At 37.3% G+C, this 60,948-nt stretch overlaps 3 protein-coding genes across 16 annotated transcripts in view; 2 read left to right on the forward strand and 1 right to left on the reverse strand.

The window, feature by feature from the left end:
• The window catches only part of LOC139976834 (uncharacterized), a 120,452-nt gene extending 115,534 nt beyond the window's left edge, over nt 1–4,918 (reverse strand). For 3 of the 6 annotated variants that reach the window (XR_011796292.1, XR_011796290.1, XR_011796291.1), the window contains exons 1-4: nt 4,818–4,918; nt 3,824–3,913; nt 2,173–2,481; nt 1,061–1,372 (exon numbers count right to left, since the gene is read on the reverse strand). Coding sequence is in view for 3 of the 6 variants with exons in the window: in XM_071985650.1 (XP_071841751.1) it covers nt 2,173–2,481; nt 3,824–3,893 (379 nt within the window). In the remaining 3 variants the exon portion in view is untranslated. The remainder of the gene's footprint in view (nt 1–1,060; nt 1,373–2,172; nt 2,482–3,823; nt 3,914–4,817) is intronic. The other 3 variants (XM_071985650.1, XM_071985651.1, XM_071985648.1) reach the window with 1 other exon arrangement.
• Nucleotides 1–13,180, forward strand: part of LOC139976836 (fibroblast growth factor receptor 2-like) — a 139,882-nt gene extending 126,702 nt beyond the window's left edge. For 2 of the 8 annotated variants that reach the window (XM_071985657.1, XM_071985660.1), the window contains exons 5-14: nt 7,847–7,886; nt 8,149–8,186; nt 8,604–8,774; nt 8,879–8,989; nt 9,406–9,605; nt 9,805–9,924; nt 11,296–11,407; nt 11,548–11,644; nt 11,939–12,041; nt 12,171–13,178. In XM_071985657.1, coding sequence (XP_071841758.1) covers nt 7,847–7,886; nt 8,149–8,186; nt 8,604–8,774; nt 8,879–8,989; nt 9,406–9,605; nt 9,805–9,924; nt 11,296–11,407; nt 11,548–11,644; nt 11,939–12,041; nt 12,171–12,230 — 1,052 coding nt within the window. In that variant the 3' untranslated portion in view covers nt 12,231–13,178. Of the gene's footprint in view, nt 1–5,999; nt 6,149–6,261; nt 6,592–6,945; nt 7,231–7,549; nt 7,640–7,846; nt 7,887–8,148; nt 8,187–8,603; nt 8,775–8,878; nt 8,990–9,405; nt 9,606–9,804; nt 9,925–11,295; nt 11,408–11,547; nt 11,645–11,938; nt 12,042–12,170 lie in introns of those variants that run through there. The other 6 variants (XM_071985656.1, XM_071985659.1, XM_071985658.1 and 3 more) reach the window with 5 other exon arrangements.
• Nucleotides 13,181–29,004: 15,824 nt separating this feature from the next.
• LOC139977148 (glycerol kinase-like) lies at nt 29,005–60,651 on the forward strand. 2 transcript variants are annotated; one of them, XM_071986300.1, is made up of 16 exons: nt 29,005–29,179; nt 35,953–36,026; nt 36,681–36,865; nt 40,201–40,280; nt 43,142–43,279; nt 45,104–45,213; nt 45,983–46,085; nt 47,486–47,553; nt 52,331–52,454; nt 53,106–53,184; nt 53,746–53,842; nt 54,293–54,377; nt 54,703–54,823; nt 56,178–56,312; nt 56,761–56,847; nt 57,590–60,651. In XM_071986300.1, exons 1-16 carry the CDS (start codon nt 29,105–29,107, stop codon nt 57,592–57,594), a joined length of 1,566 nt encoding a protein of 521 aa, XP_071842401.1. In that variant the 5' UTR covers nt 29,005–29,104; the 3' UTR covers nt 57,595–60,651. The 2 variants fall into 2 exon arrangements, with proteins under 2 accessions (XP_071842401.1, XP_071842402.1); XM_071986301.1 differs by lacking the exon at nt 29,005–29,179 and adding an exon at nt 32,608–32,637.
• The last annotated feature ends 297 nt before the right edge of the window (nt 60,652–60,948 follow it).

The following is a 60,948-nucleotide window of genomic DNA, read 5'->3' on the forward strand; positions in this document are numbered from 1 at the left end:
TTGTATGCAGATATATAACCAACTAGGCCATGGACGCTGATTGTATGTCCAGAGGTTCTAAACCGGTAAATTGCCTGCGGAGGTGGAAACTGATGAGTGGGGGGAGTCTGGAGAAGTGAGTAGAAATTTATAACTAAAACGATTCTCCTACAGACTGATCGTCTTGGAATACAGCAAATTCCTGTTTGATGGAGCGAATGAAGGATTTGATGGGCGGGTTGTAACTGGTAACGAGCGGAATGCTTGTGTTGGGACTTTTAGACTTGTATTTTAATAAGTCCTCACGGCTCAACTTGTCGGCCCTGGAAATAAACTGTCTAATTAAGTGAAGGGGGTATCCGACGTTCAAGAAATAACCTGTTAAAATGGATACCTGGTGTCTAAAATCACATGGGTTGGAGCAAATGCGTTTAAGTCTAAGGCATTGGCTGTAAACAATAGAACTCTTGAGATTATGCGGGTGAAAACTATTAAAGTGTAAATACCAGACAACAAAGACTTGGCACCCCTTAACTATTAGTTCTACAAGCATATGTAATCCGTTCTTTGCTCCTTAATCCGCTACCTGTATAGTCATGGTTTATTTGGTTTTAATTCCATCAATGCAACGTACACTTATCTAGCGTCATACTTTCATTGTGTTACATTTTGTACTTTTCATTCGACTGCCAAGTATTGCTGACGAAGGTCCCAGGGAGACCGAAAATTCCAATATATTTTCTTAAACTTACTCCTTATTTGTCAATTATATATATATATATATATATATATATATATATATATATATATATATATATATATATATATATATATATATATATATATATGTATGTATATATATATATATATATATATATATATATATATATATATATATATATATATATATATATATATATATCAGTTGACACCATGAGTATACCTTATTCAGTATTTGAAGTGAATGAAGCACAAAACTATAGAAGATCATGTGTGTACAGGCATATAAAACTGTGCAAGGAATCACTAAGCTTATTGGCGTTCTGGTTAATATACAAAAAAGTTGTATACAAACGTTTACCTGAATTAAGATCCATAGAGCTGTCCTTGATCCCAAATATGTTACTTCCAACGACAGTGCATCTCACTGACAGTTTTGAACCACAAGTATCGATCGAAACCTCCATGTAAGCAATAGTATCAAACGTATCCGTATCTGTATTATGCCTGGTGGTAACATTGTAGAGGTATTCGTTTTCAGTGATTAAGCTGACGTTTACTTGAGGACGAGCACCAAGGACACTGCAGGAAACATTGTGGTTGGTCTTTGCGTCAGATTTACAGTAGCAGGAATCACAGAGGGAAACCACCAGACATTCTTGACTAGGCTTATCTGCGACGAAAAATAACAAATAGTAACTTAAAAACCTCTTTATGAATCAATTTTAAACAACATCCTTTACTTTTTAGAATGTTGTTTGTTACCATCGTGTAGCAAAATAATCATACCATCATAACAATGAACGTTTTCGCAAAATGTTTGATAAGCAACATATTACCTACAACTATGAAAGGAAATGTTAATATACCTGCCTACAATTTGCCGACTATTTGGCTCGCTTAACTGATGTGTACCCAAAGAACATTTTCTCTTTTTGTATTTTCCTTTCGATGACTCTGCAATTTTGGCACAAAACAAATCATCTTGGTAATTGAGTGTTTCATTTATTAACCAAGAGAACCAAAGATTGTTTCAACTGTCGAGAAACCATAAATGAGTTTTTTCGTTCTATACAAATCATTGAAAATGTGACATAATTTGAAAATGTACAGCAAATATTTTTTTCTTGAAGGTAACTTTTATTATGTATGCAAACTTCCCTGCAGGCAAAAATTCTCTCCTCTTAACTAAACTGGCGTTAAAGTAACTGGATATGGAATACAAATTGTTGATGTAAAATGAGTTGACAATCCACAATTGAATATTTTAATATTTGCCATTGTACGTGTTCATTCGATCGTCATAAGACAAGATGCAATTTATATATTTACATATTTAGATTTAGATATATATATATATATATATATATATATATATACATATATATATATATATATATATATATATATATATATATGTATATATATATATATGTGTGTGTGTGTACTTTCATTCAGGCAAAAAACGCTTACTTGAAAGTTCTAAGCGAACAAAAGCTTCTTCGAATGTTGCATCTTTGTTAACAATGACGACCTTGTATAATCCACAGCGCTCTTTCACTACGTCTTTGATCAACAAAGCTCCTGTCTCCGAAATATCATAGTTTCCTTCTCCGGCTTCTAGGATTACTTTCTGCTTGTTTTCAATTTTTACAAGGGGACTGTCAAACGATGTTTTCTCACTGTACCAGTATACATTACTGACAAATCTTAGCTGACAATCAATAACGACATCTTGGCCGAATGTGGCATACTCCTTCTCATTGCAATGTAGGCCATGAGCTGATAAAAAAAAAACATAGTTTGCAAATAGCTGTTATAACATGATAGTTCTTATATCATTGGATTTGGAAGACATGTCGACGCCTAAATCCAATGTCATCATACAATAGCAGCCTTCTTCGATACAGAAAAAAACCTTTGATTGAATGTGGCACGAAGGCCTACTACTCAAAACCAAAAAATATCACTTCCCGGCGAACTTAACAAGATGGATTGCCAGATTCCTGTATCATCGAATCATTAACTGCAAAATTGGTTCATCAATCTAATCACTACTAAAAATCACCACCGGTACGCCCAGGGAAGCATCATCTGCCCCATCCAATGCATCCTGTACATCGGAGACACCCTCAACCAGACAACGCCTGCATCAAAATTTTGCAATATGCTGATAAAATGGGCCAGCCACAACCAGACACTCAGAGCAGAAGAATACCAACAACGCTTCATCAACCGAATACACAACTGGTGCAACGACTGGAGAATGGAACTCAACCCAACTCTGCATCGCCAAACACAACAGATTAAGGAGACAACCACATTTTGACATTGATGGAGGTCAAAGTCATTTGAGGTTAAGATGGATTAAAGCCAGAAAACCCTGTAAACACAACACCTCAATTATTAAACCTTGGATGAACTCATGAATGGTATGTAGATCAAATCTCTGAGGTCAAATGTTGTTTCCGGTCAACAAAGCTTAATAATCTTACATACTAGGTAATTCAGATACTGATACTTAGTGTTTGGTGGGTACAAGAACCCTATTACAATTGAAGTTCAAAGTTCTTTTGCAGTCAACATAGGTCTGAAAAATTTGTAAACACGACACCAAGTTAAGCTTGAATAATGTTGAGACCTCATATGTATAGTCCATACTATGTGGGTACAACAAAACTCTCGCTTTTTTTGTGGTCAAAGTTGATATGAGATTGACATAGCTCAGTCTGAACACCTTTCTTTCAGGATGACACGCAAATTGGATGTACATTATACTTGTCATATGGATCCACTCTCTTACGAACAAGAATCTTGTATGTCAAATTAAGTGAGAAAAAACTATATGGGTGTGGCTTTCTTCTGTTAAATGCAATATAATTCACAATCACTCATGTACAAAGTATTGTAGTTCTGCTTTATTTTTTATTAATAAATGATTTTGATTGGATTAATGCTTTATGCATTATTAAAACAACTTTTTCCTTTGCTAACGAAATATGTATATATGGAATTATAATACATAACTAAGTTTAGCCTCTGAAGAAGATCCTGCTAGGATCGAAAGACCAGGCCAACTCACCTTTACACATAACTTAGTTGAACAATGTTCATTAAATCTCACCTAAACCTAGTATCATCGAAACCTTTAGAGACAAAATAATTGTTGTTATTTCCATCCTTGCTTCTTTCATCGATTGCTGTCAGTATGAGACTGAAATAGAAAAATATATAGCATCGCCCGTAATATATCGCTACAAGATACACATGTTTGTCTTATTTTTCAGTTTTTTCGGTAATTAGTTATGAAGAATTTGATGGTAACAAAATAGTTTGATACAAACATCTCATGAAATGTTTTAATATTCACTACAAAAGTATATGTATATTTATATATATATATATATATATATATATATATATATATATATACATACATACTTGTTATGAGACATATCCATAGACATAATGTATACTGCATTGGCTTGGTTGGATTTTTTGGCGCTCGGTGGTAGATTGAATATGAGAGTATTGACTGTTTCTTGTGTAGACTATTTAGGATGTGAAATGCACCGTTTCACCAGTTCACTGTACGTCTCTGTCAACTGCCTAGTAGACATACTTCCATAAAGCAATTTCAACGTTTAACTTGTGCACCATATCCTCCAGGGGTACATCCCAGGTATTATAAACACGATCGACCGCAAAAACAGCAAGTTTTAATTCATTCGTTCTTATTTAATTCTTTTTAATTCTTGTTTAATTAAGACTTCCAAATACTCTCAATTAAGTTGTTATAACGCCATTGATATTGAAGGGAAACAGAACTGCAGTTTTCTTGTAGATTGCATTGAATGGCGTTATAACAAAGTACAGCATATACATAGGCCTACAATAAGTCGTCGACCATTTTGTATCGTTGACGGTCACATGATGACAATCGGTAAATGCAACTCATACCTTAAGTTATTTCATTTTAGGAAACCAGAATAACCAGTTTTTTTTTCGAAATTTGAGTCATATGAACCCAATCGATTAATATCATTATATCAAGTCTAACGAAATATGACGTGTATAACGATGAAAACAAAAAGATATTATTCGAGACTGCTGCTTACCTATAAACACCAGCCGTGATATTGTGACACGTATAGAGAAGTTATGCGTTAGGTTATGATAATACTTACATCGACTATAAGTACTATCGCCACTTATATTTACCAATGTAGTGGTTACAAAGGTCGTTCGACTCTATTTGTGGTCATTCTGAACATATGATCATCATTGAATATTAAATCTAGATCTTTTGGGAGTGGTGTTCAAAGGTTTGTTTGTTGTTTGGCAATGATAGGATTAATGTGTTGCCTACATATCAAAATTACACGAGCTGTGATGATCACGTACCTTTTCTGTTTTCCCAATTCAATAAGATATTTTTCCCTTTTCGCTCTGTTTAAAGAATAATCGGTTGACAATAAAACAAAACAACCGACTAACTTTCAAACTTAAGGTTAACCATTCATAGCTTTTAAAGAGGGAACACACCTTTAGATTATTCTTTACTGCACAATCATGTGGAAACGCTGTCGCATTTTTTATCTGGTACTAATCGACGATCTGTAAGTAAAGGAAAGTAAAGTGTTTGATTTCGCTAGCGCCCGGTTGTAAATTTAAACAGTTGTTGTCCAGAATCTCTAAATACATCAATCACAATACGTTTACTTTCGGACCGAGGTTTGAAAATAAAAGATAAAAGTGCACCTAGTGTATCAAATGGTATGGTATGGAATAGTAGCTGCTGGTTTACGTAGTGTGCATTGTTTAATGCTACAAACGGAGAACAAGTTTCCATATGTTTTCGACTTTTGGCAGCAAAAGACAAAATGCTTTAACACATTTTATACTGTTTCCTATATTAGTCCTCTTGATTCAAGTCTCAAGATACGAGTGATATGTCCACATTTGTCCACATTTACGTATACGTTTTTGCTTAGATAATTCATGTTGAGAGATAATAGAGCCGCGATGTAGTTTCGGAATGCTATACCACGTTATGACGTCATGTCATCATTCCACTATAGTATCCAAAAATCATAAAACAGCGGAATATTAAATTTAGAAGGAAAAGATGTGCATAATCGATACGAAAGTTTTACTTGATTATGAAAGAAATGAGAAACACTATTATGACAAATAAAGTCTAGTCAGGTTGATTATAAACCGACCAACTAATTTATAGACCAGTTAATATTCTACATTATTGACAAGTATAATGCAGACTCGTTACTTTCATTTTTGATTCGGTTAAAGGAAGCATGTCATTGATTCACTGTCATGTCATTTAGTCATTGGCAGAACAACTGAGGAAGACAAACATCGCTACAGCAGCATTACAGCATGGAGTATGTGGCTATGCTTCTAATTCTCCTTGTGTGTCATGTATATAAAGGTATGTGTTCACTAGCTATATTATATACTTCTATGTATTTGAAATAAGTGAAATAAATTTCATTTAAATGGCACCTCTTCCAAAAACAAATCGTTTTTTTTTTTGCTTAATAGGTAACGTCTCAGCGACTAGTCCGGTATTATGTTTCAAAACCGGTAATGTTTCCGAGCAGAATTTTTCATGCGATGCAGAAACTGGAGATGATGTTTGTCTTGTTTGTCCTGTGAACATATCAACTAATTCAGTCACATGGTCGAGAAATGGAAAATATATTTACGCTGGTGGGAACAAACTTCATGAAGAAGCAACGATACTTCAAAACACGTGCGATCCCGTGTTATCATCGATTCAGTTAAGGAATATCTCACTCGATCAATTCAACGATGCATATGAATGTCTCAGTGACAAAGACTTGGTAAAGGCATACACCCTGAAGATAACCAGTAAGATTCTATTTTGCTAGTACTATACTTATTTATTCCGTTCCAATGGGTTTTGAATACGTCATTTACAGTCAACTGATCAATGTTTTCTCTTTAACCGAAAAATCATCTCTAAACTGTTTACTGTCATGTTTTAGCTTATGAGCTTGTCAATGTGATTATGAAGTGATGAAACCCAGAAACAGTATTACAAATCCATGTATTCAATATGCTGTAATGATGAATAATATTTGAATGTTTTCATAATTATTCTAATTTTAGGGTTATCCATAGTTGCATTTTACTTCTTGTCTTCAAAGATGAACGTATGTCATCTAAAACGTTTTTTTTTTTTAATTTATTTTTTATACCAAGCTTATCCATCTTTGTCCATTGAGAATAATGTACGCAATGAGTTGGACGAAGAAATATCATCACTGATATGCAAAGCAGATAACGTTTTGGCGCCTATAACCTTAACTTGGTTTGTAAATGAACAGAGAGAAAGTGAGGAACTATTCAGTGAAACGAATGATCACAGTGTAACATCTACATTCAGCTTCAACCAGTATGGAAACGCAACCACAGTGAAATGTCAAGTAAACGGTTCTCATATTAAACCTGCAAGTGTAACTTACAACTACCAAATGTCAACCTCGGGTAAGAATTGTTCTTATCTATGTAGTTCTGATACAAAATTGAAGACTAAGCAATTAAAATATTGTTGAATTACTTCACAAATTGCAAAATATGAGAATTCTAAACAAAGCATTTAAGATTGCAAAGTTACAGTTCCACTTGATAACAGTATTGCAACATTAACATTTCTGCAAGATAACCACATTGAACTGATAAACGTCTTACGCTTTGCTAAGTCCAAATAATTACTTATAATAGTGACGTGATTAACTTTCCAATTTGATCTGAATTTAGACATAGGTCGTATTTTTGGTTATGTAAGCTTACCTCTGTTATCCAGTTTCAGGAAACATTCAGTCTATGAAAGTCATTGGAGTTTTTATCCCTATATTAAGTATGCTAGTAGCAGCTTTCTTCATCTACAAATACTGTAAGTAGATCATTTTATTTCAAAGTACTTTTTCCTAGTTTTTATGATTTTGCTTTAAAAAAGGAAGCGACAGACTCAAATGATTTTATAAATTTTCAATTTGTTCTTCCATTTTTTAGTACCACGCAGAATACAATCTTTTCAAGTACACAGCCAGTTATATGTTAACTATAATACAGTTTAACAGTCAAATACTTTTAATCATAGATATCAAGAACATATCAAGACGTGGCAGAAATGTTGGACTGTAAGTATTACAATATATAGTAACAATATTAAGTTGAGGTTGTTTTTTTTTAAGAAAGAGGGATAGTTCTTGAAAATCCTTCTGAGTTTCTTTGGAATACAAACATAGCTTCAACTTGACCACTTTTGATAGTTGATGTTAATATGTAGATTTCAAATGTGGTGCACTATGATTTATTAAAGAAATATCCAATCGAACAATTTAATATCATAAGTCTGGAAGTGCAGTGATACATCCTCTATATAATCATTTCACTCAATAGGGAAATCAGATTTATTGACACAGTCGCATCAGACGGTGGTAAGTGTATGTAATTCTATTAATATTTTAATATGATGGGTTTTGTTTTGCTTTGTTTAATGTAAATATGCTTTACTCAATGTAAATATCCATGTCCGCTTCTCATCAGAAGGAAGGAGTAAAAACAGCAGGAGTCAGAAAATATACACACGAGAATGACACGAATTTGTGAATAATGACGATGAAAGCATATATATATATTATTTAATTTGTTTCATATACAGGCGCGGGGAATATATAAAAACAAATATGTATGAATAATTTACTTGAGAGACATTGATCGACTATTCAGACATATACAATCGTCAGAAACGCTGCATGTATGATAGTCTGCTTATATATTACTGTAAAACATGAGAATAGTTTTAACGCTTGTAATTGAAAAACTGATAACGATATGAAGATCAAACCATTCAGTTGCAGAGTTGAATGTTCAACCCGATATTATTCAAGTAACCAACGACGAGAACGATCTTGGATCAACCATCGCTTTACAGACCTGTATAAAAGAAGGAAAGAAATTTGAATACTGGACTGGCACATTTGGAGATGACGAAAAAAGAGAAGTCTTTGTTAAAACACTCTCTAGTAAGTAACTTAATCAATACATTTTGAGAAATGAATCATACTGCATTTGCAGATATTTGTTGCCGAAAATATACACACAAATATCAATTGACGTTCTGTTGCAGAAGGAAGTACCCTTGCAGATGCAAACAAATTCCGGGAACTAGCATTGAGCTTAAAGAAGTTGAGAAGACATCGCCTTTTAGTGGATCGTCTCTTAGTGTCGGTGGAAAATGGTACGTACGAAAGATATTCATACTGTTATAAAGATTTAAGTAATGATTTGATACATTAACTTTCTCTACTCAGTATAAATTGTGAAATTTATTCACACTTTTCCGCAACTCGCAAACAGAGCCATTATTTATGTCGATGGAGTTTAAGTTGAAATTAAAACTTAAATGAATAACTTGATGGAAAAGTCTAGCACGTGGTAGGCTACGTCATCGATAAGTTCTTTCAAATTGACATGAGAGGCGTGGCTCCAAGTACTAGTTAGGGAGACCTTTAAGTACTTTTTAATGATCAACGGTTGTACGGATTGAAAGTTTCAAGTGTAAGCACTAAGATATCTACATACTTCCTGTTCAGAGTGCTTACATTTCACAATCGTTTTCATCTCCCTTTATCTAATTTATTTACTTTTTTACAGTCCCATCTGTATACTATAATTACATATCTAATGGAACGATGCGTGATATGTTGATGTCTCAATACCAAGAAGCCAGGAAGTCTCGTGTGTTGACGAATAATAAAAAAAAACTTGCAGTAAATATGAAAAGTCAAGTTGAGGTATTGCTGTATTTTTCACGCGAGGTTGCTTCTGCCATGGTTTTCCTATCTTCTCAGAAGGTAAATGAAATCATCTTTAATGTTTTATTATCAAGTAGATCGAATTTGTAAATGACTTGGCTCATGAGATTGGCATAGCTGATATACTTTACTGTATTTAACTCTCATTAAACCATTCTTGCATCGAATCCTGTGATAATATTAACCATACTAATATAATATCGCCTGATAAATTATTCTTTTTGCTTCTTACATGCAGTTTTGTCATCCTGTTCTGTCAACGAGAAAGGTTCTTCTAACTGAGCATGGACATTGCAAACTCTATGATATTTGCCCCGAGAACATGGCTATGTACATTGTCATGGAGAAGTTGGACAAAGTAAATTTCCTCTGTAATCATTTCCATGTACTAATATCATATTAATTAATTAGGCAGGGAATATTTATTAAAATACAGGTCCAAAAATCCTAAAACACGAATTCCTTTTGTGACCAATTACAACCCCATCATGAAATCCTACATGAGCGCTATCAAACAGGATTTTGCTTCACTCAAAGACGACCAGTATGTAGGAAGGCTTTCTAGTCACTTCGCCCAACAACCATTTCGCCCAACTGCCATTTCGCCCAACCAGCCTGGTCATTTCGCCCAACCAGCCTGGTCATTTCGCCCAACCAGCATGGCCATTTCGCCCAACCAGCCTGGTCATTTCGCCCAACCAGCATGGTCATTTCGCCCAACCTTGTTGGTCATTTCGCCCAACCTTTTATTTACTAATATTCAGTGATAATAATATTACTTTTTCTATTTCACTAGCTCAATTTGATTTATTTTGGGTTATGTTACTTCGTGGTAGGAATATAAAGTGAGGTCCGCTCGATATCGATCGGAGTCTAAGCAATTATTTCGGGTATAATGGGAGGATTACACTACTTAACTACGCATACAATGGAAGTTATTTTATTACATAAACAAAGGGGAATCGGCGTGGAATAATATCACTCTTTCTATTTCACTAGTTCAATTTGGTTTATTGATCCACAGCTATTGTTCTGCTTGACGACTTCGGTCAAGCGTTTATCAAGTCCGCCAGGCATTAATCAAGGGTATTGTTCACAGCAGTTAGGTGTTTATCTAGTTCTACATAGTGTTAATTTAATGTTATACAAACAAAGGGGAATCGGTCTCCATAGAAACCTATCAAACCTAACCCCTAAAACACTGACTATCCTACCGACTAACAATTCCCGAACGTTTCCTATCAAACCTAACCCCTAAAACACTAGTCCATCCTCAAGTTTCCTTAATATTCGGTTCGTATTCCGTAACGTTAACAATTCCCGAACGTTTCCTTACTAAAGTATCATATTTAATCAAGGTTGGGCGAAATGACCAGGCTGGTTGGGCGAAATGACCAGGCTGGTTGGGCTAAATGGTAAGGTTGGGCGAAATGGCAGTTGGGCGAAATGGTTGTTGGGCGAAGTGACCTGCTCCCGTAGGAAATCGTTTCAGGTGCCCCGCTATGCTATCGTTTCGTCAACCCCCTAACGGTAGATTTCTACCCACTTCCTGCAGACCTTCCAGACTATACAATACTAATAATACCTTACAGGTAAGAGGTTAAGCCTAAGCAGAATTAAATGTTCTTTTCTTGTAGTTGGTTATGCTTAAGTACGTAATTCCTTGACACATCTGTAGGGGTAATTGATTTACATTGCAAACTCTGTAGTTGTGCCATTCAATATACAGGAATACCCACCAATCATGTGGATGTCACCAGAGGCTGTATTTTTGAAACAATACTCTGTTGACAGCGATGTCTGGAACTACGGCACGTTCTTGTGGGAAGTGTTTTCTTTAGGTAATGATGCAATTGCTTCAATCCTGCTTTTCAAAAATGACTATAACCGTTTATATTTGTCAATACGCTACAACACTTGTTATTTTTTAATAAACAAACACGTTTTTCCTAATTGCAACATATTACATTTACACATTAAGGAGAAGTACCTTATCCGGGACTCAGTAAACAACAGTTAGAAGAAAAGATTAGACAGACCATTCTCCTTGCTCAGCCAATATGCTGCCCAGGTGCCTTGTGAGTATTCTAGTTTAAATCTGTCTTTCCACTGTAATATATATATTTCTTTACTAATACCAGCGAAAGGGCTCGAAGTTTGTATACCACCGTTTACTATGCCATGATAATAGTATAGCAGGGAGTAGTTAAGGTATGTCCCTTCTCTTACGTTGATTTTTTTTTTTTACAATCACTTAGCTAGCTATAATATCAAAGAAAGACATTGCATATGAAGTTAGTGATCACTTATTGAAGAAAGAAACGTCCATGAATGATTTATCTCTGATTTTATTGATCTAATTTTTACCGAAGGTATAGCATAATGTTATTGTGTTGGAACACAACAATAGATTGCCGACCAAACTTCCAAACAATTCTTGAAAAGGTGTCAACGCTCTTTGAAAACGTTAAAGTGGTAAGTCAATTCATGTATTTAAGCACTTTAAGTCATGGTTCTCTGAAAATGCAATACTTACTGAAATGTCAACATATGCTTACCAAACTGGCAACTAACTGTATATCTACTTTATTTCTCATTCTGTAGGAAGAACAAGTTCTAACATGCAGAGAATCAGACTGCTACACGTCTTTGAATACATCGTAAATTAGCCGTGGTGATTTCTGTTTCACTTAGCTGACGAATATTTTCAAATATTTAAAAATAGGAAGAAATGAACAGTCATAACTGAAATTGAATTCTTCGACAATAATTAGCAGCTATGAAAGTAATGATTTGCTTTTTGTGTAGCATTCAAGTGTTTAATAACCACTGTAAGCATCATTGAAAGGCAACTCAGTCCACGTCGAATACATACATAGAAGTTAATAATACTCGTTTTTATATGTTGAATTGCATGATAAGTTTGTTACTTAATATTTAAATAATTTAATAGCTGGAATCAATAGCTCACTGAGCCGTAAGAGAAAAGGAATTATTTCATTTATAGTTAACATGTGATTTTCACAATCTTTACAGTCATAAAACTTTAGTACAATCAAATCGTTGAAACAGCAATGCAGATTGATGACAATGTAGATAAACTTCTCGAGCAAAATCCTTTTTACTGCATATTTTACAAAATCTTAAAAGAGAAGACAACATGACACGCATGTCATTCACATTAGACGTAGCTCTAAAGATTCTTTCCTTTACACTTCAAATACAGCTAAAAGAAGTTTCTAGTACAGGTTAGTAATGTGTACAATGGAAGAACTTTGAAGGTATTTGACTATTTAACAACGTGTTGTAGAAAAACAGGCATACCTGTGTCTGTTTTATCACTACTTTATTTCAATGCATATGTGTACTTCAGTGGTTGCACTTTGTCCCTAAGTATGCACTGTTAGATATTGAAGTACATACTAGCTTCATTTTATAGTTTACATTGACGTGATAAATTGTGATCGAGATCTCAAGGTTTATTGCAAAGTGGATGAGTTAATATGTACCATTCTTCTTTACCAAAATCATTGTAATGAAATGAAATATTTCAACAGAGTTATACGAGGAAATAGAAGTACAACACTATATATATATATATATATATATATATATATATATATATATATATATATATATATATATATATATATATATATATATATATATACCAATGAATTATACTACATATATACTACTAGGTTCAATGTGATATTTATAATCGTATCTACCCACGGTCATAGCTTCATGGCGTATGCTAGAATAAAGCATGGAACTGAAGTGAAACTGACTAACGAGTAATACGTTCGTTCGGTACCATCAACCAATTTATTCCTTTGCTTAATAAATCCAATTGCACTTGACGATGCTCTTGAAGGGTCATTGATGTCTAACTTCCTTGTTTCGTATTCAAGTTGATAAATGTCATCAAAAGATAAATCAGGTTTTAATACCTGTCAATTCCATCGCATATTATAGTCTCGGTGTAATAATTGACATGTTTTCTTTGCATTTTTTTGTTGTATTCTCTCCTTTTTTATGGCGAAAATGAAACCAAACGGTCCTAGATATCCCCAACTTCTATCACTCTAACACATAGAAGGTCACAGCTTACTCGCAATATGACTATTGAATAGCCAATGGATTCGAAATGTAGACAGTGTATACGATTAATGGAGTTAACTTGTTGTAGCCTAAAATCAAGAAATTATGTTGAGGGAAAACTTATCAAATGAGTTTAGGGTGATTTAATCTGAAAGACGTAAGCAACAGATTATATCTTTTTAGTTTTGATTGATAGTCCCACAGGTCAACTTGGCACTAAGAAAAAATCTAGTCCGGTATCTCGCTGTATTCCATCGTATTTAAACAGATAAATTCACAATGAAATAGCTAGAATACCAAACATTCAAATTGTCACAAGAAATCTCGCAAACAAATTTAGTTGTATACAGTTACTATACCAACTAAAATTAAACACAACGTGAAGCGTTTGCAGAAGTCATAAACTTACAACAACTTCAAGTCTGAGAACTGTAGATGGCACATTTTAAACCTAATGAATATCTAATTAAATAGGAAAAGATGTTACAAAGTGGGTATTGAGATTATCACTTCCGTTAAGTTGATGACGAGCCATGTGAGTAAGGGTGTAACATATTGAAATTGGAGAAAATGCGACACAATTCAATACGGTGTTTATATACATCTCCATGACAGTTTTAATCCGATCAGAAATCAGCGTATTTCTTTAAAGCCAATTCAAGAGAAAAAGAAATATATACAAACTCTAAAACTGAAGTACCAGGATTCCCATCAGCACTGGAATATATTCCAGAGAACTAAAAATACCTCTTTTTAACATGCGTTTTGTACTTTAATGTTACTACAAGAGAAAAAAACAATGTTACCAAATTATAAAGCTTCCGGGAGCTTTGCTTCTGGACTTCCACTGGTACACTGAGATACCTTCCATAGAATAGATACACTAACTTTATTTAGCAATTTTCAACATTTCAGTAAAAGAAATCAAATTATCTCTTTTTGTGTGGTCATGGTTAATATGAGAGTTCTTTAAATTACCTGTGAGGTCAAGGGTGCATCCATAGGAGAACTAAAATCGATAAAATAGAGGGCGGCAATCATGGTTTGGATCATACGAACTCATGTTTCGTTTCGTTTGTGATTGTGTGTGTTCAAGTGTGTATGTTAGTTGGTATGAGAGTTGGTACTAACATAACGGGACACTTTTCGCTGAATGTAAATGTTAGTGGAAGGTACTCACGTGGTCAAGGTCATTCCAAGAGTGGATGAGAGCTAGATGGAGGGTAACAACGAAGGTAGATAAACAGAAATCAAGTATACAGAATAGGCATGATCTTGAAAAACACTAATCTGTCTTGAATCATCTCCGATACTAACGAAGTTACTATTTTTCATTCAACCTCACATTAATTGATCGTCTTAAACAACGATGGTATGTTAACCTACATTGAGCTTTGATTGATTAAAGCTATAGCGCCATCTCCTTCAACGTTGAGTTCAGAGTGATGTTACTTACTTATTTAAGCTGCAAACACTGACACCAATCGAATGTTTCCTCTAATTGAAATTTAACTTCAATAGTTTTATTGATCCAGATTATTCTTTGCTAATTATTCATTGAAAACGATAAATGTAATCAACTTTCTACAAATACAGATAACGCAACGGAATGATATGTCTCTCCGCTGAGAAAAAGTGAGTATCTAATTGACAACAGGATTAAATAGAAAATATTCCATTAATACTAAGCTTACTTCCTAGAAGTTGACGCAGCTGTCGTCTCAACACCAATATGGAGTCTTGCAGGAGTCGTTTCCTTTAAAGATTAATATCAATAATGACGTCACACCCAATGTGTCTACCGAGGGTGTAAGGGCGATATGCCAAATGTTGTGTGAGAGGTACAAGTACTCAGGAAACTATATCTTGTCTGTATATTGATAACTGACCTCTCATCTCTCATCTGTGTGGTAGTTTTACGCTGCTGTCTATTATCCTCGGTGTATTTAAAGATAAATAAGATACATTACCAGTTCAATACTTAAATACTTATGATCATATCCATGTGACTGTCTACCGTTCCATTAAGGTATCATGGAGGAAGGGACCCTATAGTCTTTCACAGCGACGTAGCCAGGAACTTGAAAGGGGGGAGGACTTTCTGCGATTGATTTGGGGGAGGGGTTTATGATACTTTGGAACAATTGAAGGTCCTTAGATGCGATCTGGTGCAATGTTTGGCCAGTTTCATCGTTATCATACGTTATCACATTATCAGAAGATTTTGTTTCCTGTTTGAATTCTTTTACATGTTCTTTTACACAATATATCAGAAAGACAAACAAATAGTGCTCTTTTATATTTTTTTCCAGTAGGATGATTCTTGTTTATTGTCCATTGTCTGCACTTTTGACGAACTTAACTGATGGACAATATAAACTTTCATATTTTGTAAGACAGCCAGATGTGCAGTGGCCTAAAAACAAATATCGTTATAGCAGTGTATTAGCAGTGTAATATTTATTTATAGGAAGTGTGTATCACGTACGATTGCTAGCTTAGCTTCATAATATGCTGTTCGTGCAACAACATAGGACGAATCATAGAAAGGATGAGAACGAACGTTGTCGACGTCGTTGTGCATACGGTTCGTGACATTCCATCGAGTGCGGTTAGGTAGGCCATATATATTTTATTACGCAGTGGCCAACTGTAGGCTTGTATTAGGCTATAGACTAAATTTAGCTAATTGCATCTGCCAAACTAAGTAGCTGAATCAGTAGGCCTGAATGTTAGTACGGTTATAATCGAGTTAACGGAGCTGAGGAGTATTCAAGATCAAAAGAGCACTGACAAAATACCATGCTAAAAAAATCAGCTTTTAAACATTGTTTATCGATACTGAAAGGGGGAGAAGTCGCTCCCCCAGCTCCCCCCCCCCCTGACTACGTCCCTGGTATTTCACAAGAATTAACCAAATCACCGAAGAGGTGAACAAAATAACGCTTAGTCGAACTACGATATACTGTCGCCACATGGCCGCCATATAAGAGTGATTCCCACCCAGGGTACCGGATTAAACAAGACATAGATAATGGTACGTGTCCAGGGCACTCCAGGAACAAGGGAACTCCGTGAACACTTCCATGCAAGGCATAGAGACCTTTAAGTTTCGGATGTGTCTACCAAACGTAACAATGTGTGAATGCGGGGTGGGAGCTGGTGGGGTGGGAAGTATATGGTACGGTACTTTAGAGCACCATATAAGGTGTTAATCCGGCAATGCCAACCTTTTCGTGAAACTTCTTTGCGGTATGAGTGAGATAACTCCTAGACGATATTTTTCTCTCTTTCGTAGAGCCTATACATATAAGTGACAGTGGAATTTAACAATTAAACAGGTACAGTTTAGACGTATTTGATGAATGTAACAACAAACACTGTTGAACCGAAATTTTCAAACTAAGATGCAGCTAAATATATTTCTAATATGGTACAAAACAAAGGGCGGCTTCACTTTCATTAAAATATTTCGCACAAGTCATTGCAACATATTTCAGAGACTCACCGAAGTATAGAAAGGGTGCATAATACGTCGCTTATGCAATGGTTATTCATGTTTACTGTAACAATTTTCAAGCTGCAACGTGACCCACAGTGGAATATTGGGGATGTAGCTTATCTAAGCCACGCCCTTTAGTGATACGTCATCGCAGCCACGTTTTGTGCCACGCCCACACTAATCTGCGCCATGTCCTCTGGTATTCAGTATCGCTATGATAACCCAAAAGTTTCTCAAGTTTTTGCAGGTCCATATTATTCAAGTATTTTATTTTAACATTATACAATATGGTTCTTGTACTCAATGACGTGGATAAAGATATTAAGAGCGAACTTTTAAAACAACATGTACTTTTTGGGCTACACGGAAGTGATAACAAGCCAAGGCGCTACACACACACACACACGCACAACCCGACACATACATGCAAGTTTTACACTCAGAATGAGGACACTGTCGCTTTTTCCATCGTTATCCAGGGGCCTCATGACGTCATAAAAAGCTTCATTTGCCCGATGCTTGATCACGTATGGACATGTATAAAATATTGCTGATCATTATCTCCTTGGGATAATAAGCAGTGAGACAAAAACTATTGACACATTATATATGGCAGAAATCATTAAGTAAAGCCCAAAGATATTCTAAAGACAAACATTTATTCTCTTGGGCATGCCCTGGTCAGCATTTTCCCTGAAATGACATAGAAAGTATTGTAACCGAACTTGCGTAGTGTTTTAATTTTGAAAACAATTCGTTACGCTGTAGTAACTGTTTAAGCTTATATAAGAAGTAATGTTATAATTCCCCGTTATCCTCCTAAGTTGTTTACTATGACGTAAGAAATCGTGCACCTGGCCTTCCGGTCTCCGGAAGACTGGTGACCGCCACTCAGAGGCGGTGTTCTTTGAAGTAGTACTTTCTCGCGCGCGTAAACTTATGCCAGTATTCAGGCTAGTATAAAAGGAAATGATGGTAACGTAAACAAAAAATGTTGTCTTTTCTTTGATAACAAAACTATTATCCACGCAGGACCTCCCGCGAGGTCGATCAGGGTTTAAACTTCTTTATTACTTGCAGGTGGCACTCTTTAACAAAATCACATGCAAAAGGTCTACGTACGGTACCTTATCATATTATTTTCTATCCACCAAGTTGGTATGTTTCTAATACCACGGCACCGTGTCTGACTGTTCGTAGATATTGGAAGCTCTCAGAATATTATTCAATACATTTGTGAGTCGTGTGAATTGTTAGCAAACTGCGCTATTGTACTGAGGGAGGTTACGCCCAGTTATTTAAGAGCAACGTTATTGACCGATTGTTATCATTTACGTTATTTAGTATAGTAGTGCTCTGAACTGCGTGACCCTGTATGTACTTTAGTAAAGATCAGTGTTCTGCTGTGAATGGATATATTTCAGTTAGTCCGTAATTAGCAACATAAGTGAAATTAGCCCTGGGTCAGCTATGAGAAGATACATAAGTGCCATTTAGTCCACCGATTGTTTCTTAGTATATTTACATCGGCATGGCAGACATCGTTAAGTTAAGTCTGTAGCTTTGAATCTGTTTTCATTGATTGACGCGTTTGGCGTTGCACTTAGCGCCGCGTTTGGCGTTGCATTTAGCGCCGTGTTGTGCGCTGCGTTTAGACACCGCGTTGAGGAATTGCGCTCACAGTAACGTTCTGCGTAATGCAAGGATAATTGTAAGAGCCGTATACTGTAAGAACATTTATGAATCTTGTAAGCTAAAGAAATTCAAACTAAACGGTACCGATGTGCCACTGGCACCTTCCCCATTGCCATATTTTTGTCGAGACTCTCTTTTGCAAAGCCCAGTTTGAAAGATTGCAACACCAGACAGGAAAGTGACGTTACAGTATTTTTCTAAAACACATCCTATCATAGAGAACAACATTATCGCCATTTGAATCCTGTCCCTTTATTTATTTAATAAAACATGATGTTTGAATGCAGCTTTTGACGTTTTGTCAACAATTTTATGAGTAAACAGTTTTCACACGAATAACACCTAGTCATGAGCATGAAACAATGGATATTAACTATAACTATAGCCGGGACGATAGACCTTATGTACGTTTCTACGCGATGTTATGGTGTAGCGTCCTCTAGCACTAAAGTTTCTATACGGGTGGCCCCGAATCTATTCATATTATGTGTAATCGATTGCTATTGGTAATGAATCTTTGTGCTCATTGTAAAAAAAAAATAATAAGGTAAAAGTCCCTCGAATAGTAAACATCCATCCCTCCCTTCCCCTCCCTCCCCTCCCCTGCCACCCCCTCCATCTAAAACGGAATTCAATAATAACAAATCATTCGTACATCAAGAAGTTTTCGAGCTAAAATAATATATATATTTGGTTCCGCAGAACATCTTATATATTTATATATATTAAGCTGCGGTTATTTCTTGCACACGTTTACAGTCTCTGCTTGTTTAATATTGAAAGTTGTAACCACGTTCGTATGATATATAAGTACGTCTAGGAAGGAAAACTTATTTGCGGTTGATAATGCTCTATAATAATTGTGACCTCAACAGTGCGGCTCAAGCTGCTTGTCTGTGGATAGGTCACGAACACGTGAGACGAAACTACTGGTAGCAGACGACTGAGTCGTAGATCATTGTCAATTGGGTATGCTAGATATGATTGAACTCAAATGAAGGTGGGTTAGCAATGCGAAGGTCATTTCAAAGTCAGACAGTCACGTTATATTCACCGCTAAGTATTTATACAGACAGAATGACATGTTCTAAAGGGATGATCGAAACATAAGTTGACATTCGTGTTAGCATGATGATGTAATAAATCGATGTTATTGCGAACTGAAAAGAAGTGTTTGTAAGTCTGAACATTCTAATCCTTAGATGGCTCCAGAAAGATGCTAGTTTGTAAAATGCTGTAAGATGTGTGTTTACACCCTCCCTCAAACGTTTTGGAATAGGCCTACTAAAGCGCTCTATGTACAAGCTATACGTACATCATGATATAGTGGTGGGTCAAGTATAATCATCCAAAGATTTAACGGTATGAGAGGTACCCTCATGATCGTCTAGTTCTTAGTGTAGGAATTGATCACAGAATAATCGTAATTCCAGTGGCGTAGGAAGGTACTTTTGAGTGGGGGGGGGGGGCTGAAGACTGATGGCCGGCCTGGGGGAGGGGTCTAAGGGGAGGGGGTGTAACCCTCCCATTTGGATTTTTTTGCATTTCCAGGTGGCCTCAGATGCAATTTGGTGCAATATAGCACACTTCAACACCCATTCCATTTTGAAAACTTAATTTTGTATTTTCACCTATGGCCTTAGATGCAATTTGGTGCTCCCAAATGAGATTTTTTTGCTCATTTGGAAATGAAAAATGGGTTTTCTGACTTGCGAAGCGGGGGGGGGGGGGGCAGAATGATACTTCCGCCCCTCCACATTTTTCACTGGGGGCTGGCGCCCCCCCCCCAGCCCCTGGTTCCTACGCCCTTGCGTAATTCACATAAACAGACTCAGCAGGTTCTATTTCATGTGCGGCGATGTATATATATAGATGTGTGCGAGATATGGTCGTTCTCTCTCTCTGTTTGCTTTGTCCATTTACCTGCAAGTGAAGCACCGTGTCTCTATACAACTAACTATACCACGTCGTATCCCCCGTTGAAGGATAATAACGTACATGCCACGCCATGCAGTCAGGGGCGGCGATTTGTTTCAAATATTGGGGGGGGGGACATCTGCTTGGGTGCAGGCGCGTAGCAACTAAAAATATTCGCGCGCTTTTTGATATTTTGTATATATACACAATTTCATTACAGATGCGGTCCGTCTCATGGGCGCAGATCAGTCTTGGATAATGATGGAGACGCGTACCTGTTCTCTGATACTATCTAAGCGGAGCGCGACCATTGGTTCGCGCGTAGCGTACAAGATTTTTTTTTTTTGGCAAATATACCTCCCAGATCGCCGGAAATAACACTTCCGAGACCTAATATTGCTCCAAAACCTCCTTAAATTTGAGATCTCATGGCTTAGAAATTTACGTTGGGGGAAACACATGGGCATCTGCAGAAAAAAAAAAATCAGGGGACAAATAATCCAAGTAGAATTTTGTATACGATGGGTCTGGGTCCTCTCCCAGAAAACAATTATAGACTGCCGCAAATGCGATTTCCTTTCCAAAATTTAACAACTGTGGATAAATGTAATAAAGTGAGAACTGCTGCATGTCATTTGCACGTACGTACAATGCTGGATCAAACTGCGCCAAAGTTCAATACCGGGAAATTTGCAATGCAGCGTTTGGTCAAGACAACTCATGGTGGGGACATGGTATATCGTGTCCCCACCATGAGTTGGCGCGAGGCGTGAAAGAAAATTTTGGCCGAAAATGCCTCCCAGATCGCTGGAAATGGCACTTCCCAGGCCTTGTAAGTTGCATCTACGCATTTTCTATTTGAAATTACTAGCGATATCATAAAAAAATATGCTCTTATAGTCACAAAAAAAACTATGCCACCAAATATTGGGGGGATATTAGATACTATATCCCCCACCTAAAATATTGGGGGACATGTCCCCCCGCCCCCCCCCCCCCCCCATGATCGCCGCCCATGCATGCAGTCGCCTGCCTTCTCTGGATACAACTAGTCCGATCATAGCATAGCAGTTTCAAACAGCTGTCGTTTCACTTCGGATGTGACAGGGTATACATGCATTGTAGGTAGCAGATCTGAGCCACCCTTACCTAAACTTGCTAAAATTCCTTCTTGACGTGTGCAGTGTGTTTCCTGGCACAAGTTCAAACAGAGATGGAGTTCACACGTCATCTACGAAACCGAACGACGCCGTTCGCCAAGTTTTTTTTTCAGTTGATTGATTGGCCTAGTGCCAGGCCGCTACCCACCCCACACCCCCACCCAAGTTACATAAAAGCACAAAATTAACATACATCATAATGTGATTATTTTTCAACGCGGATATACGGTAATATTTAAAATAGGCTGGTAACGCGTGTAATTCTTTTGTACTTCATTTGAAAGGAAGTTACGTTCAAGAGTTTATATTATATTACAATATAACAATGAGTGGAGACTTGACATTATTTTATAGTAGCTAATAGTTTACTTACTGACTTTCTTTATTGCTAGAATACATATGCACGGGCCTAAGCTTGAATGGCTCAGTTTATCATCAAACTTTTATCCGTTATCCTATAGCGGTATCTCTTAAAGGACTTCACAAACCGTTTTCGATTAGCCATCATTTTTGTGATTTCACATCTTCAGAATCTTAACATCAATAAAGTGTTCACGGTGCTCACAGTGCATGACGGTGTCTGCCAACCCATTAAAAACAAACTCTTCTCACTACACTCCTTTTGACTATAGGTAATTATTTTCCTCGGATAAACAATGTCCCGGTTCAATGTGATATGTCACCAGGCTATATAACTGTAGGGCAAGGGCGGCGGAACCGGGGGGCACAGGGGGCACGTGCCCCCCACTTTTCCTCAGGTTAAAAATGTGCCCTTTTTCTACATAAAAATTGAGGTGTCTCAAGTTAGCAAGAGGCCAGGGAACCAGAATGAACACTCGAGAAGGGCCGTTTCCGGCCATCTGAGGGGTTTGTAAAACCAAAAATTTTCTTGTACGCTCCGCGCCAACCGATGGTGGCGCTCCGCTCAGATAGTCGTGCGTATAACTTTCCAAACCTGGCTACGCCTGTGGGTCAAACTCAAAGCTATTTCGAATGGAAAAAAATGGTTAAGATATTAACAAGAAATAAACTCTAATTCAGAAGATTCCTACATTAGCAACTAGCATGATGTCACCTCATTTTGTCTCAAAAGAAAACTTGTTCCTTGTTTCCCAATTTGCAAATTGGATATTGCAGTGCTAGTATGCATTTTTCCTTGGGGGGGGGGGGGGCGTTGATGGAGTGATGTGTATACGCAAATAAGATAATACAATAAGAGTTATAAAGGGTACTAAATATAAGGCTGCATCAGTCCAATCGAATTTCTGCAACGTGCCCTTTGATGTCGGTGCCCCCCCAGATTAAAAGTGCTTCCGCCGCCCTTGCTGTAGGGGTCAGTAGATATGGAGGGTCGATATCACCATTAATATATGGACTTATTAATATCCTATTAATAGCATGGTCGAGTACCCATCAGACGTTCATTAAAGTTTATTTTTACGCATGATTTGTTTCTTAATTAATAATTAAGGCATACTAAATTGAAGAAAAAGAGGGGAACGCTCAATTGTGTACACAAGAAGTATAAATACATTTATATTGATATATATATATAGATAGATATATATATATATATATATAGATATATATATATATACAGATAGATAGATAGATATAGATAACATAAAGATATAGGTTTAGATATAGTTAAAGGGTATCTGTATCATGTCGAGATTTCTACCAAACAAAATTATGTAAACTTTTGACCATTGCATGCAATGTTTACAGCCTGTTTTGGGATGTATATATACCACAGAGTTCGCAAATGTATATATCCACGCCGAACAAGGGCGATGCCATGTTCTTGTTTTAGCTAGCCGACGAGGGGAAATTTCTTTCCAGGGAAAGTAGGGGAGCTCATGTTGCTTGAGAGCATCGTATTGTAAAAATGAAGCAACTTCCACTTGAAAAGAGGACCCGGGAGGTACGGAGAGGGGGAAGGGGAGGGGGGGGTAATCCATCTGTCCAGTATCATCAAGTACATAGGGTTACGTTAGGAAGAAATTTATAGTCTTGTGTGCCTAAGTCTTGTGTGCCTAAGTCTTGTGTGCCTAAGTCTTGTGAGCCTAAGTCTTGAGTGCCTATAAGTCGTGTGTGCCTAAGTACATATAGGGTGTACCTTATGTACCTAATGTAATGTGTACCTAATGTACCTATAATGTAAATGTACCTAAGCACATAGGGTTACATTAGGAAGAAATTTATAGTCTTAGTATGTCTAGGATCATGCAAAATGAAACGATTGCTGGTGATGTTAATGTCGATATAGATCTTCCGACGTTCAAGATAGTCACCTTTAAAATATATCAAATGTCTGTGATGCTCCTTTAAAGATAAGTTGGCTTCTCATTGAAGGTCTAAATGTTCATGAAAATCCATATTTTTATAAATTCTAAATATCTGAAACAGAAACATGGTATAACTTCATATGAAAATCATATCACCCGTGCGGGATGACATTCCACACCGATTTGTCCCGTGGCAAATTTGTAATGCACCTCAGAGCATTTTATTTGAGGACTTCAAAGCTTATATTTCACTGCAATGTTAAAGTTTGTGTTTCATCCGAAGGACTGACCTTTATATGGTCTCTGCTTTAGACTTAGTCAGTAGATGAGCCTCATTATGTTTAAAGGGTCATTTCTCATACAAATGGAAAACATATATATGTATACACACACACACACACATATATATATATATATATATATATATATATATATATATATATATATATATATATATATATATATATATATATATATATATATATATATATATATGAAAATTTAAAAAACATAAAAACCCTGGAATGCTAGTATATGCAATAATTCCGTGCCTGAAATCTTCTTTTAAAGTCAGTATGTTAAGTACGACCTGTTGAAGGGGGAGTGGGACGTGGTAGTATAGATGTTGTTATTCCAACTAACCCTTAAACAACATACGGAAGGGAGTGCCCCTATATATATATCTCCCTCGGTATTTGCTATTGACCTGCCGGCAAACCCTTAAGATGTAAATCTCCAATGCAGTCCGATGTTCAAGAGCTGTTTAACTTGTCGATTCTATGAAAACAAAAGCAACAGAAAACCAAAATACAAATATAACCCTGCTATGACACGTCCTTTGTACCACTTATACCGAGCATGTGGTAACAACAAACTCGAATTGATAATCGGGTAACATTAATTATAAGTTTCGTTTTGTCCTTTAGCCGGGTAGGTAGAAAAGGTTTGAGAGTTCTTGACTTGAACTGAGTCGTGTTAATGAGGGGTTAATCTTGTCAGATTTGAACAAAATGTTAATTAAATTGATGGTGTAGCGATATGGCCTCTAATCATCATAGACAGAATCTACCCGTTTCATTGTAATGATATTAAGATAACTTGGTTTTGTGTGATGTCAGTGTGTGGGTGTGTGTGTGGGGGGGGGGGGGGGTCGGCCCTTTGATTATTCTAGAAGGAGAGAGGAGGGGATGGGAGGGAGACTTCAGATTTTGGACGCCGGCTCCACGTTCTAAACATGAGCGTCCAGTGACCTTAAATGAATACATGATCGTTATTCGGTTTGCAATGAAATGTCTGCTGCTATACTTGTTTTCAATCATAAGGACGGAAGCACATAACGTTTACTTCCGATGACACGTATTATGTTGGTATGAAATTAAGGTCGTCCCCAGATATCCAGACGCTTTTTGGAACGAATCGAAGCTATACTTTAAGAGCAATTTTGCAAGTTTCATGCATTATGTATAACCGGTGCTTGATCAGACCTCATGTCGAGTATGGCAAGAAACTTCGTCATTTTGTCAATTTCATAGACATTACTTCGTGGAATAGCATCAATTTGAAATATCTATAACACGCGCAATGCTAAGTCCGATGAGTGTATTTGCAAGGCAAGTTAGGGTAATTATGCCGGCCCTTAATTGCTAAAAAGTACAGTGTATGCTTCCAAACGCTATAACCGTTTTAGTGCACCTTATGGGTAACACGTTCGTTTCAGGAATCGCCGTTTATTGTGATTTGTATAGATTCGATCAATTCTTCAGTGTATTCGTATATACATGAAGGAATATGCGGAATTATTTCTTCTTTTTTATTATAATTATTACATTCATAAAGACTCCGCGGTAACCGTTTGTTAGCCAGGCATAACTGTCTGGCTGGCTGTCCAGTCTGAAAATCTATAGAACGAATTCATGAAACTTCATTTCTTACTACAATGCTTCCTTGTTTTTAAGGCTTAGGAAGTTTATTTCGAGATATATGAACATATTTAGCGATCTTCCTTTTAGTTAATTCAATATCCTAATAAATAAATTAAAAATATTTTAATATGAAATAATAATTTTTTTTCCAAATAATTCAAAGTATCTTCTTATTTAATGTGTGCGCGTTACGTCCATACTATGCAAATGATGTTGGGTTATCACTGAATCAGTTGCAAATTGGGCCCCGGCAGTCCGTCGTTAATAACACACTGTATACGTACCAATGTGTGCGTGTGTTTGTATAAGGACGTGAGAAAGTCTCATTTCCGGTTTTAGCATCATATTGTTGCAATGGAGAGGGTTGTCCTGTTTGGCCTATTAGCTGCATGGTCGTCCCATGCCCACCCCACGCCCCCCCCCCCCACCGCATGTTCTCTTCTTAATGTTTGGAACAAATGGCTGGCTGTGCTGAGATGTTGATTCTTGAAACAGCATGCCATGTAGGTAGGCCCCTACTGCCAAGGAAGGTATATATAGTTGTACCATATAATTATGAACGATTGTAAACCTAAACGATGAAAATTCCAAAGTGGGCTCATGAAAAAGTAAATTCAAAGCATTCTTCGTGTTAACTTGTAAGCAAGTTCATAACGGGGATTTGTGAATGATTCAGTAATTTTATGATATTCTCGATAAAACTTATACATAATGTATGTGTTTCAACTGGGACAAGCAGAATTCGTCCTTTGCGTCCGGAACCAATCCGTTCCTACAATGCGGGTCGATTTATTTCGTGAGGGAGGTGCCAATGAATTGCGTTTCCTTTCCGCTTCGTGTAGTATTTGAATCCTCTAATGACAGTCACTATTTAGAGAACTTTTCTACATTAATTTAGCCACATATATGATTATTTTTTATATTTAATAACATATGCATCCCCAAACAGACAAATAAACCTCAGTGCCAGACACAGGCAAATGATGATTTTGTTTTGATATTCATATTTCTCATGATCCGTCAATTGTGTGATAAAAATTTCCTCGAAATTTCGGTTAAGTCACAATTTCGTCCCCTAACCCCTCCGGTTTCCTGCTCCGCTTTCACATTTTCCATAGCTTCTCCTCCATTGAAAATTTGAGAAACAAGTCGACGCTCATGCTTCCCTTGCACCTTACGCCTTTCCACCTAGAGTAATAACCCCTCTCTCACCTAATCAACCCTCGTGTAACGTACCAACACAACCCCGGCCCTTCGCTGCTCGTCTCTCCTCCAGACGTAGGCGCTCGGTGGGGTCTGCCCGATATTCATAATAGGAGAGAAGTGCGTCATACAAGTGCAAAAGACGTCCTCCATTTTCGCGGACGCCTATAGTGTTCAACCAGTGGCCTCAACAGACTTTTTATTCGGGAGGGGCCACAGGGGGACACAAAAGTCCTATGGGGGCACCACCAGATGGTGGCGGATGCATAATTTTGCAGAGAATATGAGCCACACATTATCAATACAATACTTCACCCTACCCCTGCAGCAAAACCTACATTTTCGACATATTCCTTTGGGCCAATCCTCTCTCTTTCCTGTATTTCTCATATTTGTACGTTTCCTAAAGGGGGTCCTTTTCCTCATTGTGAATGAACCGAACCTTTTTGGCTTGGCCTATTATGAATAACGGACCCTTTGTTCCATTATGAATAACGAACCATTTTGTCTATTATGAATTACGAACCCTTTGCTCTATTATGAATATCGAACCCTTCGTCCTATTATGAATAACGAGCCCTTTTCACCATTATGAATATCGAACCCTTTTACCAATTATGAACAACGAACCTTTTTTTTTGTCATTATGAATAACGAACCTTAAGAACAATGGACCTTTTTGCTCATTATGAATAGCGAACCTTATGAACAATGTATCTTATAAATATAGAACCTTATGAATATCGGGCTGTCACCCGCTCGGTAACCAGTTTCAAGTCTCCATTCTTTCAGAAGCGCCATTTCTGTTCATAATATTGCAAGGGCGTAGGAACCGGGGGGGCTGGGGGGGGGGCGCCAGCCCCCAGTGAAAAATGTGGAGGGGCGGAAGTATCATTCCGCCCCCCGGTTCACAAGTCAGAAAACCCCTTTTTCATTTCCAAATGAGGAAAAAAATCTCATTTGGAGCACCAAATTGCATCTAAGGCCAGGTGAAAATACAAAATTAAGTTTACAAAATGGGGTGGGTGTTGAAGTGTGCTATATTGCACCAAATTGCATCTGAGGCCACCTGGAAATGCAAAAATTTCCAAAGGGGAGGGGGACACCCCCTCCCCTTTGACCCCTCCCCTTAGACCCCTCCCCCAGGCCGGCCATCAGTCTTCAGCCCCCCCCCCACTCAAAAGTACCTTCCTACGCCACTGTAATATTGAACGTTTTGCATTCCTGCAAAGTTCCTTTTGAGTACTATTTTCATATACAACATTGGTATTCAACAGTACCACAAATCACAATGTACTACAACAAATAACCAGTCACAGCCAGAAAGGAATTCGAACATGTTTAATGTGACCTCATTGTCTGTCAGAATAAGCCAGTTACCTGATCTAGTTACTCAATACCTACGTCTAACATGTGCAACCCGCCATTTATAAATTGCAAACTTTTATATTGTAATGGCTCTTCTACGGCACTGTACTAATATCTTTCACGCTGTATACTTTCCCGCCCCCTACTTGGGACCCGCCCCTTACATGCCTTTCTAATTGAATAAACTTGCAAAAGAATGAATTTGTACGCATGCGTAAATATAGCATATCCATCTTTTACAATATCGTGCTTCACAATGTATAGTGTACTGACGTACGTGACAGTATAACAACAGACGACTTACAAGAAGTATTCATTTACACCTTTCGCAATTCTCTCTAAGTTAACGGTTACCAGAAACTATCATTATTTGAATAATATGGATGCAAATAACAAAGACTATGGCGATCTTGTTGGCGCAGTTGACCAAGGGACAAGCAGCACTCGATTTCTTGTAAGTAAAATTCCTTTCTATTTTACAGTCACATGTGAAACGTTTGATTATGACTGTAAGTAAGGCGAGATAGTAATTAGCAAAAATCTTGCATAATGCGGTTATGTTATGATACTATAATAGTACATACTATTTTCCACTTCTCTCCATGTTATTTCTTAAGCATACATATCAAAGTTTCTGAATAAGTGCTTGCTTTCTTGTACAATGTTTTAATCCGCCAAATGGGCAAACATCGTGACTTATTTTAAACGTGAATACTACAGACTACGGTACGTTAGTTACGTCAGTAAGGAGTGGCGGGGGTGTGTCGGTCGTTAAACTATAGTATCGTCGGTATATACAGTACAGTGTGGGTTGTAGTTTCAGAGGAAGTCATAACTGTTCGTAATAATACAGAGTAGGCTTACGTGGTTTTATACGTCCTTAGTCAAGCGTACACGTGTCTTGTTATTATAAATTAGTGGACTGTAAAATACAATTACACTGTGTGCTATATTGGTGCATAGAGCATTGGAAATTGTTGCTTGAGATTGTTAACATGCTTAAAAAGAGACCTAGAATGATTTTGTTTCAGGCATAAAGGGGACAGAATTAAAAATATGAAAAATATGACAAAAATAAACAACCACAACAACAGCCACATCAATACAGTACTTAAGCTTCTTAAAAATTGGCATTAATAATTTTTGTGAGTAGATGTAAACAGTAGACCAAGAAATGTGTGTAGAATACTGCACTGGATCTAGTTTATTCATGTTCATTCATTCATTTTACATGGTTATTCTCTGACGAAAAAATTGGCATGTTGTACTCCATTCCCACATGTATTAAATATTTACAAAAAAGTCTGAAATCCTTAGGAGTCAAATACTTGAAAATTAGTATGTTAAGTTGAAACAATGCATAATGAAAACCTAGAATTGTTTATATTTTTTATTAGAAATAGCAGTATACCTTCAGCTATAGATACTGGTTGCAACAAGATTTTACTATCACGTTTTATACAGATTTCTTCAAAATTGACTTCAATTCTTGTCTAGGCCCGCCGTCTTAACTAATGGCGTAAGCAAAACAAAAGTATTTATTGACATCACCTTGTGTTTAAACCTAACAAAACATTGATAGTGTCAAATATACCTCAGCATAAGCCATTTTGTTTCCTGGGGGAGGACCCTCATACATGTGAGTTGGCTTCAATGACCCCAGGGCTGTATACCCTCCTTTATAAAATCCTTGATGCACCTTTGGTCCAATCTATAAAGTTTCATGCCAACTAACCCCCCCCCCCCGCGGAATATAATATATCCGCAAAATACTATGCAAAGTGGGCAGATTGCTATACAAACTGTGCAATGATGCATAGCAGTTTTTGTACACTTAACCATAATACTTTATAAAGGTTCAAGTCCCCTCCCCCCAGGGAATAATATATCCGGTATTGCATGGTAAAATACTATGCAAAATGTACAGATTGCTATACAAACTGTAAAATGCAGCATAGCAGTGTTTGTACACAGTATCCATAAAACTTTATAAAGGTTCAAGTCCCCTCTCCCCAGGGAATACTATCTGGTATCGCATGGTAAAATACTATGCAAAATGTGCAGATTGCTATACAAACTGCAATGAATGCATAGCAGTGTTTGCACACAGTAACCATACTTTGCAAGAGACAAACTTAATAAGGTATTGAAACTGCTATGCACAAATAAATATGAACCCTAAATTTTTCCCTGCCTCCCATGGGCCATTTTTTTTCTGTTAACATTGATCCTGTATATGTAACAGCTGGATGTCCATAGTTTAAAGTTCACTCATATGGGAGTTGGGCCAGAAATCTCTGTTATTTTGATAGTTAACATATCACCTGCTAACCTAGATCAAACCTTGAGGTGAACTAACTAAATCACGTTGATGACATCTTGCTGATGTCATAAGAGACAGAGGTATGCAGATCTCCAAGTCACATGTTTCAGTGAGTTCACCAGACAGTGTACACCGTACAAATCACATATATTATTAGTTCTGTGAGTTCACCAAGACTATGATGCCGTGTGTTGTCTCTGTTGAACTATTTGAAAAGGAATTGATTGAAATAGATCTATTCCACCCCCCCCCCCCGCCCACAGATATATAGCTTACTATACATCTATAGTAGATCAGCTAGAAAATCAAATAAAGCTATAACTTAATGCCAGTATTGGCTACAGAGGCTATGATCTGATCAACTAGCTATATAGCTACAGTAGCTAAAATCAGATAGCTGCTGTAGTTAGACATTGGAATCATATTTGATAATACTACTGTATTATTCGACTAAATTTATTGGTAAAACAAGTCTGGTAAAACCTTGCTTTTCCTGGTTCTTCAGATAAGCAGCTTAAGTTTAAATGAGTTTCCATTTTTTGAAAATGTACAGTTTTATGTATTTCCTTTCTTCGAAACGCACAGAATCACTTTAAGTGTGTACACGTTAAAATAGTACAAAGAACAAACACTATGACATCTTATGAGTAACTGGAGAGAAGATAGTAAATGAGAAGTAAACATTTAACCACAACCTCAGAGATATACTTCTAAAGTTCAAAGTGGTTTTAACATATTAGCATACTCTTGAAGTTTATTTATCTCAGTGGCAGTTGAATGACACTGATTAATTAGTAAACAAGATGCTGTAAATTCACAAAATAACAGCCTAGCAGGCTGCTTATCAGCTGTCCAATTCCCTCCCAGGAATGTATGTACATATAACATAGTCATGTTGAATATTAACTATAAATAAATCATCCTTCACATGGAGAAAATAATATCGCAGGAACTTGAAAGATAAGAAATCTTTTTTGTTTGATGTGAGTTACTTGGAACCACCAAAAATTGGGAATCGTTCCAAGTGTGTGGTTTTATGTTTTTCATCCTTCGATCTGTAAAGCAAATAATATATTGCATCAGGTTAAACTTACTGAGATCAAAGTACGATAAAAAGGACATTGCTACTGTGTATAGTAAAACAATAACAATCAAGTTCAATAATGCAGGGCCAATTTCTAATTGACGAATGACATTTGAAACTTGTGCTATAGTACAGGAGGGGTATCTTGCACTAAAGCAGCAATTGAGTCCATGCCTCTACAGCCAATGTGCACATGTACACACACCATCAAATCTACAATAAACTCAATATATCCTGTATCATGGATGTTTCCTATTGGCTGAGAGGTGCCGCTCCTTCGACCAAGCCTACTGTCTGTAACTGATTTATTTGTGTCTGAGAAGACATGCAGCTGTTATGTAGGATTGTTCACTCCTGGCCAATTCCTATCAGGGAAGTTCAGGAGAAAAAAAAACAAGAAAAACAAAGGTCATTTCCTGTCCTTGTGCAATCACAGGAGTCAGACAGATTTGATTCCCACTGGTAATATTGGTTGTAATCATTTCCTGCTATGGATAATATACTAGTAAGTATTTGTATAGGACTGAACTAAATTACTGCTAAGTTGTAAATGTTTGCATCTCCTCTGTAGGCCTACCTAGTACAAACATAGCTTAAAGTGACTTTCATTAGCAATCCACTTTCAGATCCAGTTTTCCTAGTATAGTCCATAGTAGAGTAAACTTTATGGCATGCAGGGTAGTTGCAATTCATGGAAGTATTATGCTTCCATACTCTATTGCCTGTAGTTAATGGAGGGTGTGGAGGGGAGGGGAGGGGGAAAGGAGGATGGGAGGGGTTATTAGGCAGGAAGAAGAGTAGGTACATTACTATTGTGAATCCAGGGTGAGGGCTCTCCCAGTCATTTACAGAGCAATGATTTTCACAAGGACTCGGTGCAGCCCCAATGTGGACACCGGTAATTCCTTTTACGTGCCCCTCCCTCATCCGTCATCAAATATCAAACCTGCTGTGTTGGCAGGGCTTGAATATCACCTTTGAAATAGCTGGGTCCAGTAAAGAAGATAAATTTGCCGAAAGTAATTCTCAAGCACTGATTTCATTGAAGGTTTGTGTACCCGTCGATCCGTTTAAGTACTAATTCATCTATAGTGAGGGTTTACGTCATTGCTTCCTGCATACAGTTTATTCAGTATATTTGCTCAGTAAGATTAAAAGAGGTTGGTATGGGGGTGTGTCTCTAACATCAATTAGGGCAGCTTGTAACTACTCATGGCTACAGTGTGTTTACTGTATATATAAATACAGGTCTATATCTGTCTCATTTGATCAATGGAGGAGATTATATATGCAATCCTTTGTGTGTGTGGGTGGGTATCTGTGTACGTTGTATTGAATGTTGGCAAGATGCCAGACTTGACAGTCTGTGCAGATGACACAAATCAATACAATTACAGTATTGTGGGTATAGGTGATCTTGTATTACTGGGTGAAAGGATGCATGATGAACAGTTATATGCAAATGCAGTCTGTAATTCCTGGCAAAGTGCCAAATCACTGCTGACATCATCTGCAAATATAAGGAGGATGGTTAGAGACAGACGGTTAAACCAGGTGGCTGAACATGTATTCAGTATGTGTACATATAATGTAGGCAGTGGTTTGATGAGGCAATTGCTGTTGGTTTCTTATGTGTACAGTACATCTGTACACTAGAATTTGAAAGTATAACATTTGTGGTTAATAATAAGTAATAAGTAATATTTATATTTAGGCATAATCAGCACAGCTGCTCAAAGCCCTTTACAAATGTAAAACCAAAAAACAAATAGTAACAAAAACTTAAATATGAAATATATAGAACCAATAAGGCATAAAATGTTAAAGCCTAAAGCAACAATAGCTGGAAGGTTGGGTTTTTTTTTGGTTGGGGCAGGGAGGTGGGGGTGAGGGAGGTTGGGGTAATGGAGGTGGGGGTAATGGAGGTGGGGGTAATGGGGGAAGAGATGATAGGACCAAAAAAAAAATCTTGTATAGGCCTAACATAGCTCAGTAAAGAAAATATTTTTTAATAAGGACTACAATAAAAATGATTTTTAAATTTTTAAATTTTTTTTTAGTGTATATGCAGAATTTGCCTGAACCATTTTTCAATTATGATATCTGTAGACATTTAAGTATACATACGCAAACCTCAGAACTGACATGTAGAAATGTATAGGACAGAAATACTTCCCAGGGAGGGGTAGAGAACTTTGGTGATGGAAGGGCTGTGTGATATGAGTACATATGGATACATGAAAGGGCAGTAAAATCGTATTTAATTGCAAAATTCAATTTACATAATTAGTTGATAAAATTGATTTGATTTATATCATACAGGTATATACACATACTGGAACACTGGGGAGTCTACAGTGCCCAGATTTAAAGATTAATCATTTATTTGATTGGCTTTGATTTAAGCCAATGATGGCTTCTTCACGAGTTCCTGCTTGCAGGAGGATCTAAAATACATATAGACATACATACTTCTGTACAATTAGCAACTTAACGTTATCCCAGCTCCTTCAATTGATCTCAATTAGTCAGCTTCTCTTCTCTGTCTTTTGTCTTGTCACAATCTCCTTTCATACATTTTACTTTTCATAGCAGTTAGGACACCAGCCTCGATATCAATAAAATTGCTCTCCTTTGCTGTCTTTGCATAATAAGTAGTAAAAGTAAACTACACTTGTGTGGGTCACTTTCATGTGTGACATTATCTCGCTTTGCATCTCACTGTGATAAAAAGTATTGAACCAACTTTCCCATGAACTTCAGTTAACCCTTTTACCAGGAACAATGTTTCAACTTTTGTGTGATGTTAGACTGCCCCTCAGTATCAATAAAATTGCTCTCCTTGCATAATTAGTAGTAAAGTAAACTACACTTGGGTAGGTCACTTTCATGTGCACAATGACATTATCTTGCTTTGCATCTCACTGTGATAAAAACTATTGAATCAACTTTCCATGAATTTCAGTTAACCCTTACCAGGAACAGTGGTTCAACTTTGGTGTGATGTTAGACTGCCCCTACTCCCCCCCCCTCCCCTCAATATCAATAATTCGCTCTCCTTTGCAAAATAAGTCATAAAGTAAACTACATTTTGGGCCACTTTAATGTGTGACATTATCTTGCTTTGCATCTGGCTGTGATCAAAACTATTGAATCAACTTTCCATGAATTTCAGTTAACCCTTACATACCCTTTTACTAGGAACAGTGGTTCAACATTTGTGTGATTATAGAGTGACCCCCCCCCCCCCCCACCTGTGCCTGTTCCATGAACTTTATGCAGAATGATATTCCTGCTGTCCAACAGATTAACCACAAATACCATAGAAGTTACATTAGAGAGTATCACAGGGGACAGTCAATACAATACCAGTTGATGTAAACAGTATGACAGACCAAAAACAAGTTTCAGAGAAAGTTAGTAACAGCCCAGTTTGGGATTTTCCCAGGTTGTCTTTGTACATGTATGTAAATAGCTCAGTGTTGAGGGCAGAAATAAACAACAATGTTAACACTGATACTCAGGCTTTATTTTTCAGTTGTGGAACAGAGCCAAGATAAACTATTGAAATAGTGAAATCTCAAAGTTATTTCTTTCTGTTTTGAACATTTTGGAGGCATGGCAGCTGTTAATTTTGTTTGGGACACATATGAGTTTCCCAAAAGAACTGTCTCTTTTGGTTTTATTTATTTATTTGTTTTAAAGTTTCTGTTTTATAAATAGTCGATTTGGCATGGACATAGGGTCAAGTGACATGCCAAATGTACAAATAAAAAATAAATTTGAAATTCATTATAAATTTTAATATTTTGGTTTGCAGGTATTTTCGAGTAAAACACAGGAGCTCATAGCGTCTCATCAAAAGGAACTTCAACAGTTTTTCCCAAAAGAAGGGTAAGTAATAATGAGCCCTTGTCATCACGTAGTTTCGTTCCACTTGAGGTGTAAAAGTTAAATGTACAACAGGGAATGCAAGGATGCAAAAGCCCTCCACCGATGTACAGTTCAAAATTAATCAAAGTTAATTACCTCATATGTTATGTCGTTATTTAAAAAGTTAATCAAAGTTAATTACCTCATAAATAATCTTCTCTCAACATGAACCAACTTTCCATTGTACTCTCGTCATATCAATAGATCTGACTTTTGAATGTTCATGAAACAATTAACACAAAAATGATTCATTTTAGCTGGTATTTTTGAAAGTTTGAAAGGAAGTGGGCTAACTGTAAATATAATCAGTATCAGTAAGCTGCAGTTTATACTCATGTCGATTAATTCAACTGTATTTGAAATTTCCAACTTTGATTTAAACTGAAGCACATGAATTTATGAATATGAAGCTTGCTTTATAAGTTACAGTTTAAAACTTTTAATAATTATGACAGTATATATTTTCATTGGTAGGTCAAAACAGGACAAGGAAAGGAGACACAGGTCCTGGAGTAGGGGAGAGTTTAAATGCAGGGGTAGGGAGGGGGGGGCGGGTGAGTAAGCATGCCTCTCCTCTGTATGGTTGTAGCAAGTCATTGTTAATCTTATTTCTAGATGGGTGGAAGAAGACCCCAAAGAAATACTGGCTAGTGCCTACGAATGCATCGAGAAAACAGTCGAGAAACTTAAGGAGATGAATATAGACCCATCGAATATCAAAGCCATCGGAATTACCAACCAAAGAGAAACCACGATCGTTTGGGATAAAACCAGTGGCGAACCCTTGCATCCAGCTATCGGTAAGAACTGCACCACTTCTTGTCTGCTATCGGTCAACTTGGCATGGAGCGACAGTGGTAGAGTTGGAAAGGAATAAGGTATTTGGTAGTTAGACTTGGATGAAAGGTGTATAGCCTACTTAGTACCGTAGGTGTAGACCTGTTACCAAATGTTGTCCTACCATGTGTTATAAATTACAGTAGAGTGATATAGGGAAGGGAGATGGGGTAGAAGAGAGGAAAGGAGTGGGCGTGAAGTGGGATTGGTTTAGGGTATGTGAGGACAAGGGTAGTAGGAAGGGGGGGGGGGTGAAGAGGATGATGCAAGTCACAACTTTCAATCTCACATTCCATTGAGGATGACAATGGAGTATATGTAGGGCCGTGTAGGCAAAGGGGTAAAGGAAGGGTAACAAACATGGTTATTAACAGGCCAGTCCTGCATCTATTCTCTGTGGGGTCTGTGCTTCTTTACATTGTACTGCACTTTCTTAAGTTATTTCACAGATCTCTGTGTAGTTATTTAGCTGATGACATTTAGCAGAAAAGTATGGATTACAGATTACATGTGCATCAATAATAAATTTATTTCTTATATAAGGACAGGAAGTCATAAACCCAATTCTGAGCCCTCTGTCTAACAAACCTCACTTGCTGTACATTCCTCACCGACTTACCAGGCAGCCAGCTGTCACAGCAGGAACGTACATATGTTACACAAGTGTAAAAGTATATGGCTAGCACTGTAGGTGTTGGTATCTGAATCTTTAGTTTACTGACATGGCTCCTGGGCTACTCTGTAGATAAATTGCCTCAAATTTTTTTGGCTGGTATCATTACTGTAAGCATTTGGCATCTACTTGCACACACATGTGAGCATGATGTACTTTATGTCTGGGTGTGAATGAAATTGTCTGGAATTGAGACAGTGGTAGCCATATGTGCGGATCGAATATCTTTGGGTGTACAGGCATTTGTGCTTGTGTATGTATGTGTGTTGGTGGCATTTAAAATACTTCTCCAGACAAGGTCATATCCTTATTAGTTTGCAGCAGGATTTGGATGGAGTAGACACATACCCTGGATATATAATAGTACCATAGAGGTTAATGATGGTCTACTCAATGGCAAGCTTGTACTCAGCTGATTTTGCTGAAAGTCATTCAGAGTTGATCTGGCCCATGGAGGTTAAACAGATGTTTTTACCTCCATGATCTGGCATACATGTGTAAAGTATATAATCAGATGAGGTGAGGAGAAAGAGAGAGAGAGAGAGGGGGAGGGGGGTGTGGGTGATACCTCATAATGAAGGCTTTACAGTTACAGACCCACCTCATGCGAAATTAGTTATTGCACCTTAGACATAAATGTTATTTACATAACAAATTTTGCTTAAATTTGAAGTTTTCCAAACTGCTAGATGTGGTATTTTAATGATATATCTGCATTTTGGTAATAAAAATCCAGCAATTATGGTAGTATTCGTGTTGGCATTATGACCTTTAACGTACATAGATACTGTCTACACATAGATATACACTTATGAACAGGTATGGCCTTTTGTCAGTGCTAATGGTTTTAGTGGTGGGTTTTAACCAAACGTGTATAATTTACAATGCCGAATTATGAGCCCGTTTTATTTGTTATTTATTTCTGTGTCTGACTTTATACTGCAGTAGTACAAAGGCCTTCAGTTAAAGTTTTTTATTCCCCCTTTTTGTAGTCCTCTTTTTATATGAGCTTGTTTGTAGAATATAATATATAAATTGCAGGTGTACTTGAGTACTAACTGTTGTAAAAGAGAAACTTCAGCAGTAAACCTGTTTACTTTTCAAATAATAATTCTGGGGAAAACACACTTGAAAGGTTATAAACCCTGGAGCTTAATCTCATAAGACGCTATCTTATCTTGCGATCTTATTTGTACATTGTGTAGTTATAGCTGTACTTATAATAAACTTTAATATGCCAAAGTTATGGATCAGAAGACAGGAAATAAGCAAAAAACATATATTGCTGTTTGAGCGTAATTCTCACTTGAGCAGTAGCATATAGGCCTATGTATGTATACTAGTATGTGTCATTCAAATGTGTCTTTCAAATACATACTGTAACATGGTTGGTTTTTGTCCAAAATGAAATATTGCCTTGATTGTATTCCAACAGACTTTTAACATTCATACTGCATGGAGCTGCTGCACTACATGTTGTACTTGAGAAAACTTGATAATAGTTAAAAGGAGGTGAAGGGTGCCAGGAGGGGTTGGGGAGGAGGAGGATAAGAAATTTTAAAACTTGTTAAAGTTAAACGAAGTGAAGAGGGGAAGGGAAGGGGAAGAAAAGAGGACAAGAAATGTTAAACCTTGATAAAGTTGGAAATGAAGGGGGTGGGATGGGGGAGGAAGAAAGTTTTCACCGAGCTGTCAAAATAAGTTTCAAGAAAATCATTTATTAATTAGTTAAAATACTCTAGCCATCGCATGGCATTTTCATGGTGTAAATCTATGTCTCCATTCAGTAAATTTGCAAACTGCAAACTTAATTCGTGGCAGGTTTAGAACTTCCTGAAGAACTGGAACAGCTTACAAATCTATATCCAAGTGCACTTTAGAAATGAACTTTTTGAAATTTTACAAGGTCTACTGTAGTCAGTGCTCAATATTGAACATGTCAAATATTTAGAACGTGACCTTTTCATTTTTGAGAGAGTGGATAGTGTAGGTAATATGTAGACCAGCAATAATTATACTACAGTATTAAGTTGTGTTCTCTTAACAGTGGTCCTTACTTAAGAAGGGGTATAGGAGTGGCTCATATGTAAAATATACTGGTATATAAGTACATGTATCCTCATTAGTTTACAGTTTGTAGTATGTTTAAAGCTCCTTAGAGGACACACAAACCACACCATCATCTTAAGCTTAAAATATGACTCACCCCTAAACAGCTACTTGAAAGATCTTGTAAACTCCTTTGGGATCGACATATAAGTATATTCTAGTTTAAATAGAAGTCAGTCCCTGGAAGCTGCCATCATTTTGTAACTTTCTGTGATGTCATGTAAGTGTAACTTGAATCTGAGACCATTTTTACCTTCTATTTGTTTTTCTCTTCATAAATTTATCAAAGGAAAATTGTTTTTAAGACAGTGTTGACTGTTGACCTTGAAACCACTACATCATCAACAGTCATCTGTTTGCATCTAGAGCACATACCATTTTTAGTCATATTTAAACCTTAAAAATTTGCTTTGATTGATAGCAAAGTTAAGAAAATTCAAAAATTTTCTTGAGTAGTTTTTAAGTTCCATTAATTATCATTATTATTATTTTTTCTTCCCCTTTATGACTTTATAGTTTGGTTGGACATGAGAACAGCTTCAACAGTTGATAATCTCATTAACAAGACTGAAAAGAAAGACAAGGATGGGTTAAAGGTAAGTTAAACTCTCAAACAAACATCTGATTTTCTTCTTGGGGACTCGGGGTAGAGTGGGAGGGAGGAGGGAGGGTGGAGTGGGAGGAGGGAGGTAAGGAGGGGTTCTGTGGAAAAAACTCTGTGTGCTCTTGGTCAGATTGTGTGTACAGTAAAATAAGTGGAATTTTGCAGAACAATAGAACTGAAAAGCATGATAAATTTAGTTAAAATCAGAGTCCTTGGTGAACCTTAGTTAAAAGCAGGGTCCTTGGTGAACCTTACTTGTGAAATAGTTTGCATTATGGGTTTTGAAACTTGAAATATACTCATTTTAAGGTTGATGTTGAAGCAATGTAACTAAAGTTAAAAGTTTAGGTTAGTACAATTGTTACAGTGTGCAGTAGCCCTTATACTGTACATCTACTGTATAGGTGAGAAGCACAGTGTTTGGTACAAGGAGTCTGTAGTCTGTGCCATTGACTACTAATTTCAAGAGAAGGCACAGAACAAACCCAATGACTTTTATTAAACCAATCTCAATGTGACCCAGTGCCCTTAAATCCAGACCTTTATAAAGTGTATGATTATATGCTGGAGTTACCTCTCCAGGGCGAAGTATCACAAAGGGAATAGATGAATGGAATAACCATACAAAGTCAGTGAAGTAATTTAAATACCAATTACATCCTGACTACTGTAGAACTAAAGAAAGAAAGAGGTCCAGGTTAGCCCCTCTAGCCAAGAGTGAAGAATTTGGAACCTTTACAATTTGGATTGTTTTGTATTAATTTTTATCCATCCTTTAAAAGTGCCATCAAGTTGAGCAATTCCCAGGTCAGTGCATTCCATTGTGTACTATTCCCAAAGCACTATTGTTCCCTCTATTGTAAATATCTTGACAGACTGTTTGATCAAAAAACATCTCGAACAAAAGAGAATCGGCTTTGCATTGGCTATACGGCCATGAAGGGAGACGATTTCTGTGTACGTGTCTTTTGTGGCCTCGCAAAGAATTCTGGGATTGTGTATGGTATGGTCATATACTCACCCGTAACCCTTGTGAAGTGTTAACACAGTACACAAAAAATGTTTAAAGTTGGTTTGAAGTACTGCATAAAGTAATGTGGAGCTAGCATATATACCATAAGTACTAGGTTACAACATACACACTGAACTGTGAAGAAGTCTTTTGGTAACTTAATAAAATTTGATTTGTCTAGGTTTGTCAGTTTCAAACTACACGTATTTATAGCCAGATCGAGAATGGCAGAAAATATTACATCTGGTGGCTACCTGTAGTAGCTTTCAGTAATTTTGCAACCTCTGCTTTGGTTTTGTTGGTGTACAACTGATCAGTCACATAGATATGAATTCAAAACGTGATATATGAGAAAGAAAGGACAATAGCTGCTGGGTTTCAAAAGAGAGCCCTCACAACGTACAGTACCTTCCCCTCTACCCCTACAATATGATTAAATACTCCCCTGCTGTGGTGACTAATACTGCTGCCCCTTTCATGTTACAGTTGAAAAGAATGAATTTGGTTAATAATTTAAAAATATGAAACATGAGGAGAGTTCAAAGAAGAAGAAAGAACGACAGTTCTAATTACTTTTAACTGTTGAAGATTGGGATTATGTTGTGCAGTGAGGAAGCAGGCAGGAACAGATAGAGATGAAGAAAAGATTGAAAGAGATTTGATTTGAGTTTATAATGTGCACCCACTATCGGCTCGGTTCTGTAGCTAGCTGCTTGCTTGGTGAACAAGATTTATAAAGTTCTGAGAGTCGTGTTGATTAAGTGACTCTCTTCCTGTTATGCTGTTGTTTTGATGTCAAGATGTACTGAATAGTTGATTGCACTTGTAATATGGATACGTTTTTTCATGGATAAGATTTTGTTTAGTTATTTCATGTGTCAGCAAGTCTGTGAGGCTACATGCCATGTCCTGTTGGATGATAGTATGTTAATTGAGACTGTGCATATATCTCAATTGGCCTAAAGCCAACTATTTACAAGTCATGCCAAGTACATTAACCTCACCCCAACAAACTTTAGACCGTTTATAATTAGACTTCGGAAGACTAGAGTTAATTCAAGTCTCAGTTTAATGATTGACCGTATTTACCAGTGATATGAATACTTAATGTGTACTTGGATCATTGGATGTACTGCTATGTCATTAGCATTGGATATGCACAAATCATGTATAGATGCATTCCTTTTATAGTTATTATAAGTCTGGGCCAACGATAAGACCAGCAGACTTGTAGCATGGTTAAAAATACAATCAGCACATGAGTGAGAGCAAGTATAGCATTGCACATTAGCATTGCATTACAAGCTTGCAGAATGCTATTGCTGCAAGCTTCCAGATCCTGCTGCAAGCTTCCAGAATCTACACTGCAAGCTTTCAGAATGCTGCTGCAGGCTTCTAGAAGCTTGCAGAGTCCTGCTGCAAGCTTTCAGAATCCTGCTGCAAGCTTGCAGAATCTACACTGCAAGCTTGCAGAATGCAAACTTGCAGAATCCTGCTCCAAGCTTGCAGAGTCTGCTGCAAGCTTATAGGTACACTTACAGTTCCAGAGCTGTGGCTGCGATGTTAGCATGCAGCAAACTTGCACAAGCATAGCAAGCTTACTGTATGCAAGTACAGTATGTAGCAATCTAATAATAATACAGCAGTGGATTTATATTGTACCACGTCAGAAACATGAAGTAACTGCTGTATGGGCTAAACAAAACAAGTTGATCGCTGTCAAAGACTTACAAGACTTTAGGTAACTCCTTAAATGTTGAAAGTTTAGTACAAAATCTAATACAAATTTTAAAGACATTATAATACAAATTGCAGGAACTTTCCCATGATCTCTTTCACAGGATCTGTGTGGACTTCCCCTCTCTACCTACTTCAGTGCAGTCAAAGTGAGATGGCTTATTGATAATGTGGCAGCTGTAAAAACAGCTGTCACTGAAGACAGATGTCTATTTGGAAATGTTGACACCTGGCTGTTGTGGGTAAGTCATTATACACTCTCACCAAAAACTATCATTCTCTTGGCATTACTTGACGTATACGTATAGCTTGTATTTAACACCCCTTTCTCCACTCTCCTCCCTCCTCTCGTCTCTCCTCTAGAGCTCCTCTCTCCTCTCTCCACTCTCCACTCTCCTCAATCCTCAATCCTCTCTCCTCTTTCAACTCTCCACTCTCCTCCCTCCTCTCGTCTCTCCTCTAGAGCTCCTCTCTCCACTCTCCTCTCTCCTCTCTCCACTCTCCACTCTCCTCAATCCTCTCTCCTCTTTCAACTCTCCACTCTCCACTCTCCTCTCTCCTCTTTCCTCTGATTGAAGAGTTGATAGGTACATCCATGTATATAGTTTAATTTGGAAGGGTCAATAGCCTGGCCGAAAATGTCAAAGTCTGTAATATGAAAATATAACAAACAGTACTTAAGCAATATAAAAGATGTGGTGTTTGTGAAATTTTTGTGAATAAATTTACTTTTGATAATCCTTTGTGACCCTTGGTCATAAAACTGGTCAACCAAAATTCTTGTTTGCCCAAAATGGCCGGAATTGAGATGGTATTTGTCCATAGTGCCCATTTTAGTGGGTTCAGTAGTTTATTCAAGTTTAGTATTCAATATTTAGTCTTGAGGAGTTGTATTGAATTAATACTTGCACAGGTGCTTGCGGGATGAGGGCACACAGAAAATTTAGAGAATCGTTCCTACTACTGTACATTGTGTGCAACTTTGCACCAAATGAATATATTGACTTTATATATCATACCATTTGATGCTACAAAGTTTCTTTTCCAGATCACAGTGATCATATAAGGGCAAATTAGAAAACTCCACCGGTTTAAATGGCGTCTTCTTCATTTCAGTTTTAGTTAGCTTTAGTGTCTCCCGAGGGATAGGAAGTCCATGGAAGCTGCTCTAAAAACTCCCATCATTCATGTGATGGTCAGAGATGAACACCAGTGGCTTTTATAACAAGCCTTTACTTTTCCATTCATGAGTAGATTCAGTTTGCATGAACTGAGGCTTACTGCGTCAAGCATATATTTTATCAGTATTGACCCCAATTTTTAGCAGCCCTAAAATTTACTAGAGACTTTGATCCAGTCCAAGTCATTGCAGTATTATTAGGCTATATATAAATATTAAATCTCTGTGTGTGGGTAACTATCTTTACTGTGGCGGCTGGGTAAAATGCTTCGTAAAATTTGTGTATTGGGGCGACAATTATTGTAGAATATTTAAGGATATTACTGATGATGTTTAAGCAATTGCATATTCATGAGCTAGACATGAAAATGTATCAAGGGCTTAAAGGCATTGAAGACTCGCCCCAAACCGCATGCCGCGCTCTGAAAAGGTTAACTTTCCGTTGCTTAAGTGACGTTTTGTTTGTGTCGCTACAAAATGCAGACAGTAATGAAACGTGATACCTTGTTATCTTTAGCTGGACCTGAGATGTCCATCGCTGTATCGTTTGTACACTGTGCTGTGGGTATTGACAGCAGCTGTATGTACTGACTGTACACTAGTGTCTGGGATCGATGGTGGTGTCTAACACTTTTGTTACACCTCATTCGAAACTAGGTCAGATTACCGGCATTAGACGTTTCTTTTGGCGCCAGTCTTCACACCCTTTAATAACCGAAGTAGAAGCGCAGAAAGCTTCTTCCTGTACATGTGAGCACTTAATTTTATTGTATCATAAAAATCAACAGGAATTGATTTGAACGACTTTCATATCGTTGGCGAGACTGGAATGATTGTATTTCTTGTTATTCAGGCAAATAATTTCCTCTTCTTTTTGCCTTTGCAGAATTTTACGGGTGGCTTGAAGGGTGGTAAACACATTACAGACTGCACGAATGCTAGCAGGACCATGCTAATGAATATTCGAACCATCCAATGGGACGACCAACTCTGCAAGTAAGACTGATAACCATCCCAGTATAATGCCCTGAAATCAGGGAGTCTTATTTGGTGGCTAAATACCATCACATTAAGAACATCTACATTAATATGATGAGTTGGTTCACATTCTCCATCAAAAGATTGACCAACATAATGATATCACAGTGTCCAATGATATTCAGGTAGGAGGGTGGGCGGGGGGTGACTAGGGAGGTTTATGGAGTGGGTTCCTTTTAACAATTCAATACCTCTTTTTTTGGATTTGCTCAAATGTTTTATATATTGGGTGTGGTATGGTTTGTGTTTGTCTTCACAACAAACAGGGATTTGACTACTTGTACATGTGTTTATACTGTCAGAGAGGTGTGTTCATATCACCTTTGATCTTATCGATGTGTAGTGTGTTCTCTTCTGTGTGATTCAATCTTAAGTAAATATCATAGATTAGGTAGTACTCAGGGTTGTCATCACTATATATAGTGAGGTGTGTTACGATTGACAATATGGGACTGCTGCTTTAACGATCGGTTTAATAAGAAAGTTTAAAGAAGCCAGGTCGTCAGAGGTGGACCTGAGAGGAACAACAGGGTAGGCTGGCGAGTGCAGAGGTGGGTCAGAAGTAAGCAGTGATGGAGTTTCAAGATGTTCATGATGCCTTATTTTTGTATCATTTTCAAGTTAGTGTTTAAAACAGTATATGTGCCGCATGTATACTTGGGCTCATCTCTGCTTGAAATATGATTGAAATATTAAGTCCAAATATTAACCTTTTTTCATTTTGCAGCTTCTTTAATATCCCTAAGAGTATTCTACCAGAAATAAGAAGCTCGTCCGAGGTCTACGGCAATTTACACACAGGAGCCCTACAGGGGATTCCAATATCAGGGGTGAGTAGATGATGTTTAGGGCAATTCATGAATATATGTATTATCCCATCCATAGAGGCAACCAATGTCTAGGGTAATTCATGAATATGTATTATCCCATCCATAGAGGCAACCAATCAGCAGTTCACTTCAGTAATTCACCCACTCAAAGTAGTTTTACCTCTTGGATTATTTTCTACACTTTCACAGGAAGTCTCCAAGTAAAAGAAAAAAACATTTTCCCCCCAGAACACCAAAATCTGTTTGCCTCATCAAAGGGTCAAAATGTCACCATGGAAATATATTTTCAGACCTTACAACTCAGCAACTGTTGGAAGACCTTTCTATAACTTTATAATATTCTTGCCAATGCCATGTTTTTACTGCATGCGCACTGCTTCAGATTGGGCTGCATGTGTCATATTGAGGTCAAAAAGCCATGAAAGTGTTGATTTGTCTCAAACAGTACTTTCAGGGAATAATTATTCTGGTGTTGCCTTTGCAAACTGCTCTGTTAAATGGTTCAAGTTGCCGTACAAGGGTTCAATAATTGTAGTAGTGTTTGCACACAGGACCCATAGTATGTTATTTAAGACCAACCTTTATGCAGAGCCTTCGTAACTGCTTCACAGTAGTTGTACTCTGCTCAATTATATCCTGACTTTTTGTGCCGTATTTAAAAGGTAAGCTGTATTGGCCCCAAATATGCTAGGTATTCAAATATAGGACTTCACCTTTGGTCAAACTTCTTAAACAGTTTTTATTACAACCTTTCGAGGAAAATTTCCTCACTGGGACATTCAGTCATTTTGTGTTTTCCTTAAAAATGCCTGAGAACAATTTGGAGAGTAAAGACCTCCAGGAAAGAACGTTTTTAAAAAACTTTCTAGCAATTATAGCGTGCTATAATTTGGGGCCTATACTGACTACCTTAACTGTTACTGATAATCTTAGCTCTGCCACAAAGGTACCAAACCTAAAATAATGGGTATATTTGATAAAAGGGTCAGTTGTCATTTTTGTAAAGTGTAGGAAAATCTAGATGACACAAAGATTGAATTAACCTGACCTGAACTAACCTGTACTTTAGTGGTTTGGTTAATTTCTCTAGTAACTTTCTGTTTGATTCAGAGCAAGTTAGATTCCTTGGAAGTTTGCAAGAACCATGCATTTTAGGACAACAATAAATGTGTTATTCTCACTATCATGTATTACTAAACATGTAGGTGAATCAATAAAGGTGTTTGGTATAAAATTCCAGACAGCCCCCACAGAATTTGGGCTAATATTGCCTGTGTTCCCAGATCTCTAAGGAAGGATGGTCAAAAGACATAACATAATAGAGTCTGGATATTGTTGGTGGTTGATAGGGTACCCCTCTCGTCTTATTAATACTTGAACACAATTTTTTTTTTCTGTAGATTTTGGGAGATCAACAGGCAGCATTGGTCGGCCAGTCTTGTTTCAAAGAGGGAATGGCCAAGAATACGTAAGTACATTGACTGAGACATATCGTCTAGCTCCAGGTTACTCAACCTGGGGTCCGCGGACCCCTAGGGGGTCCGTGAAATTTATTTGGGGGTCCGTGAGGGCAAAGGGGTCCGCAGGGGGTCCGTGAAAAAATAAGGGTCCGTGAAAAAAATAAGGGTCCGCGAAAGCCGAAGAGGTTCGTGAAAAATGGAATGAGAGATATAGTCGAAGGAAGAAGTATGTATGCCTCTAGAAATCTAGGCTAGGCTAGCCGTCAATACGTCGGACCCTGATGATCAGACCGTATCGTCAGTAGTCGATAAATGTTGAATCGTGCGTTCCCCGATGAAAACAAGTAATATAGTTTCTCATTGGTATACATTCGGTGAGGTATGGATAACATGCCACCTGAGTGTTGTGTACAACTTAACTGCACACTATACATCCTAATTTGCAGAGCAATAACTATGATGCGTTGCTCACTGTTGACACAGCGAAGCGCGGTAGTTATAAGGCTTTGGAGGATAGGTTATAACTAACTTGGATTTGACAACAACAAAAAACGGTGCCATTTGCAGCTATCTCTGACAAAGAGAACCCATAATTCTCCTGACCTCATGCAGAATCAACCAGTTTGTATCTGACAACTCATCGCTTCCAAATTAAAATTTAATTGGGAAATACACTTAATTTACACATAAATTCTTGAACCTTAATTTTCCTGCAAAAGTCACAAAATAATGCACCATTTCGCATCTAAACCTCAAATATTGAAAAAAAAATCAAAAGGGGGACACCCCCTCCCCTTATACCCCTCCCCCAGGCCGGCGGTCACTGTCGGGGGGTCCTCAAAACATTTCAGTTTATCTCAAGGGGTCCCTGGATAGAAAAAGGTTGAGAACCTAGGGTCTAGCTGCTGTCATCCCCCGTGCTTCCTGTTACCCGGTGATAACCTATCAGATGGGTCACCTAGATAGCTCTACAAGGCCACATTTACTTAAGGCATCATCATTTCCTCAATCTTACCATTAAAGAGCAGAGAAACGGGCAGTAAAAGGCTGCTTAATTACCTAATAATTACCTAATAATTACTCCCAATGTGTGCAGTCGATATAAAAGGAATGGTAAATCCAGTGGGATTTAAATGTCACAAAGCAACTATATACCTAACAACTTATTACAGGTTGCAATAGCATATAGGAAATGTTTGCAAACAAGTACTAGGATGCAAGATGGCAAATTCTTGGGCAAAAGGTCAAAAGTAAAATGGATCTGTTGAGCAGGTTGAAAATGGAAATATCTCACAATCTGACTTCTTTTCTTTTTTGTTCATAAACCTGATCAAGGATGTTTGGAACTCAGATTTGAGAGGCGCAGTAGGAAAGAGTATTAACCGAGTGTCAGTTATTGTCATGAAAACTCTTTCGCTTTACCTCTGAGGAGGGGGGGGGGGGACTGTAATGATGTTACTATGGAAATATTTTGAATGTATTGTGCTTAACTTATCCCATATTTTTAAAGTAGCTGATATGCCTCATGCTGTAGCAGTTCTTTTGCTGCTAAATTTGGTAAAACTAAAACAACACGTGTGTGTAAAGTTCAAATTGAATATGAATTAGAATTATCTTTGACCTAGCACAGTTTCATAGTTGATTTACTGTGCCTAGCCAACTATGCTTAAAAGTAATGGATTTGAGGCTGTAATAATGCAATTCCCTGTATGGCATCATCACTATAGCTCTTTTTTATCGATGATAATTAGGGAGAGATGATATACTTGTCACCAAAAACAAGTCTGATTTGAATATATAAATAAGTTAATGAAATCCAACCAGCAAAATTCCCTTTAGAATTTGGTTGATTGTGCTTGTTTGTGTAAGGAGCTAAGAAATCCTTCTTGGCCACTTAAAATCATTCCTTTAAGGTTTGCATTGAGTATTTTGGAGGACTTAAAGAAAAAATGCTGGTAAATAATTATCATGAAAAAGCAGTAAGGAAAATTTTTGCACAGCAAGTCACAAAATTGTCCCTCTCAGCATAACTTCATAGGTCGATCTAGTAAAAAAATCTACCTCTAATTCTGTTGCCCGTTTATAGATTAAAAATTCTGACAAATTTCATAAATGCAAAGGATTACAATTTTGGTTGTAGATCCATTCGTATGTAATAATTTTTGTAATGGCTGTCAGCAGGGTTTTCGTTAGTAGCCGGGACCCGGGTCAAATGACCCGCCTACTGCACGTACATGACCCAGCTACTTTGCGTCGCTCAGTAAATTAAGAGGAATAAATACCCACAACCAGGTCAGGTGTGATTGAAACTTCAACGTGAGTTTGTTTTTTGTTTGTGAAAAATAGGACAGAAGAAAGGGGTGATTGGGAGGGGGCAATATCATTGACCAAACCGCTGTATATTGCACCATTTTGCATCTAGAGACTTTTTAAATTCCGTCAAAGGGGGTGCACCCTCTTCCCCTTAGACCCCTCCCCCATGTCCGCGTACAGACAGTCCCGCCTACTTGTCAACTTGACCCACCTACTACATTTCTTAACAAAAACCCTGTGTCAGTGAACTTGATCACAGCTCATATCAAGGCACACACCTGTACTTGTGAGATAGTTTGTACTAATATTTGCAATTCCAATTAGGAAAGAATCAAGCTACTAACAGGAAGGAACCTAGGAGTGCCATCAGCTAGGGTGCGTCTGTTGCACAATCAGCGTTGACCTCCATAGGTCAACTAGTGATTCAGCCAAAAATCGCTATCAGAGAGAAGGTTAAAGCACATATTTGATAAGTCAAAGAATGTAGTTGAAAGTTGTTGATGTATTATTAAAGTGTACAATTACACATCGCTCAGGATACAAAACATACTTTCATCACACTATACATGTCATGAGTAATGCATGCTGAAACTGTCTGCTATCTTCAAGATGGGATAGGAGTTAAACTCTGAATGAACAAAGAAGATTTGATTGTATATATATGAGTATATTTTAGTTGAAAATTGTTCTTATCATTGAAAAAGATATGTTCAGTTATTGCTCAGAATGCAATGTTCCATAAAATACAATTTAGCATAAATTTATGAAAGTGAAAGCACTTTGTGGCTATAAAAGATCATGTATCACATACCAGACATCCAACAAGCATTGTCATGGTGATGATGTGATATTCATCTAATGTTTACTTTTCATCTCTACAATAATTATATTGTCAATGTTCAGCAACATGAATTTCTAGCATTCCTGATTTCTCCTGCTATGAGCCAACTGCATTTCCTAATTTTGGGTTAATTTAACTAAGAATTTGATGGTTTTTTGCCATAGTTACATCATTTGCCATGAGATAATGACCTTACCACAGTTAACCTACACTGTTGACAATATAATTACTGTAGACAGAGATAAAATGCACAGGACAACACTTTCACTTATATCGTATATCATTTACTGTCCCAAATCTGTCTGGTTGCAACTGGCCGTCAAATAGTGGTAGGAAGCAATGCTAGCAATTCTATGGTCGAAGATCAACAGATGTGAACTGTGTGTTTGATCAGGAACTATTTTTATCTCTGATTACACCATTATAAGCTTTACAAAGGTGATAGTCTTCTCAGCTGTTATCTCTTAATCTATTCTGTTTTAAACTTATTTGGGGTGTGGGGGGGGGGGTGATTGTTATCATTGGCCTCATATAACCTTTTAAACAAACACGGTGAAATACTAGGCATAATTGTCATTGCTTAATTGCATAGTAAACACTGCACAACTCTAATAGGTTTGCACTTTTAGCACTTGTTTGGTAATTAATCTTTCCTTAATCTGTAATCAAACTGTTTCATCTTGGATGTCATTAGAGACATATCTACTATTGTCAACCACATCCTGTTGCCAAAGATGAAATCTGTAAGCATTGCTTACAATGGTGTTATTTGGATTGAGAGGGAAGAAAAGGTGTAAAGGGGAGGGGGGGGGAAGATGTAGGGAGGTGAAAGAAAGATGTGTGAGGTGGGGGAGCAAGGATTTGGGGGAGGGGAAGAAAAGATGTGGGAGGGAGATGCAAAGGTATGACATGGGAAGAAGTTGGAGGGGAAGGGAACTTGTGGGGAGGGGATAGGAAGATGGAGGTAGGGAAAGGAAGATGGGGGTAGGGAAAGGAAGATGGGGGTAGGGAAAGGAAGATGGGGGTAGGGAAAGGAAGATGGGGGTAGGGAAAGGAAGATGGGGGGTAGGGAAAGGAAGATGGAGGTAGGGAAAGGAAGATGGAGGTAGGGAAAGGAAGATGTGAGGAGGGGAAAGGAAGATGTGGGTAGGGGAAGGAAGATGGGGGTGGGGAAAGGAAAATAGGGGTAGGGAAAGGAAAATGGGGGTGGGGAAAGGAAGATGGGGTGGGGAAAGGAAGATGGGGGTAGGGAAAGGAAGATGGGGGTAGGGAAAGGAAGATGGGGGTAGGGAAAGGAAGATGGGGGTAGGGAAAGGAAAATGGGGGTGGGGAAAGGAAGATGTGGGTAGGGGAAGGAAGATGTGAGGAGGGGAAAGGAAGTGTGGTAAGATAAGGGAAGATTTTGAAGGGAAAGGAGGATGTGTGGAGGGGATATTTTGTGGGGAGGGAAAAGGAAGGTGTGGGGATGGGAAAGAAAGAAAAAAAAACAAGCATGGAAACTTACTGGGACAAGGTCAGTGTTTTATGAGTTAACTAATTTAAATATTTTAACTTAGAGAATACAAAAATTATTCACTAAATATTTGATAGAACTTTTTCATCTTACATGGCTTTGTCTTTTACATTGACAGGTACGGGACCGGTTGCTTTCTTCTCTACAACACAGGCACAGATGCCATCATATCCAAACATGGTTTACTGACTACAGTAGGTTACAAACTTGGCAAAGATGCCCCCGTCACTTATGCTCTAGAGGTGAGTTTCACCCCACTTCCCCCTCCTCCTACCCCCCCCTCCCCCTCCCCCAAGAGACCAATCTTTAGATGACTAAAGTGGACTGATTTGTAAACTTATACAGCTAAACTGTATAAGTAAACTATACAGCTAAGTAAACTTATACAGCTAAGTAAACTTATACAGTGTAAACTTATACAGCTAAAAAAACAGGAATTGGTAGACCGCGTTTAGCTAGACTACGTTTAGCAGCGTATGTTGTTTATTTTACTAGGGTTACTGTAAATAGTCCTGTATTATGGAAAGGTAGTGTATGTGTGACATTCGAAACTACTCAGCCTGTCAGTCAGTCTGTCGGTGGCTTGTGTGCAGGCAGGCTTGGAAGGACTACCCACCCTTTACAAACCCTTAAACATTCTGCCATTTGTGATCATATTACCCAATGTTTTTGTACTTAACAATCTTACAGTCCCTTCTTTCATCAGTAGGAGAGAGCCTTTAAATAGACAAAAATACTACTTCCTGTATTTTAGCTGTTTAAGTGAACAAATCAGTCCATTTTAGTCATCATAAATGCTGTATTAATCACTTGTTAATACATTTCTCCATATGTGTAGCTTTTTACCATACAGTAGCTACCAGAGATAACAGAATCAATTTTGATTTCTTCAGGGTTCGATAGCTATCAGTGGGGCAGCTGTCAGATGGCTCAGAGATAACCTTGGCATGATCAAAGATGCTTCTGAAATAGGTGAGACATTATGATTCATTCCTTTTATTTAAATTCTAAAACCATCTTATGGAGCACTCATTCTTGTGGTGGGCATCAGTGGACGTTGCTTGAGAGGACTGGGGTTTTAAGGGGGTCCTAACAAGTTTAATGCGAATGGTAGGAGAGGGGGAGGTTATTATTGGCATATGTGTATGTATTTTAGATCCTCCTGCAAGCTGGAACTTGTGAAGAAGCCATCATTGGCTTATCAAAGCCGCAAGCTGACCTAAGTCAGGCGCTTAGATTCATATTTCCTCTTAGATATATTAGATTCATATCCATATCGTATTCCATACATATCCATATCGTAAGTACTGTACTTAACTAATTTGTGTCCACTTTAACCCTCTCTATGATTGCTCAAGACTTATTTTGGTCCACTGCCCTCACGTAATCCACCATATATTAATAGTTCTTCTTTTTTTCCATCGGGAGGAAACAAGTTTAAGAAAACCCCAAAACCCCCAACACAAGTGTAATATTAGTCCCAACTTGTTAAGGCAAGAATGAAAACCATATGTTAATATTGCTCTCTTTCAGAAACACTGGCTAAATCTGTGGAGAACACCGGTGGAGTCTACTTTGTACCTGCTTTCTCCGGTCTCTTTGCACCGTACTGGCAAAATGATGCCAGAGGGTAATTAGTTTATTGTCTTAATTAATCAGAAGAAAAGCATGGCAGACCTACAAAGTTGACTATCAGTGACCACTTGTCCTTCTAGCATACTTATTGGCTAAGCTGACTAGTTGAAAGCATTCATGTTTGCAGAATATTGTGATATTATCGTTGTAACCAAAGAAGATGAGTTGATCTTATTCCTGATTTTTAGGTGATTCATCTACGTAAAGAAGTGGCATACATTGTATTTGTCGCCCACTGATTTGGGGTGCTCTACTCTTTTAACCATAGTAACAAATACAACTACAATTATATAAACTTTGTGAACTATAGTTAGTATATAAATATAGCCAGAACCAGTTACAATGTAATCAACTAAAACTGACAAATAGCTTTTGAAGAATTTTCAACATTTTCAGACCAAGGCTGGAGAGATGATAATTTGTTTGTTCTTCTTCTTGTTTTCAGTATTATATGTGGCTTGTCACAGTTCAGCAACAAAGCACATATTGCCAGAGCCGTGCTAGAAGCCGTCTGTTTCCAGACACGAGAGGTATTGTTACTTAAACAACAATTTATGTTTAATGTATATATGTATGTTTCTTATAAACTTTTATCTGAAAGCTGAACAAGGAGATAAACAAATAATAACTTCATACAGTTTTGGACCAATTTTCACATTTCACTGATCAAGTTTACATATTTTGAACAAGTTGATATATTTCACTTGTAATGCAGCAGCATTTCTCTTTGTGGGGATATTAAAAAGGACTAAAATAAAAAAGAAGAGAGTAATGAGAAAAGAAAGGATGGAAAAGGTATTTAAAAAAAGGGGTATTTCTCAATGATTTGTATTTTTTTCATTGTTTTTTTGTCAGATCTTGGATGCAATGAATCAAGACTCTGGTATAAGGCTCACCAAGTTACAGGTTGATGGCGGTATGACTGCCAATAACCTACTAATGCAGATACAAGCCGATCTCCTCAACATTCCTGTCAGTAAGTGATGATGATGCCCTTCTTATAGTTGATAAAGTTCACGCTGTATCGAAACCTTGTCATTAAATCTTATTGCTAGCAAAGTACTTCTGAAGTAAGAACATGCTAAATCTGTAAGATTGTTGCATATTATGGGTCTTGACATGTTAAAACTTTGAGAAAATCTGTTAGCAGTGGTAACTAAGTCTAGCCCTACTGTGCATATAATTAATTATACCTATCACATGTTAATAGCAGTGGTAACTAAGCATAGCCTACTGTGCATATAATTAATTAGACCTATATCACATGTTAAAAGCAGTAGTATCTAAGCATAGCCTATTGTGCATATAATTAATTATACCTATCACATGTTAATAGCAGTGGTAATTAAGCATAGCCTACTGTGCATATAATTAATTAGACCTATATCACATGTTAAAAGCAGTAGTATCTAAGCATAGCCTATTGTGCATATAATTAATTAGACCTATCACATGTTAATAGCAGTGGTAACTAAGCATAGCCGACTGTGCATATAATTAATTAGACCTATATCACATGTTAAAAGCAGTAGTATCTAAGCATAGCCTATTGTGCATATAATTAATTAGACCTATCACATGTTAATAGCAGTGGTATCTAAGCATAGCCTTCTGTGCATATAATTAATTAGACCTATCACAGTTTAAAAGAAGTGGTAATTAAGCTTTTCCTACTGTGCATATAATTAATTAGACCTATCACATGTGAATAGCAGTGGTAACTAAAGCATAGCTTACTCTGCATGTGATTATTAGACCTGGCCTACCATACTTTTATAGTAGTGGTAACTAAGCCTAGCCTACTGTGCATATTATGAATTAGACCTATCACATTTTAATAGCAGTGATGACTAAGCCAGGCCTACTCTCCATTTAATTATCAAACCTGCCATACCTTCATAACAATGGTACCAAAGCCTAGCCTACTTTTGCATCAAATAATTACGGCTGATGTTGTTAGTGTAAATAACTGTTGAGGTTATCTGTGTTATTGTACCCTTTAAGACAAAACCCCAAAACCTTTACATACAGCATAGCATGTAGCAGCATTTAAGTGAATGGGTGTTATATGGTGTTATATGGCTTTGCAAGGTGTTCTGTCCTGGAGAACATGTCATTAGGCTTCCGATGGTCCAGGAACAAGAAGGCTTCAGAGAGAGCTTTATATATCTTATCATATGCTGGTTTATTCGCTCTCAGGATGACATGATGTACACCCAACTGGGTGGGGGTATAACATGGGTCATACCATTTAATGTTAGGGGTAAAGATACTGCACAAGGTAAACAGTGAAATGTTGACATTCAAAATATGTACCGCCTCTTTTCCAGTTCGCCCTGCCATGCTAGAAACCACTGCCTTGGGTGCTGCCGTAGCTGCTGGAAATGCTGTTGGTGTCTGGAATATTAAAGAGGAGAAGCCTAAAGGCGCTATATCAGAATTCACTCCATCTGTTACAGAGCAAGGTAAATCTAAATTATTAATGTCAGTTGGGTAGTAGTGGGTCGTGCACAGAAATTGATTCAAGAAATACTTGATTACAGGCCAGAGTGGCTCGTACTAAACCGAATTATGGTTTGCAAACACCCAAAATGAGTCACCAAGATGGGTCCAGCTCTGGGTCCCCTACGGCCCCTCCTCCAAACACAGAATAAACAGAAAATAGCTACAAGTATTCAAAGTACTTGCCCTGGGGTTTCTTCCCACCAACTATTCCCAGACACTGAGGAGTGTCAGAAATAGAAAGTTAATAAATCTCCCATCGGACTCTGGAGAAAACAGCCCTTACCGAAGAACATCAGTTAAAAAATGCTCCTTGAAAGTTTGAATATTAAGTGACCACCATTATATATGTTAGTATATTTGGGGTAATATCGATGACTTTTAAGCTACTATACTTTCATTTCTGTTCAGATCGAATGTCTCGTTACAGCAAGTGGAAATTAGCAGTGCAGAAGTCTATGCACTGGGAAGGCCATGGCATCGATGGACTTGCACAAGGTAAGGTTCAAAGGATTCTCCAGAAAGTCAGAATGGTTAATCCAGTGGACAAAAAGTTGACTGGTTTTCAAAAATGTTGTTCCAAGTTTTGTCAGATTTGTAAGTGATGAAAGTACTAATGAGCAAACTGAGTCACTAACCACAGGTCCTATTGCTCAACCACCAACACAGACTCAGAGTGAAATTTCTAAAGAGATAACAAGCTACTCTCAAAGTAGCTCACCTAGACCTAAACAATATAGAAGTAGATCAGGTCAATTGGTTAAACCAAAAACTTGGAATCTTGATTAGGCATGTTGTATGCTTGGGTTGGGGATGTAATGTAATCATTCTGAAGTATCTGTATACGGGACTTTATGTTGTGTTCACATTGCGAGCTATGAGATACAGCTTACTCATGCTAGATTATGTTCACAGCGCTTGTTATCAACGATCGTTGAACCCATTCAATAAACAGACATAAATAGAAGTATCGTGTTCATCCTTTCTTTGTTATGTACCTGAAGGACTAAGCGTATAACACTACAAGAACCATATCTGTATACAATGTTTAATAGCAAAGATCTGAATACTATGTTATTTCAAGAAACGGAGCAGTAGTGACAACACAATGGCAATTGAGCTGAAGTTGTCTTTTTTTTGCCTATTTTGTCACAAAACAATTTAACAGTTTTGCTTTCTTGCTACGTGTGTTTCAGATCAATTAATTTAATCACAATTTTTCTCTTCTTTTGTCTTACAGGTTAATTTTCAGCAAAGATACGACTGACGAGGTTTATTTATCATACTGTACACATATCATACAGACATATTTTGCTATAACCAACGCTCTTTCTGGCCAGTCGGTCAACCTGCGATTTTGCAAGTGTGACCAGAAACAGCAGCAGCAGGTCAACACATACTCTGGAGTGATCGAGCGACACTACGATCTCTTTGTTATACATGCAGGATAAGCAGGAGGAACTATCGATAAGCAATAATTTATCTCTAACGAGCAATTAAGCCCTGCTTGCTTGTGATGTGTTTGAGTAAATCTCCAACTCCGGGTAGGGAGGGAATCACATCATTTGTTCTTCATGCCCAGGCCTTAGTTATCTCTAGATATTTGATCTGGATTGCACTTCTCTGAGTTCTTCCTATGTCCCACTCACTCCATACGATGTCTGGATCCCAGTTGTGTATGAGCCAGGTTACTAGTCTATACGGACTTCAACTAAATCTCAACTTCCTACAACTAATCACACTTTTCCATGGTTACGGCAAATTATGATCTAAGGTATGAGAATGAGTTTGCTACAAGTCAGATCAAGCTAGAAACTAAGCATTTCTCCAAGCTGTCATACCCCTGTATGATCCAGGAAGTATATGGATATATGCACAAATGTTGTTTGCCATTCAACTTGTAAACAAATATGATGTGCTACGTTTACAAGTGTGGATTGACTCTATATACAGTTGTATCAGGCTTTATATGGCCAGATAAAACTTGATCTGTATATCTGGATTGACTCTTTATCCAGTTATATCTGGCTTTATATGGCTAGATAAAGGCTTGATATGGCCAGATAAAACCAGATATAAAGCCAGATCTGGGATTTCGGTAAGGGACTAAAATATGAAAATAGGTTTTGCTCCAAGTCGTCTGCTAGACTGGTCAGCTGCCATGCAGTTTTAACGCTTAATCAACAGAGGCTTAACAAGACAACTTTTCAGAATAGTTGGTGGCACCCTTCCAGCTGATGAAATAATTTTACTTTCTCCAATAATGCAATGTTTTGAGAATATTTGTTCATTTCCTGTTCATCTCTTTTAGGTTTTTCTATTCCTTGAATTTCTTTAAATATAAAACATGCTTATTAAAACTTTGATGGTTTTTATGTAAAGCTGAATCCATTGAATCCATGTTAATATGATCACCATTTTATTTGATTTGATTTTGATTTTGTCCCCTTTTAGCTAAGTCATTCCATTTTTTCCCTTTACTGTTTATGGTAGACTGATTTAGAATGATGCTTAGGTGGCTGGAGCATCCTGTAGCCTGGCTGTGTAGGATGAAATCTTCAGTGCTCAGCAGTTTTACACAATGGGCACTACATTTTCACACAGTGCTCAGCAGTTTTACACAATGGGCACTACATTTTCACACAGTGCTCAGCAGTTTTACATAATGGGCACTACATTTTCACAAAGTGCTTAGCAGTTTTACACAATGGGCACTACATTTTCACACAATAGGGCACTTGTGGTCTGCTGAGAAAAACTCTTTTCTTTGATATTGCTTCAGCTTTGCAGCAGGTTTTCTTTATGACATAGATAGTTGATGTGCATTTGCAACTTTTGCAATATTTGCAACAATTGCAACGCAATGAATGTATGGATCAAAACAATGTTATGGTAATCATGAAAGCCACAACAGGAATGAGAAGCTCAGGTTTACCACAACTTGAAGGGTAGAAATAATAGTTGATACTAAACCCTCAACTACATTCTGGGATCCTGAACAAATCGAGACCATGTTAGTCATAAACTGATGTAGCTAACACCAATACTAAATTCATTATTCATTATTATTAAGATAAATGTCTAATTTGTCAGAAAAAAGTCAGGAATTGAATATCAACCATTCTTTCCTGCACAATGATAGAATGCTATGCAGGCTCTACATTAGCACTGCTCAGTGTCCCCCCCCCCATTTTTTCTCCTAGTTATTAATTGTAGCTTACATACAGTAGGTACCTACTTCTGAAATAGTTCTTAGTTAATATATTCAAATGAAAATGTCTTGGCTCTTTCGAATTTGGATATAACTTACCCAGTCAGATCTTAGTTGTTCATTTAATACAGAAAAGGTTAGTGTATATATATATATAAACAAATACATTTCTGCCCAGGGATTTTTTATTTAACTTTAAGGACTCGGTTATGCCATACCAGTTGAGCCACAGACTCTTAATACACACTGCTGATCTGCAACATGGAACACTTTTCAAATGGAACACATTTCAGATATTGGGAACTTTGTCAAAAGTGTTTTGGAGTTTGCTGAAGTCCATACTCCAAGCTTACTTTCATGTATACTGATAATGAATTCTGAGGGATGGGGAGTGGGGGTTGAGGGGAGGGTGATCTTGTTTGGTTGTGGCTCAGTCCTCATGGACGTTTGTGGGTGTGGGGCCCAAACATTTTTTAGAAACACATTTACTTAGAAGTGTTTTTACAACATCATTCAGAAAATGCCCTTATCATACTTTCATATAAATTTAAACAAAATAAAATAAAAATCGGCTCTAAATATGGACAAAGTTACTTCAAAAGTAAATTGTATTACTGATAGAAATTGGTTATAGTAAAAGATTTGAGATTGCTGTCGACATTCGACTGGATATAATTCTAAGTTTTTATTAACCTTTGTTGTTTTGCACACAGCTGTTGTAACAACAACTACATTGGGTGCTGCTGTGATTGTATATATTATCGTTTAACAGAAAATATTTCATTGTATTATAACATTACTAGGCTGTTTATTAAATATTATATATGGTGATTCAGCAAAGATATATTTTACTCTTTAATTTTTCAGGGTAAATTTTATGTTCATAAAAAAAATTTCAGATCAATAATCAATTGTGAGATCGTAATTTATGATTTGGGTTACAGGGTTCTATCATTGCCTGTTGGCTTTTTAATAGTCCATTCAATCCTTCATTTCAAATGTGTAACTTCATAAATGAGATGATCATAATAATTGGCTGTTGGAGACAGAACAATTAAAGAAATATATATATCTTCAAATTTCTAAGTAAATATTGGTTGATCAGTTTTTTGCTTCTTTGCCAAATGCAGAAGGAATCTATGGGATGGCATGTGTATGTGACACTAACTCGTAAAGTAAGATAACTGGTGTGTAGGTTCCCCTTAGGTAGAACTGGTTTAGGATTGTTGTTGGTTGGTCAAAGGTCAAAACTCTGAAAATACTGATTGTTCACACAATATCTCAAGAAGTAGAATTTGGAGGAAGTTCAAACTTGGTGGATACCTTGCTGTTGGTGGGTAGACTATCTGTAATGTTTTCAATGAATGTCAAAGGTCATTTGAGGTCAA

This window comes from Apostichopus japonicus, chromosome 12, assembly GCF_037975245.1.
Source record: "Apostichopus japonicus isolate 1M-3 chromosome 12, ASM3797524v1, whole genome shotgun sequence".
NCBI lineage: Eukaryota > Metazoa > Echinodermata > Holothuroidea > Aspidochirotida > Stichopodidae > Apostichopus > Apostichopus japonicus.

Coding starts and splice junctions, on each gene's coding strand:
- LOC139977148 (XM_071986300.1), top strand. CDS start 29,105: ATGGATGCAAATAACAAAGACTATGGCGATCTTGTTGGCGCAGTTGAC. Junction 36,866..40,200: donor ACCCTTGCATCCAGCTATCG/GTAAGAACTGCA, acceptor ATGACTTTATAG/TTTGGTTGGACATGAGAACA. Junction 56,313..56,760: donor TCCATCTGTTACAGAGCAAG/GTAAATCTAAAT, acceptor ATTTCTGTTCAG/ATCGAATGTCTCGTTACAGC.